Genomic DNA, 70,204 nt, shown 5'->3' with positions numbered 1-70,204 from the left:
ATCTTTCATTTGTAGTATGATGTTCAATAAAATGTTTTTTAAAAAGTGCGCTTGTGCAGTTGCAGTTGCATTTATTTCTTAAAAGGCATCGAATGCAGCAATTGCAGCAATTGCAGTTAGACTATGTAAATAAATGAAAAGTAAGTGAATAATTACTTATTAATTTAATATTATTTCAATATAATAATATAATAATATTTCATAAAACATTCAATATAAATAAAATATAATAATACTATAAAAAAATTAAAGAAGATAAAAAAGAATAAATTGAATACAAATAATGTAATTTTTTTTCTCTCTATAATAACTTTCTATCTGGACTTAGAAAAAAAGCTAACTTGTTTGAAGTACTACAATAAATCTGTACAATAATAAAAGATAAAAGAAAATAAAATAATAAAATGTAATAATATAAAAAAGTAATTATAATTAATTATAATTAATTTATTTCTTTTTATATTGCTTTTTTATTATATTGCATTTTTATTTATTTTTTACAGATTTTTTTTAGTAATTGAGACAAGTTAGCTTTTTTTGTACGTTGAAGAAGTGTAGAAAGTTATAATAAAAGAAAAAAAAATTACATTATTTGTATTCAATTTATTCTTTTTTACCTTCTTTAATTTTTTTATAGTATTATTATATTTTATTTATATTGAATGTTTTATGAAAAATAATTATATTATTATATTGAAATAATATTAAATTAATAAGTAATTATTCACTTACTTTTCATTTATTTACATAGTCTAACTGCAATTGCTGCATTCGATGCCTTTTAAGAAATAAATGCAATTGCAACTGCACGAGCGCACTTTTTTAAAAAAATATTATTGAACATGGTAAAAATATTTTTGAATCATACTCAAAATGAAAGATTTTTCTCTTATTTCTTTCTATATTACTTTAGAAAAAAGCTGTACAAGAAATAAATTAATTATAATTAATAAAAATTATTTATTTATAGTGGATTTCGGAATCGTCGCGGTTGTTAGTGAAAAGAATTTATTTCATATTCAAATTATTAGTCTATATACAGACAATGTAATGTACATCGATCTCACATTTTGATTCTCTGTTGTGAGAGCTATGTACTTAATTTTTTTATACTGTAAATATCTGAATTGTAAGATCAATGTACACTATAGTGTCTCTATAGATTAATAATTTCAATATGAAATAAATAAATCCTTTCGCACTAACAACCGCTACTATTCTTCAACCCATGATTTTATATTACTTTCTATTTATTTTTGTTTATAAATTCATAAAAAAATAGAAATATTAAGACAAAATCTGTAGTTTTAAATTTTGTCACTGTTCTTAAAATACCATGTAGTAGCAATTCTCAATTATATATAGAACACACAAAATATAGAAGAAAAAATTAAAGCACAGAAAATAGCACCTCGTGCCGCAAGCATACTTAATACATTTTAATAATTAATAATTAAAATAGAAATAAGAAATATGAATTTCTAAACAGAAATAAATAGAAAGAATAATATCATCAAATGAGATATTCCTCAACTGATGAAAAATAGTTACTAATTTTTTTCGCCATCCTTTTTTCAATGACATTCGCGTACGAAAAAGAGGCAATATTTGCATGGAATTTTTTCTTCCCATCTTCTTTCTTCTTTCCTTCTTCTTTTCCTATCTTCTTTCTTCTTTTCCTATCTTCTTTCTTCTAACACTTTCACTCGCACTATATACTGATATTACGCGGTATCAATAACAATAACAGTATTCCCGCTAAATTTACTGTCAGCTGTAGTGCTCAGTAATGTACGTAACTCTGTGCGACTTCTGGTTATGCGAATAAAGTATAAGTCATAATCTGTATAAAGTTTTGTTACAATATTTTTTATTATTTTAAAGTAAGTAATGTTAAGTAATTCTATACGAATAAATTTTTCAAAATATTAGTGGTAACAAAATTTCATAGAAAACTAGAGATAAAAATAAAAGCATTTTCTATTTTTATATTTAGTTTATACTTTTATTGCTACAATGTGCAAAATAATATAAAAGTATAAAAAATATTCATATTTTCTTATAGCGCATTTCAGAAATGCATATACTGCTATCATATGCTTTTATTAATGTTTTATTTTATTTTTTTAATTGCATTAATATTTTGAAAAATGTACACGCTGTGAATTATCTATATTTGTTTACTTATTTTAAAATAATAAAATTTCCAAAAAAGTCAAAAAAATATTTATCAGAAAAATAAATACGGTGGAACGAAATGCAATCGCACGTCTATGAAATCCCGTAAGATAAGAAAGTGATGAAAAAGTGATGAAAAAGTGACAAGGAAAGAAAGTGACCTCTCCTACTCAACAGCTGAAAATCGGCAAGAATCACTCTTCTGTTAGCTGTGCGACACATGACCACATGACCACGCGACCACGCGACCACGCGACATTAGAAGATGGGAAGAATAAGTAAGTATCCTTATTTTAATTTTATGATAACCGGTTAATATATTATTACAGTTTACATATCGTATTACGATGCGTTAACTGTAATAATGTATTAACTGGTTTCATTATTAATATATATAAAAAAAATTTTTATTTGCAGGCAAAAGTGAAGGCGCCGTACCGTCCCCCTCCCCCACGGTAGCAAGGACGGGAATGTCGACGAGAGCGGCGATGGTACCGTCGTCGTCCAGCTCGAGAGCGGCGCCGGCACCGTCGTCGTTCAGCTCGAGAGCGGCGACGGTACCATCGTCGTTCAGAAGAAGGAAAATAGAATTGTCGCCGCCGCCGCCGCCGCCGCCGCCGCCGCCATCTCCGCTGCCACCGCCGCCACCACCGCCGCGACCAGCATCATTGCCGAATCGATTCAGACCGCAAAAAAACGTAAGTAATAACTAAATAAAATATATTAGGATAGAAATCGCGTGTGCATGTATGGTGCGTGTAATGTGCATGGATGTATGATAATTGTAATGACGATGTAGCGAACGAATGAGAGAGAGAGAGAGAGAGAGAGATGTAGAAGAAAAAAAGAATCTAAATGTGAATGTATGTATTGCATGTGTGTATGTGGTACGTGTAATATGAGTGTAAGGCAACGATTTTTTAATAATTTTTATTATTAATTTAAAATGTTATGTTATGTTTTAGCGATTAAATGAAGCAGTGCGGCGGGCCATTAATAAAGAGCGGAGACGCAATAGAACAAAACACCACCATTGCCCATGGCCCCGATGGTTTTTTATGCGACTCCTCCGCTGCCGCCTCAACCATTGCCGCCTCAACCACTGCCGCCTCAACCACTGCCGCCTCAACCACTGCCGCTTCAACCACTGCCGCCTTATTCTGTTCAATTTATGCCGGGATATATGTCCGGAGGGATGCAATACCAAAATATTGCATCTTATCCGGGATTTTATCCCGGCATAAATCCTGGTTATTATTATAGATAAATTGGTAAGTTTTGTTTTGATTGATATTATGAAATAATGTATAAATTTAATGTCATATTTAATACATATTTTTGTTTTCAGTTTTAAACCAAGGATGGAGCCTAACCAAGACAAAAATAAAAATAAAATAAAATAAAATAAAATACAATATACAATATATAATAATACAACATAAAATAAAATAAATATAATATAATAATTATTTACAATATTTTCTTTTTTATGTGGTGACCCAGTCTTCTTCTCGGAGATAACTTCTCTCCTTCTCTCGCTGCATCATCGTTACACTCATATTACATGCATCACACATACGCACACGCAATACATACATTCACATTTAGATTCTCTTTTTCTCTTACATCTCTCTCTATTTCTCTCTCTCTCTCTCTCTTTCTCTCTCTCTCTCTCTCTCTCTCTCTCGCTGCATCATTGAAACTTACACTCATATTACACGCACCACATATACGCATACACAATACATTCACACTTGGATTTTTTTTCTTTTCTCTCTCTCTCTTTCTTTCTCTCTGTCTCTCGCTCGCTATATCATCGTTACTTATACTTACCATACATACACGCACATTGCACGCATCACACATGTACACGCAATTCCTGTGCGTATATGTAATGCGTGTAACATGAGTGTAACGATGATGCGGAGAGAGAGAGAGAGAGAGAGAGAGAGAGAGAGAGAGAGAGAGAGAGAGAGAGAGAGAGAGAGAGAGAGAGAGAGAGAGAGAGAGAGAGAGAGAGAGAGAGGGAGAGAGAGAGAGAGAAAAGAATCTAAGTATGAATGTATTGTGTATGCGTATGTGTGGTGCGTGTATATATTCGCATATTATTGTATAGCGCCTCTTTGATATTATCCTGGAACTAATCTTCTGTTATTTTTTCATCTGTTATACCGATATTGGACGCACACGTATGTAAAAATAGTCGGTCAAGGTTATTTTTTACATTAGACTTTTCAGCCCAATTTTAATGGTTCCATAACATTCTATTCTGCAGTCCGCAATTCGGGCTGCTCTTATTCAGCGTCTTAAAACTGTTAAACTTTCATAAAAAACGAAAATAGATAGCTCTATACAATATGTTATCCTAAGAGCAGAATAGAAATTAATGAATAGAAACAAATTTTGTTATTAATTCTTTTTTTTCCAAATAAAGTTGACCAGCCCGAATTCCGTTTTTGTGTACACTTTACTCCTGCAAAAGGATTTATAATTCTATGCAACCAATAAAAAAATATTCTTGTTCGAAAAAATATAATGTCCGGCCGGTAACTCCAGCATCCCCTTAATTCGCGAGTTGATCAAAATAAAATATGGCAAACTTAAAATCGGCGTCTTGGGCATCAAGACGCTTTTCGCTTGACTGATTCGAGAGGAATTTTTCTTAATGTTTTAAACCTATTATTATTTTGGTTAATCTATTAATTTTTTTTATTATCATGAAACGCATTGAATAATTATATATTTACACTTATAATCTAATTCTAAATGTAAATGTAACAGTTAACTTTATTTAATTACCCTTTTATATTTCGGGTGTCGTGAGATACTATTTTAGACTGGCTTTAATAAAATAAATAAAAACATCGTTCTGAGTTTACAGATACGTTCATAATCTAAACTTAAAAGAATTTTGAGTCGTTTCAACTCACGCCAATCGGTTGGTGGTTACGACGAGGTGGTTGCTCTCCGGAGGTCTCCGGCGTTCGATCTCCTCGTCCCCGCGGCGTTCAGGCTCCGCTCCGGTTGCCCTTTGTTCCACAGGTACTTTCCGGCTCGTGACCGGCTGTCGGTCGCAAGGTTAGGTTAGGTTGTAACCGGACGCGCCCCTTGGAGAGATAATACTCAGGACTCACCGGTCGCAGGCAGCAATACGTTCGCCGTAGATTGGTCGCCACTCGCTTTAACCTTTCAAGCGAGAAGGTTAGGATCCTCGTCTCGCCCTTCCATGACCCTCAAGCTCGGATGTCGCCTTTTTCAGCGTGGACGAAGACGCCTGATGAGATGTTGCAGCGTATCTCGTTCTAATCCTTTTTTATTTGGTTCACAGGTTTACCTCGCGCACGGACGATGGATCACCGGGATGCAGAACGGATAAGGTAAGCGCTAACAACCTTCTTTACACAGGTGCGGACCGAAATAAGTTTTACACATTTTATTTTGATAATTAATTAAAATAAACAATATATTTAATATTAAACAAAATAAAAGTACACTGGTAATTAGCCATAATGGCTTACCACAGTTTCACGCACGCCGATAACATTTCGGTGATTCGCGTTCTATGATTGGTCGACGCGATGCCGACCATTCCGCTGAGTGGTGGTACTCTCGCTTCGATTTACTTGAGTCCCACACTGACTAACTAATTTTCCTGGCACGGGTTTATATACCCGTCGGCTGGCTCGGTATCCCTTCCGCTTGTTCTGCGGCCAATCAACGCTTGGGAAGGTCTCCGCCAATCGTGGAGCTCGTGCTGGCGGTCGTCAGTTGCCGCCATCTTGATTTGGTCCGTGTCTCAACTGCTGTGTAGCGGTTGAGTCTTTACGCGCTCAATTTAAAATTATCTTATTGCTAATCTTAAATTAAGCGATTAAATAATTATTTGTCAGTATATATACATTTTCCTGACCTTATTCTATGTTAACCTAGGCTAAGCTATTACTATTGATTAACATGAATTTCTATCTGTGTTTTATTAACATATACTTTTTATTTTACAGGCTTACGCTACTGAGGTTCCTACAACTACTTTACCTATCTTCTAAGAAATGTAATTGTAATGATTTAATGCTAATAAAGTATTTATTAAGTATAGGTTATTTATAGGTGCTTACTTGCTATTCCTAAACCTAACTTATTTTTACAGGGAGGTTATATATACAACGCATTATCCTAATTACGTGTATTTCTAAAGTTTTAGAATTCTTAACTTATGACTTTTATATTTGTTGTCACGTAGCTGGTCTGGGCCTCGGTCTCTGCTCAGCTACCCCTTATTGTTTCTCGGCAGGATGTCGGATTTCCTCTTATGGGTTTAGTCCTGTTTTCCGGATGGCTCGTTCCGGCTGCATCCGCCTACCGGTTGCAAGGTTAGATTTGTCAAATCTCCCCCTCGTCGTGCGCCACCTTGTCGTGGTGAGGGGGCTCACCCGTGCCGCTGAGTCGCAAGGTGGCACGGGTGCTAAGAGCGCGCGTTTCCCTCTGCGGGGATAGTGGAAGCATACGCTTCCCCAAAAGAGGGAAAGGGGGTCCGGCGACCTCCCAAGGGTGTTTGCCCGATTCGCCGGTAGGGGTTGGCGGCCCTGACTTCAATCGCCCGGATGCCTGGATCCGTTAGGGGTGTTATTCACTCCACCGGGATAGAGGAGTAAACCTCGAGAAAAAATCCGGGGCCTGACCAGCCTTGTTAGCACGCCGGTGATCCGGCATAACGGTCGTGCCCCCCATGGCACGTGGGGGGGCGTGGCGACTCATACCGTAACCCCAGTTAATGGGGCCGGGGGCCGGTGCTAGCTTAGCTAGGACGGGCCGCGAGGGTGGTAAAACCTCTATAAAAAGACCCGGGCAGGGCGGGCTCGTCAGTCAGGGTAGACAACCGTCCTAGTGGGAGGAAAACCACGATAAAAAACCCGGTGAAGTACACACTGTCAACAAAGTACAACGTATGGATAAAAAGATGACGACGAATTGCGGATCATTACCGCCCCAGGGTGACCGGACACCCAGGGGCCGGCGTGGAGCTGGTACCGTCCCGGCCAGCTCCTCGTCGTCATCTTGCGACGGGCTAACTGGGGTGTTCCACGCGGGCACCCCAGTGAAATTAGCCACCGCGGGTATGACAGGGGTGACGTCCCTGCGCTGCCTCCAGGGTATCCTGGAGATGGCTGAGGAGGTGGCCCACTTAAAGGCTGAAAACACACGCCTAATGGCGTTGTTGGAAGGGGCCCACATTTGTGGGCACTGTAGCCAAGAACGGCCAATGCGGAGGACGGCTCCGGTGCCAATGGCAGGGGCGGAGATGGCGCCGGCCCCAGCCCGTAGCATCACCGGGGCTGGGGAAGGGGCTGCATCTGCCCTACCCGTTCGGGTGAGGACATGTGCCTCGCCCGGAGGGGAACCAGATGGGAGGAAAGGGGAAACCCCTCAAATCATGAAGGATGGCACAGTTTGTGCTGGCAGCAAGGGGAGGGATAAATCCTCTCCTAAAAAAGCAGGAGCCAGTAAAGGCCATGGGGGGGGTGGAGGGTGGGGATCTTCAAAAAGGAATGGTTCTTGCCCCCACCCTCCAACAGAGAGAAGGGGTGTCGGCGGCGGCGGGGAAAATTCCCCGTTGCTACAGATGTCTATGCCGGGGGCACATGAGCTGGGCGTGCCCTAGCCCTCTTGTTCGAAGCAGTATTTGCTTCCGGTGTGGAGGGGCTGGGCACTGGGCGGGGAGCTGCCCTGCCTGTAAGGTGGTGGGGATGAAATCCCACCACCGCACAGTGGGATGGCGAATCTAAAAAAATGGCCAAAATTCAATTTTGGAAAGTAGCATGGAAAAGTATTCTATTATAATATACAGCTCTTCTTACAACTTTTTTCAATGTTTTGTGATAATTGAGTGATATTTACCGTCCATGCAGCAGCCATTTGAATTTTTAAAAGATAGTTTTTGTATCATCAATTCTCTTTGCAAAGAAAATTCTTAAGTTTGTTATACATCTAAGAATAAAATACCTGTTAATTTTTTTGTTATTTTAAGATGTAAGCTACTTTTAAAATCACAGATTAGAACTTTGGCAATAAATTGATAGTAAAATAGTACTTCATTATCTTCGAATATACTGTAGTTTTGCAGCTATAAAAGCTTTTTCGAAATCCGATAACAAGCGATAACAGCAGATATTACTGAAAGTAAGGCATCATTAGATGCGCATTTACACATATTTTAAGAAAATCCTGCTCATTTTTGCTCATTTTCATATACTTCTCCAAAATTTATAAATTAGTACAATAGTACTAATTATGAGGTCCAGATTCAAACTCCGGCTAGAATGAGATTTTTTGCAATAAATTTTTTACAGTATTTTAAGATACATCAATATTATCAAACTGTTTGTATATTGTAAGCTTGTTCAAGGTTACCGCGACCTTAAGATGTTTCGACAGAGCGCACTGTCGATAGCGTACTTCCGATTCGCAAATATTTTTAACAAAATAGCGACTCTTTGTTATGCATTACCAAGACAACCGATCGGATTATAAAAGAGAGCCCGTTTTCAGTTTCAGTTTTTTTCTTGCTGGCTCTTGTGCAACTTGACTGTAATTAACTTTACAATAAAGAGTATTTTATGTAAAATTTTATTTACAGTTACTATCTCAGTTTCAGTTTAGGATTGTGTCTCAAATTCGATTTTTAACACATTTTGTCATATTTAAAGTGCCTTAAGTGACTGTTAAGATTAATGAGAGATTTATTATGGCTTCTTTTACAAAAGAGGAAATTCTAGATCAAATTCCTGATGATGATCACAGGGATTTAGGTGTTAAATATATTTTTGACAAAATGAATCTTGACATTACAAAAGTAAAGTCAGAGGATTTGAAACGTGTTAGTAGCGCTGTTTCGGCTCTCAGGACAAGAAGAAATGAAAGATACGCAACATGTAATAGAAATAATGATCGATTCAGAAACAAAAATTCGAAATGGTTGAAAGGAATATTTAAAGTTCCTGCTCTGGAAACTATTGCACAAAAATCGTGTTCTTCTTCAAATCGTGGTCGTCCAAGTAAGCTGTTCGCTGAAAAATCTTTACGGTCTCAGCGACGAGAGGTTGCTGTAATAAGTGCTCGATACCAACATGATCCATTAAGAATTTTGATGGCAGGTAAATATGCTGCTAGGCTGTCAGGACAGAAAGATTTACATGCGATTCTGAGTGAAGGTTTGAAAACACCAACACGTCCCACAAAAATGCGAAAAATATTAGCTGCTACAGTACCTTCTATCATCAAGAAAACTCCTGAGGAAGCATTATCTTTTATCATAGACAACTCTATAACAAAAAATACATACATAAATATGCGTTTGGAATCAAAATCTTCAGGAGCAGATATCTGGCCATCTTATGATGCTGTAAGAAATGTTAAAGCATTGTGTAGACCAGAAAAAGAAACAATATTAATAAATGAAAATGTAGTTGAAGTAAAACTTCAAAATCTTCTTAACCATACTGCTAAAAGAATTTTAAACTTGCAAGCTGAAGTAGTGGTTCATACTGCGCGACAATATAATTGCACAGAAATCGAAGCTGTGCTAACTTGTAGTTGGGGTTTTGATGGTAGTACCGGTCATTCAACTTATCAACAAAAATATAAAGAGTCGGCAAATATAAGCGATGAAAGTTTATTTGTGACCACCCTTATTCCGCTCCGATTATCAACTTCAACTGGGGTTATTTTATGGAATAATCGAACTCCTCAATCGAATAGATTTTGTCGCCCGGTGAAAATAGAATATGTAAAAGAATCACCTGAAGTTATTCTGAAACAAAAAGAAAATATCGAAAATCAAATCCAAAGTTTGGAGATTTTCGAGGAGTTAGTAGAAAAATGTAACGTCAAGATTCATTTTTCGTTACTTTTAACATTGATAGATGGCAAAATTTTAAATATTATCACCAACACCAAATCCATGCAAACTTGTCCCATATGTCATGCAACTCCAAAAAATTTTAATAATCTAGAAAATATCACTCGAGAATCTTTTGTGCCTGAACCAAACTCCTTGCAGTACGGAATTAGTCCTTTACATGCTTGGATTCGATTTTTTGAATGTTGCTTGCATATTTCTTATAGAATAACTTTTAAGCAATGGCAAGTAAGATCCGAAGAAAATAAAAAAAAATTTGCTGAAAGAAAAAAAATAATACAAGCAGTTATGTGGGAAAAGTTTGGACTTAAAGTCGACAAACCCAAATGGGGAGGAAGTGGGACTAGTAATGATGGCAACACAGCTCGTCGAGCTTTTAGTAATACTGATCTTTTTGCTGATTATATAGGACTCAATCGGCAATTAATTTCAAATTTTAAAACAATTTTAATTGCTTTGTCTTGTCATCTTCCAATTAATGAACAACGTTTTAAGAAATTATGTACTTCCACAGCTAAGCTTTATAATAGTTGTTATCCTTGGTACCCTATGCCATCTACCATACATAAAATTTTAATTCATGGAAGTCAAATAATATCTATGAGTGTTTTACCAGTTGGAACACTTGGGGAAGAGGCATCAGAAGCTCGGAATAAGGATTATAAAAATTTCAGACTACGTCATGCTAGAAAACATAATCGCCAAGCAAATTTGGAAGATGTTTTTCTTAGAGCGATGGACTCCTCTGATGTAGTTATTTCAAGTATCCATCTTGACAAACGGATTAAAAAACAAAATCATCTGCCATTTCCGCCTAATGTAGTTGAACTCTTTGAAATTCCTCAAAAAAAAACCAAATATTAGTGCTTCTACAGATAATAATAATGAAAGTGAAGATAACGGATTTTCTGAAGTTGTATATTTTTTGAATGAAACAGAATTATCTGACGAAGAATAATTAATGAGAGGCAAGGGAACTCTTGATAATCAAATATCCTAACAAAAGTGAGAGGTAAAGGGCCTCACTATAATCAAGCACCTCAAAGAGTGAGAGGCAAGGGGACTCACTATAATCAAGCACCCCAAAAAGTGAGAGGCAAGGGGACTCACTATAATCAAGCACCCCAAAAAATGAGAGGCAAGGGGACTCATTCCAAAAAGCACCCCAAAGGAGTTTTAAATCGCACTGTTACCTCCACGTGGTAAACTCTGGTAACTACAATTTTGTAGACTAATCACAGGCGTAACGATATGTCTTTTCATTTGAATTCAATAAAATAAAGCATATTGTATCTATCAAGAAATGTATAATTTTTTATCTTAAAATCATTATAATTAGTATGAAGAAGGACTATAAATGAATTGGTATGCAATTCGGATAAATTATTGAATTTTAGATGTGCTATATTGAAACCCGATCGGCAGAAACAAATAAATAGAAAGCAATTTAAAATACAATTATTTTTTGCACCTTGGTTAATAATGTTTGATACACCATTTTCAATTTTGTAATTTTGAACCTTAAATTTGTGTTCTGCAACCCCAAAAACTCATAAAAACGAGTTAATATTAAAATACGACTATTTTTTGTAATTTGGTCCGCCATATTGAATTCGCCATTTTAAATTTTGTATATCTGACTTCATATTCGTGATCATCGAGCCAAAAAATTACTGAATATAATTTTTGGCAACAATCTAATTAAGTTTCAAATTATGGCCACTTTTTTCGATACCCTAGCCCACTGTGCACCGTATTGGAGGCCCTTCCTGCCCTCCGGTCCCTCCGAGGAGACGGGGGGACGGAGGTGAAGAGGGGGGGAGTAGGAGGAGTGTGGGGAGCGGGGGTGGATTGGCTTTGGCCATCCCCTCTGCTACCCTTATCAAGGGCGGGGCGAGGAAACGGAGGGACGGGGCAAGAGACCGCAACGGTGCGGCTGCGCTCCCCTATGTCTCGCTAAAGTGTGGTAGGGCCGAGGGGGGCACTTTGTGTCCTTCCCCCCCAATTGGCCGGAATGTGGGAGGCAAAGCCGGAACTGGGGGTGGGGGGGCTGCGCGGAGCCCGGGCCCCATCCCCGCCCCGGTTCCAGAGACCCTGGTCTCTAGAGTGGAGAGAAGAAAAGGGGTATCACCCCTCTCTCAAATAGGGGAGAAGCTGCCGTCCTCTCTTGGCGCCCTTATGGGGGTGAAGAGGAGGGAGGCGGCGGCGGAGAGAGGGAGGGCTTGTGAGTCCTCCCCCTGGATAATGGAGGAAAGGGGTGGGGCATGGGGCCCCCCCCTGGTGTATGAAGATGGAGGAGGAGGGGAATGAGGCATTCGCTTCACCCCCATTTCCGAGTGGTGGAGGAGGACGGGGGGGTAATAAAACCCCGTCCACATTGGGGATGTGTGGGGGGGATGAGGAGGAGATCCCTTCCTCTTTCCCCCCCCCCCCTGGAGAAACGTGGGGAATCCTAGCTAGGGGGCTTCATGGGAGGCATGGGGCCCCCTAAGTCGGGAGAATATGGTGGGGGGTCAAAAGCCCCCCACCATGCAAGTAGTTGAGGAGGCGAGGGAGGGGATGGGGGCGTGCCCTCTCCCCCTCTATTAGTGAGGTTAGGGGGGGCATTAGGCCCCCCAATCGGGGAGAAAAGTGGGAGAGGGGTGGGGGCTTGCCTCTGCCCCTCACCACCGCTCCAGCTAAGGAGTGGGCTCCCTCCTCCGGACGGCGGGAATACGCGCTTTGCGCTTCCGCCGATTAGTCCGAAGGAAGTGAGATCCATTAATGAGTTCGGTCCCCCCAGACCCGGCTCGACGTGGATCGAGCAAAATACGTGCCTGGGTGGGACCCGCGGGACAGCTTGCTGTCCTGCATGTCGTGAGGCTCTGGGGGTGCGTGGTGGGGGGGGGTATTCTTCCCCCCATGCAACCTTCCCCTGAGAGCCGACCCTCACCGTCCCCCATAGTCCTGGGACGAATTGGGAATGGGGGGCGGCAAGAGGGGGTTTGATCCCCTGCGGTACGGGGTGGCAAGCGGCACCAGCACTGCTTGATGCGGGTGCGCCTTGCTGCCACCTACGACCGTAGGCGGGATCCCCGGGCCCTCGGGCCCGAAGCGGAGTAGCGTATGGGGAGAGGGGGGAAAATTTGTTCCCCCCAATTTAGTGGTCTTCGCCGGGCAACCGGCCCGCCAGGGGGGATGGCTGGACGTATGCCGTTGGGCGATTCCCAGCTTCCCCCCATATGGCAGCTGACGGCACAGCAATGGGGGTGGGGTTTAGTTGGTAAGCGTCCGGGGGGGCAGTGATGTTGCAGACCACTCCCCCGGACGAATCCAACACTACCCTCTGGCAGGGATGTTCCCATTGCACGCCAGAGGGTGTCTTGGGAAAATCCCCCACCCCCAGGGAGGGGCTTGCCCCCCCCAAAAAAAAAAAAAAAAAAAAAAAGATCTGTCAAATCTCCTCCTTGTTGTGCGCCACCTTGTCGTGGTGAGGAGGCTCACCCGGGAAGCCCGCAAGGGTCGAACGGGTGCCAAGAGCGCACAGTTCCTCCTTAGGGGGGAACGGGGGTCCGGCTACCCCTCAAGGGACTCGTTCCGATTAGCCGGTAGGGGTTGGCGGCTCTGACTTCAATCGCCCGGAGGCCTGGATCCGTTAGGAGTGTTATTCACTCCACCAGGATAGAGGAGCATTACCTCGATAAAAAAGCCGGGGCCTGACCAGCCTCGTTAGCACGCCGGTGTTCCGGCATAACGGTTGGCCCCCCATGGCACGTGGGGGGGCGTGGCGATTCATACCGTAACCCCAGTTAATGGGGGCCGGTACTAGCTTAGCTAGAACGGGCCGCGAGGGTGGTAAAACTTCTATAAAAAGACCCGGGCAGGACGGGCTCGTCAGTCATGGTAGACAACCGTCCTAGTGGAAAGAAAACCACGATAAAAAACCCGGAGAAGAAAACTCTGTCAACAAATTACAAATGATGGACTGATATGTCAGACAATAGAGTAAACTTACCGCAACAAGGTCTCGGAAACCCAGTTGCCGGCGCGGAGGGGGATGTAGTCCCTGCCCCTACCGCGTCGTTATCTGGCGATGGGCCTGCTGCAGTGTTGTCCCCGAGCATTGCAGCAGAATCAATTATCATTGGGATAAACTGCCTTCTCGCGGATGCCGTTGAGATCCATGGTCGACAGGTGGGCCGTATCCCCCTGGTAGACCATATGTGGTCTTGCGGCTACGTGACCGTGTTTTTGGAGAAACAGATCGGCTGGGGGGATGCAAAGAGCGGAGAGCGTAGCTCGACTGCTATGGACATCCTCCAGAAAAGTAAATTGGGATGACTCAATCCAATTTGACGCAGTTGGGTTGGATGTCATACACGAGGCGATATCGATTCATTCGTATACTCAAATACAGTATATGGATGACGATAAACACCCTCTATACCTGGAGGCCTGCCGAATTCTTCTGGCGGTCTTCGAACTCTGTGGGGGCCATGGCCCTTACAAACACGAAGAGAGGGAGGCGAGGGAGGACCTGAGGAACTCCGGTAGAACATGGGTGGAAAACCTATTGACAAGGTTCCGGGAAATGCATTGGGGGTCCCCGCTCACTGGGGAAAGGGAATTATACACCCCCTTGGCCCTTAGGGGCGGAGCGGGAGACTCACCCGGCTCCCGGGTCTCCATCTCCGCAGAAGAGGAGATGGTGGTTGTGGGAGGAAGCTTTTCCTCCCCTATTGTGGAGGGTCTTCCCCCCCAAGAATTGTTGGGGGAAGAGTTGGTGGACTCCCTTACTGGGAGGGCCCGCAGCCCCTCCCCCAGGGTTGATCCCGGCTCGCCACGCCTTATTTTCAGGGCGTGTGCCGATGAGCGGTTTAAATCCTTGCGAAAGGGTCAGAGGAGGCCGCGGAAGGACGGAACTGGTCCGTTCAAGCCCGCCCCTCCCTGGACCATATCGGACTCTGAGTCTGATGACGAAGTGGAGAGACACACGGGCACTTCTACAGTGGGTAGTGCATCTGAGGGCGCTGCTGGCCGGGCTGGTGCTGGGGCTCCGCAAAAGGAAAACCCATTGCAGAGATAGTTCCGCCCTCCTTCACTGGTCTCCAGAAGAGGAGGGTGGAAGAAGCCATTAGGAAGATCGAGAGGGGCTCTACCGATGAGATGCTGCAAGGCATTGACCAGGAGCTCCTCTCGATCAAGGCTGTCCGTCAGAGGGCGAGCAACCTGAAGGGAGAGCTAAATGGAAAGCTCAAGTTTGGGGTCTTTGTCCTCAGGGAGGTCGTCTGGACACTAGCCGGGCGGGCCTCTGAGGGCGGAGACCCCGGTTATATGAAGAATCAGATCCAGGCGCTGGAGGGGGCGGTGGAGTCTTTCAAGTCGGAGAATGGCCGCCTCCAGCGTCGGGTTAAGAAATTAGAGGCGGATTGGGCCAATTTATTGGCTGGGGAGAGACCCGCCTCCCCTGGGGATGACAATGCCCCTCCAAGCATAGATGATGTTGGGGAGGCTGTCAGGAATGTGGTGGAGGGTGAGGGGAGAGCCCCACACCCCTCGTCAGGGGGCCTTGCGGCGACCCTGACGGAGATCGCCAGAACGCTCGCCGGGCTTTGGCGATAGATTAAAGGGCCTGGAGGAGAGGGTGGTGATGCCTCCCCCTCCTCCGGCCTCTCCCTCTTCCCGCCCCCGGGAGCCCTCCGTTGGGGGAGTAGCTCGGGGTAGTGGGGGGAGGAAAAAGGGGAAAAAGAGGACTGGAGTGGCGGTCCCTCGGGTAGGCGGGAATATCTCCCAACCCTCCCCGGGGTCGCCCGCCATTTCCATGTGCCCTCCCATAGTAGGGAACTCTGCTCCGGCAACGGTAGAGTCCGAGAATTGGACTATCGTTGCCCGGGGCAAGAATAAGGGTAGGAAAAAAGGGATAAGACCTAGTCCTCCCACCATTGCGATCCGGGTCCCGTCGAGAGCGACCCCCAAGGAAGATGCATCTAAACAGGACCTGGCGAAGAAGGCGCGTAAGCGCCTCCCTCGCTCCGCGGCAGTAATGCTGGTCGGTCAGGGCAACCTGGCCGAGGCATTGCTCGCCGCGAAGCGGGAGATAGTACTGGAGGAACTGGGCGTCAACAAAGTTGACGCCAAAAGATCCCAGAACGGAGGTATTCTTGTCGAGATACCAGGTGGAGGGCGGGATGCGGAGGCCCAGGCTTGTTGCCTGACCTTCGCTATCCAAATGGCCCTCCAAAAGAATAACATCGAGGGGGTTAGGGTCTCGCGACCCACGAAACGGATGGACCTCCGTTTAAGTGGAGTGGAGGAGACGGTCTCCGAGGAGGGGATCCGCCAGGCAATAGCTGCCAAGGGCGGATGCTCCGAATCGGAGATCCGTGTGGGACCGTTGCGCTTGCCTATCAGGGGCAAACACACGATATGGGCTCAGGGCCCTGCTAGGGCTATGGTCAAGGTAGCGGAGGCGGGGAGGATTGCCATCGGATGGTCGTCCTCCGTACGGGCCGAGCTAATGTCAAACAGACCGGCCCGCTGCTTCCGCTGCCTTGCGCGCGGGCATATACAGCAGAGGTGTCCATCCAAAGTGGATAGGGCCCTCTGCTGTTTTTAATGTGGGGAGAAGGGACACAGGGGGGCGACGTGTGAGCGTCCTGCTTGCTGCCCTCTGTGCATCACCGCGGAAAAGAAGGCGGATCACAGGGTGGGGTCGGAGAAGTGCCCTCCGATCTCCCTTGCGCCTGTAGCTCTTCCAAAAGGAGCAAATTAGATCCCCCTTCTGGAGGGGGCGGGGCAGCCGCGCCTCCTGGTCCGGGCCCCGCCTCTTCTGGGAGGGGGGAAATGGGGAGAAAGAAGAACTCTCCAGAACCCGAGCCTGGTCCCAGTGGGACCAGATCTAGGAGAGTGCTGAGGTCGGAGGGATCGGATGGGTCCGCTAGGCCCAGCCGTACCCCGGCTGAGAAGCGACCAAGGGGGGCAAAGGGGGATGAGACTAGTCCTCCCCTTCGAAAGCCCCCCAAAGTTCGCGCCCTCGATGCTCCGAGGCCATTACCACCGGGTAAACCGGGGCCAAGGAGCAGAAAGAGGGAGAGTGGATCCCCTATGGGCGGGTCATCCAGCGACACCCACTAAGGTGGATGTGTTCGCTGTGTCCCGCCCATGGTTGGTGGTTCGAGGGGGCCCATGCCCCTGATTTGAGATGCGTTGGAGGGTGGGAGGAGAACTTGGTTCTCCCCACCAATATTGAGTAGCCGGGCAACCGGCTGGCCAGGGGGATGGCTGGATGTATGCCGTTGGGCGATTCCCAGCCTCCCCCCCATATGGCAGCTGACGGCACAGCAATGGGGGTGGGGTTTAATTGGTAGGCGTCCGGGGGAGCAGTGGTGTCGCAGACCACTCCCCCGGACAAATCCAACACTACCCTCTGGCAGGGATGTTTCCATTGCACGCCAGAGGGTGTCTTTGGAAGATTCCTCACCCCCAAGGAAGAGCTTGCCCCCCCCGCAACAAAAAAAACAAAAAATAAAAAAGATTTGTCAAATCTGTAAAATGTAAGAAAAATTTATCGAGACATGAAAAAAAAATGTTTTATTATTTAGGTAGAAAAATGTTTTATTTTTAACAATTTCTGAACTTTTTAGCTTATAACTGCGTCAGGCATAAGCAGCATTCATATAAAATATTTATTTACATGTTACAAGAAATAAATGTTTTACAATATTTATACTTTTGAAAAAAAATACAGCACGAAATTACAGAGTAATTTACATTATTAAAAAAAGTAATAAAAATATCTCGACATTTTGTACAATTGTACAATGTAAAATCTCTATATGTTAACTTGTATGTCAATCGTAATTACTTAGAGTAATTATATGAGCGAAGTTTTATAACAGTACGTTTCTGAGAAAATATAAACGGTTTTCTCTAATAAGACGTAATAAAGAAATGAATGCGAAATTGTGTGTTGCCAATCAACTTGTAGCTAAATATTTGCAACGATCGGATATAATAAATAGTAATCATCCCAGCTATGACAGTCAGATATAACGGTACATTTCATCGATTACATATGAATTAATTTGTGCAAATGTGTGAGATACCAAACGTTCTCTACTTATATTTAAATGAAAACGAAGCACTGATACTAAATATATAAAATGCGGCACACTATATTTTAAATATTTATTTAAACAATAGTTTAAAGTGAAAAATAAGAATTGAAATATCTTTGGCTCAAGAAACATACATTTGCAGAAATTAAATCTGTATCTTCATATAAATGACCTATATTACTTAGAAGTATAAAACTATCACAGCACTTAGTACATATTCGTAACAGTATTACAGAAAAAAGTAAAAGTATCTTTGTCATCTTATAGCTTTGCACAAATTGGAATCTCTAATTACGTTATATGCGAAAGATACATTTTTCTTAGAATATAAAATGCTGCCATTTCTATAATGATACGTCTTTTGAAAGATATAACTCATAGTCATTCTTACTCATAGTTATAAACAGGAAAAAAAAAAATTTGACGTTATCCATCAATTTGTAGCTAAATGTTCAATGCGATTGGATAAAATAAATTGTACGTACCATTATAGCAAAGACATTCCGGTACATTTAATTGATATCAACTTCTCAAATCTACTTATATTTAGGTAATATAACAAATCTCTGGTATTATATATAAAATACATACAATAAGTCAGGTACTTTGCCTTATTTGGTTAAGGCTGTATAATAGTATAAATTAAAATCACAGTTTCATACTATATGTAACAAAAAAAGATTAAAAACATTCATATATCTTTCACGCAAGAAACATACATTTACAGAAATTAAATGTCTGTATCTGATTATAAATTATACCTATATTTTGACTTAAAATAAATCTGAAAAAAGCTGAAATTTCTATAATCTATATATCTTTCAAAATATACAAACTATTATTCTGAGGGTGATCCTACAACGCAAATTGTCGCCTGATTGTCAGTCAATACAAAGTATTTTTCAGTTAAAGCCATTATTAAGTTGTCATTCTTTGCGATAAAAACCGAAATTTTCAATGCACTGTAGAACCACTCTGTAGACAAATAGAAAAAAGTGTAACGTGTTTAGCACTTATTATCGGAGAAAAGAATTGAACTTTTATCTATCTTATTAAAGTAAGTTATTAACTCCGCTTGCAACAATGTATAATCAATCTATAGATGTGTATATATATACATATATATATATATATATATATATATATATATATATATATATACAGGATGTCCCATTTAACTTGAGACAACTAAATATTTCGAAAAATAAGCTGGTTGAAGTTTGGAACGTTCCTGGAACGATTTTTTAAAAATGATTTGTTGCTCTTGTCCTTTTGCAGGGAGGAAGTTTTGAGACCCACAAACAAAGTACAAAAAAGACCGATCCGATACATGCGTTGGAAGACACCCTTATACCCGAAAAACCACCCCCAAAATCACTTAAACAATTCTAGCCAAGCTAAAAATGACTTGTCGCTCTTTTCCTTCTGCACAGAGAAAGTTCCGAGGCCCTCACACGACATGCAAAAAAGACCGATTCGATACATGCGTCGGAAGACACCCTTATACCCGAAAAACCACCCCAAAAATTACTTAAACCATTCTAGCCAAGCTAAAAATGACTTGTCGCTCTTTTCCTTCTGCATGGAGAAAGTTCCGAAGCCCTCACACGACATGCAAAAGAGACCGATTCGATACATGCGTCGGAAGACACCCTTATACTCAAAAAACCACCCCAGAGCGTCTAAAAAATCCTCGTCTAACAAAAAATAACTTGTCGCTCTTCTCCTTTAGCATAGAAAAAGTTCTGAGGCCCTCACATAACATACATAACAGACCGATCCAATACATGCGTCGGAAGACACCCTTATACCCAAAAAACCACCCCCAAAATCACTTAAACCATTCTAGCCAAGCTAAAAATGACTTGTCGCTCTTTTCCTTCTATACGGAGAAAGTTCCGAGGCCCTCACACGACATGCAAAAAAGACCGATTCGATACATGCGTCGGAAGACACCCTTATACCCGAAAAACCACCCCCAAAATCACTTAAACCATTCTAGCCAAGCTAAAAATGACTTGTCGCTCTTTTCCTTCTGCATGGAGAAAGTTCCGAAGCCCTCACACGACATGCAAAAGAGACCGATTCGATACATGCGTTGGAAGACACGCTTATACTCAAAAAACCACCCCAGAGCGTCTAAAAAATCCTCGCCTAACAAAAAATAACTTGTCGCTCTTCTCCTTTAGCATAGAAAAAGTTCTGAGGCCCTCACATAACATACATAACAGACCGATCCGATACGTGCGTCGGAAGACACCCTTATACCCAAAAAACCACCCCCAAAATCACTTAAACAATTCTAGCCAAGCTAAAAATGACTTGTCACTCTTTTCCTTCTATACGGAGAAAGTTCCGAGGCCCTCACACGACATGCAAAAAAGACCGATTCGATACATGCGTCGGAAGACACCCTTATACCCGAAAAACCACCCCCAAAATCACTTAAACCATTCTAGCCAAGCTAAAAATGACTTGTCGCTCTTTTTTTTCTGCACGGAGAAAGTTCCGAGACCCTCACACGACATGCAAAAGAGACCGATCCGATACATGCGTCGGTAGACACCCTTTTGGGGGTGGTTTTTCGGGTAAAAGAGTGTCTTCCGACGCATGTATCGGTTCGGTCTCTTTTGCATGTCGTGTGAGGGCCTCAGAACTTCCTTTATGCGAAAGTAGAAGAGCGACAAATCATTTTTAGTTTGAGGAGAATCGTTTAATTAATTTTGGGGGTGGTTTTTCAAGTATAAGAGTGTTTCCGACGCATGTATCAGATCGGTCTCTTTTGCATGTCGTGTGAGGGCCTTGGAACTTTCTCCGTGCAAAAGCAAAAAAGCGACAAATCATTTTTAGCTTGTCTAGAATTGTTTAAGTGATTTTGGGGGTGGGTTTTCGGGTATAAGGATGTCTTCCGACGCATGTATCGGATCGGTCTCTTTTGTATGTTATGTGAGGGCCTCAAAACTTTCTCTATGCTAAAGGAGAAGAGCGACAAGTTATTTTTTGTAAGGCGAGAATTTTTTAGACGCTCTGGGGTGGTTTTTTGAGTATAAGGGTGTCTTCCGACGCATGTATCGGATCGGTCTGTTATGTATGTTATGTGAGGGCCTCAGAATTTTCTCTATGCTAAAGGAGAAGAGCGACAAGTTATTTTTTGTTATGCGAGGATTTTTTAGACGCTCTGGGGTGGTTTTTTGAGTATAGGGTGTCTTCCGACGCATGTATCGAATCGGTCTCTTTTGCATGTTGTGTGAGGGCTTCGGAACTTTCTCCATGCAGAAGGAAAAGAGCGACAAGTCATTTTTAGCTTGGCTAGAATTGTTTAAGTGATTTTGGGGGTGGTTTTTTGGGTATAAGGGTGTCTTCCGACGCATGTATCGAATTGGTCTTTTTTGCATGTCGTGTGAGGGCCTCGGAACTTTCTCTGTGCAGAAGGAAAAGAGCGACAAGTCATTTTTAGCTTGGCTAGAATTGTTTAAGTAATTTTGGGGGTGGTTTTTCGGGTATAAGGGTGTCTTCCGACGCATGTATCGGATCGGTCTGTTTTATTTGTTATGTGAGGGCCTCAGAACTTTCTCTATGCTAAAGGAGAAGAGCGACAAGTTATTTTTTGTTAGGCGAGGATTTTTTAGACGCTCTGGGGTGGTTTTTTGAGTATAAGGGTGTCTTCCGACGCATGTATCGAATCGGTCTCTTTTGCATGTCGTGTGAGGGCTTCGGAACTTTCTCCATGCAGAAGGAAAAGAGCGACAAGTCATTTTTAGCTTGGCTAGAATGGTTTAAGTGATTTTGGGGGTGGTTTTTCGGGTATAAGGGTGTCTTCCGACGCATGTATCAAATCGGTCTTTTTTGCATGTCGTGTGAGGGCCTCGGAACTTTCTCTGTGCAGAAGGAAAAGAGCGACAAGTCATTTTTAGCTTGGCTAGAATTGTTTAAGTGATTTTGGGGGTTGTTTTTCGGGTATAAGGGTGTCTTCCGACGCATGTATCGGATCGGTCTCTTTTGTACTTTGTTTGTGGGTCTCAAAACTTTCTCCCTGCAAAAGGACAAGAGCAACAAATCATTTTTAAAAAATCGTTCCAGGAACGTTCCAAACTTCAACCAGCTGAAAAATAATCATTGTACGAAAAAATGTCCCAAATAAACTTTTAATATTATTAAGGAGGACGTCTGCCTGTGTAAAAATTAACCCGCTCCGACCGCCTCTTGGGCTTGGAGCGGGTGGCAACTTTAAAATTTCAAATGGGAACCCCCATTTTTTATTGCAGATTCGGATTCCTTGGAAAAAAATACGTAAGTTTTGTCCAAGACATTTTTTCGAATCGTGATAGATGGCGCTGTAATAAGTGAAAATTAGTTTTTGCCATTTTTTCTCACCATCGGGGTGCTTTATTTCGGTGAGTCCCTTCGCCTCTCACTATTCAATTAAAATAAATGCTCGAAATGATGACTTCCATTTCGATGCATTTATTAACTCGAGCTTGGAATGCTTGTACACATGTAGAAAGTGTATCTGGCGTTATTTGTGCGCAAGCATATCTAATACGTTCCACCATGTTTTCTCGAGTATTTGGTACTTCTGTATACACTTTTTCTTTAAGGTAACCCCACAAAAAGAAATCCGTAAGGTCTGGCGATCTGGCAGGCCAATTTACCGGACCACCTCTACCGATCCAGCAATCATTGTAATTACGATTTAACACTTCTCGTACTATTACTGAATAATGTGCTGGACAACCATCATGCTGGAACCACATGTTCTGTCGCACTTCAAGAGGTACATCTTCCAACAGAATCGGTAGTTCATCTTGCAATAAGTTACGGTATTTTTCTCCGTTCAATGTACCTTCAATAAATACGGAACCGATTAGTTTGTCACCTATGATTCCGCACCAAACGTTAACAGATCAAGGACGCTGATGCTCAACTTCACGTAACCAGTGTGGGTTTTTCACACTCCAGTAATGCATGTTGTGACGATTAACATTGCCATGGTTCGTGAAAGTTGATTCGTCGGAGAACATTACTCGATAAAAGAATTGTGGGTCTCTTTGTATTTGTGTGAGTGCCCAATTGCAAAACACCACTCGATTATTAAAATCATCGCCACGAAGTTCCTGATACATTGAGATATGATAGGGATGGAATTTGTAATGCTTCTGGATTCTCGAAACACTAGTACAAAAAATTCCTGAATTACGAGATACCTCTCGAAGACTGACATGGGAGTTATGGGCTACTGCAGCTAGCACAGCAATTTGATTGTTCTCCCCCGTGGCAGTCGCTCTATGGGTTTTTTTTTAGCTGTTACATTTCCTTTGGTAGTAAATTGTTTAATCAAACGAAAAAAAGTAGCACGTGATCGTGGCCTATCAGGGAAACGGTCAGCATAGAGGGTAACAGTTTCGTCGATATTTCTTCCAGACTCACCATAAATCAAAATTATTTCAACTTTCTCCTTTAAAGATAAATAATCCATTATTTATTTGCTGAAATAAAGAACGCGTCCGCAAAAAAAACAAGTAGCTAGCGTACCAAAACTATGAGGCATCTACATATGTAGTAAATTTCTGAAATACTGAAAATACTGAAAAGGAGAAACAAAATAAATGAAAGAAATTAAGCCAGAACAATTCTTCAATAACTGGATTCTTTAAATTTTAAGTCAAGTAAATTTCAGTAATACGTACGCCAGCTACTTGTTTTTTTACCGACCCGTTCTTTACTTCAGCAAATAAATAATGGATTATTTATCTTTAGAGAAGAAAGTTGAAATAATTTTGAAATAATTTTGAAAGTTGAAATAATTTTATGTTATCTTAAAGAAAAAGTGTATACAGAAGTACCAAATACTCGAGAAAACATGGTGGAACGTATTAGATATGCTTGCGCACAAATAACGTCAGATACACTTTCTACATGTGTACAAGCATTCCAAGCTCGAGTTAATAAATGCATCGAAATGGAAGGTCATCATTTCGAGCATTTATTGTAATTGAATAGTGAGAGGCGAGGGGACTCACCAAAATAAAGCACTCCGATGGTGAGAGAAAATGGCAAAAATTAATTTTCACTGATTACAGCGCCATCTATCACGATTCGAAAAAATGTCTCGGACAAAACTTACGTATTTTTTTCCAAGGAATCCGAATCTACAATAAAAAATGGGGGTTCCTATTTAAAATTTTAAAGTTGCCACCCGCCCCATCCCCAAGGGGCGGTGGGGGCGGGTTAATTTTTACACAGACAGACGTCCCCCTTGATAATATTAAAAGTTTATTTGGGACATTTTTTCGTACAATGCTTATTTTTTGAAATATTTAGTTGTCTCAAGTTAAATGGGACACCCTGTATATATATATATTTGTAAATATCTTTTTTTTGTAGACATGAAAAATAATTAAATGTGGTTTAATAGGGCTACAGGCAAAGATCCACCTTAAAAAAATCTAACGAGCTATCAGTGGCACCTCATGGGTGGCGTGAAAAGCCACTATTAGTTATTAATAAATAAATTAATAAATCTTTCCAGTTGATAGAGGTAAATGCCAAATAGCAAGCTGTGACTAAATGAGTGAGGCGAGTGATTAGAATATTAAAAATATCGTGTTTGAAAACTTACAACTTTTTTCTTTTTTATACATTAGTTTTTAACAATAATCGAATTATTAAATAATGTTTTCGACCAAAAAATATTATTTTATATTTATTATTCAATATTGGCATATTTTAAATACTTGCATTTTGTTGCTAAATTATAAAATTATTTTTTATTTTTCTATTGACAATTGCAAATCTACAGTTATTAGTTTAACATATGCGAATACTTTTAATAAATATAAATGCCTTGATAATTCTTGTATTATGCAAGGATTTATTTCCGCGTTCCCCCCATGCAGAACAATGTCGAATGACATCATCGGAAAAAACTTCCTTCATGCAGAACATTATTACTGACTCATGCACATTTCGCCCTCCCAGAAATGTCAAATAATCAACCTACGTTGGACAATATTAATGCATATTGGAATATGGAATTATATATGGATATAACCCAGCAAACACAGTTGTATAACCGTAACATTACCATAATAAAACTGAATGTAACAAGTAATATAACATGTGTGTTACATGTAACATTTATGTTAGTTGTAATTTCCCACTCATACAAAATTGCAGTTATAAGAGATTTGTTCTTTTTAGCTGAACCAGTTGCACTAGTTCAGAAAGTGTACACTGAGGCGTTCGTTTTAATGGAACTGACATGAGATGTGGCTGTTCTTTTTCGAAGTGCAACGATTCTCAGTTCAATAGTTCTCTGCACTGCTTGCCCTAGGTCTTGAGGTAGTGCAACAGTTCAGTGTTTTAATCTGGAAATTTAAACAAGTAAATTTATGTAAACATATTAACCTTATATTACAAACATTTTATTTTGTGAAGATTACTAAAATACAAGTTACAATCTGTGCATATATTTTTATTACATTACGCAATTGACATATTACATATAATTTACAATTATTACTATTAACAAGAATACATTAAAATATTTTTTGTCTTGGCAATAGCTGAACTAATAAAGATATATATACTTTAAAATATTTAGGTAAATATTTTAATATTTAGTTATGCATGTTCATAATAAAAACCAATATTTTTAAAAATATATTTTTATACATTAAATTTCAATATACATGTGTAGGAAACCACAATAAATGAAGAATTTGATGAAATATCAAAAGATGCAGCAAGCAATTTTTTAGTAAACAATGAATTTGTAACTTGTACATCTTTTTTTTCTTTTTGTGTGGGGGGGCGATAGCCCCCTCCCCCCCGGGGGTAGAGAATCTTCCAAAGACACTCTATGACGTGCAATGTAGAAATATCCACTGCCATAGGGTAGTGTGGGATTCGCCTGGGACTTGGATACGAAGCCGAGAGACCCCCAGGCGCCTACCCACTAAACTCCATCCCCGTTGCGTAGCCATCAGCCACCGTTTGTGGGGGATGGCCGGGAACCGCAACGCATTACATCCGGCCACCCCCCCCCCGACTGCCGGTTGTCCGGCGTCATCGAAAATGTGTGGGGGGAAAGTCCCACGTTCCCTCCCCCACCCTCAACGTAAAAATCCCTCGGGCCTAAGCCCTATGGTCCCACCTACGGGTACGGACAGCGACCGAAGTCCCCCCTTAATCCGGGGGATCAGATACTGCCCGACCCGCAGGGGACCCTCCCTCGCCCTTCCGACACCTCGAGCCCGATTTACCCGGAGGTAACCAAGGCGCGGAAAGGGCTCGCACCTTCTGGGGCTGGAGGGAAAGACTTGATTTCTCCCCCCCCCTCCACCACCCCTAGGGCGCTTTTTTGCGAGGTCGCCCTCGTGACCCTCGCGCCCTCACACGAGCCGACCCTACTAGGGCCTGGCTCTGGGGACCTCACCCGCGGTGGTGGCTCCACTCCCCCATCATCGGTGAGATCCACACATGGGACCAGCGTGGTGTCCTCACCTGGGGGAGGAGTTGTCCTCCGTTTGTTGGAAGAGCCCGGAGGCGCAGAGGGGACCGGAGGACAAAACTCCGCCCTGTGGTTCGCCCCCCTCCCCGCCACCGTACAGATGGGACATCGGAAAGGACGATGACATGCCCCCCCCCCTTGTGCCTCGTTTCGCCGCAATTATAGCAGCAGAGAGTCCTGTCCTCCTTGGACGGACACCTCTGCTGTACGTGGCCCCGTGCTAGGCATCGGGTGGGTCTGCTTTTAAGCAGCTCCACCCGTGCGGAGGTCCATCCGATCTGGATGGCCTCAGCCTCCGATGCCTTGACCGCCGCTCTAGCCTTGACCGCCTGCGAACCGCAGGGCGCATTGGACCTAGTCGGATCTCCGGCTCGGAGCATTCATCAATGATAGCGATAGCACGGCGGATTTCCTCCCCGGAGACCGACTCCTCGACCCCCGTGAGGCGGAGGTCGAGCTTCTTCGAGGGGCGTGAGACGCTCACCCCCTCGAACCCCTCAAGCGCGGTCTTCATTGCGGAGGCCAGGCGACTTGCCTCGACCTCCGCACTTTGACTCCCAGGGATCTCCAAAAGGAAACCCCCGTTGAAGGCCCTCCGCGCCTTTATTCCCTCAAATCGGCCGACGTCCTCAAGGCGGATCTTCTGCCTTGCAGCGGCCATTGCCCCGGCCAAGTTACCATGGCCGGTCAGCAAGACCGCCGCTGCTTTTGGGAGGCGTTTACGCCCCCTCCTGGCCGTCGCCGCCTTCCCCCCGGACGTCGCCTTCTTGGGGGCCGTCTTCATGTGGGAGGTTGGCCGAGCTGTGGGCGCGGCAGAGGGAAGACGAGGCCCACCACCGGCCTTATCAGCCCTCTTTTTCCGTCGGACCACGGTGCCCCAGGTGGTGGGTTCTACCGCTTCCGGCGTGCTCATCGCCTCAGGAGGAGGGGGTGCAGCGAAGCCAGCGGGGACCTCCAACGGAGACGGGGAAACATCCCCCACCCCCCGAATTTTTTTACAGAGTTGTTTTCTCTGGGTGTATTTATCGTGGTTTTTCTTCCACTAGGACGGTTGTCGACCAAGACTGACGAGCCCGTCCTGCCCGGATCTTTTTTCACCCTCGCGGCCCGTGCAAGCTCAATGCAAGCACCGGCCCCCGGCCTCAGGCTTGGGGTTACGGTATTAACTTGTACATCTGAAGGTATAACAATTATATCTATGTACATAATAATTATTTAAATTAAGAAATAAATGCAAAATAAAAAATTATATAATGTCATTAACTTTTATTAACCATAAATAACATAAAATATGTTTTTCTGCACTTATTTTTTAACGTCCTGCATCATCTGTAAAAATAAAATAACTAATGTTTTTTAAAAAATTTATTCTAAACTTAATTTTTAAAATATATTTTATAAACATATTTCTTTTTACAATGCACACAAACCTTGTAGAAACGTTAATACCTCCGATACACGAAACTGGTCTATTAATCCATATGTAACGTCTTTTGACAAACGAAAATGCATAATAAAGTCTATATTATCATAATTGTGGACGATATTTTCAACATAACTATGTATCTTTACATGATCTATTCTTTGGATTATTCCAAATATTGGATAAAAAATTCGTTATTTATTATAATCTAAAAAAAAAACAATAGTAAAGTTAGATTCTCTTAAAATTTTAATTTTGTTAATAATAAATTAAATAATAACAATTTAAATAATATTACCATCATCACCATCATCTAAAATCGGTTCTATTATTGGTGGAATTTGAAGAATATTTTCTTCATCTGAAGAGTCGATAAACAACAAAGCTTCTAAATTCTCAACTCTAAAATTCATGTCATGGACCATATTCGTTACTGCACTAACACGTTCTTTTTATCCCTTCTCGTATTGATGCACTTATGAGAACTCGTGCAGTTCTGGCCTGTACTGACTTGTACTAGTGCAGCTAAAAAGAACCTAAGATTTGTTCTTTATTGCTGAACTTTCTGCACTAGTGTACACTAGTGACATCGAAGCGTTCTCTATTGCAGTGCAACGTGCACCAATGTGTTCTTCATTGCAGTGCAACAGAACTTAATGCAATAGTTCACGGTACTCGTTGCACTGGGTCTTGAGCAAGAACAAGCAGTGCAGGGCAGTGCGAGAATCGGGTAAGTTGATAATGGTGGAAAAATTAAAAAGTACACATAACCTATTACACTACGCGTCAAAATTAAGGGATAGAAAATTTCGGGTCGATTTTTAGGTGTTCTTTGAGCGGCTGTATCTCCGCGAAAAATGGACGAAAAAAATCTTTAAAAAAGCGTTTTGAAGCTTAAATCTTCTAGTTTTTGAATTTTTGCAGAAAACTCCCGTATCATCATTTTTAATTAAGTTATCCTGCATTGAACGGACCAATCCGGAAATTTAAAAATTTTTTCAAATTGGGCAACGTGCATGGACCAGAAAAATTTTTTTTGTCAAAAACCGATTCCACGACGTTAAAGCTCATACAATTTTCAACAATTTGCTTCTTTAGTGAATGCTGTGCGATTTGTTTTGACCGAGTTATTGACGGTTAAAGCAAAATTTGTACTTTCAACTTAAACATCCGTAGCTCCGGAACAAATTGTCGTACAGCATTCACCATGGGCTTTTTGAAAAGTTCAAAGTCTCCCTTATAAGGGAACGCTTTCTTCAGAATTTCGATTTGACATTTTTTTTGTTTCGATATATTGACTGTAAAAACGTGTTAAAAATCGCGTTTTTCTCTTTTTTCATTCACCTGGGCGCCACTTCGTGAAAAACGATTGAAACCCCTGAGTGTCCACGTTTTTTTTTTAGTTATAGGTATGCCCAGTAACCACGCAAAATCCCGAGAGCGCCGGATTTTTCTTTTCTGGTGTTCTGAAGCTCGTAAGTTACGTTAACGTACGAAAATGACTAAAAATTCTTTATTTCGCCCCAAAAATGCCAATAACACAAAAATTCGAAACATTTTCCATCTGATCATTGATCCTTGCTTGGTTATTTCCACGATAACAAGTCAAATTTTCGATATGATTCTCAATACACGGCAAATTACCGTCGGCATTAGCGTTACCCAAAGCGTACCACGAGGAGGTTGCTGATCGGATTTACGCTTTGCGCGCGCGCGTTTTGCTTTAACCGCATATAATTTGGTCAAAAAAAATCGCACAGCATTCACTAAAAAAGCAAATTATTAAGAATTGTATGAGCTTTAACGTCGTGGAATCGGTTTTTAACAAAAAAAATTTTTTTTGCTCCATGCACGTTGCCCAATTTGGGGAAATTTTTTCACTTCCGGATTGGTCCGTTCAATGGAGGATAACTCAGTTAAAAATGATGATACGGGAGTTTTTTTGCAAAAATTCAGAAACTAGAAAATTCAAGCTTTAAAACGCTTTTTTAAAAGATTTTTTTTGTCCATTTTTCGTGGAGATACAACCGTTCAAAAAACACTCAAAAATCGACCCGAAATTTTCTATCCCTTAATTTTGACGCGTATAAATATTAAAGTAACCTATTTAATATTAAAATAATTAATAATTCTATTAAAATTAAATTATAAGCACTGAAATTGTACTAATAATCTGAATTTCAGAAAATCAAGCTGTGATAGTACTAATTTTTATTAAATGTGAAAAGTTTTATCTTTTTAGAGAAGCTAAATGTATAAAAAAGTTTTGTATGCTGTATTTGTGTAACATAAAATTATACTTATTTCTTAGAAATTTATTGATAAAAAGCCAGGTTTCAAAAATAAAAGGGGTACATACACTTGTAGTACATGAAAGACCCGTTAATGATCTACACAACTCAATATACAGTATAATAAGAGAAACTAAAAGTACTTATAATGCACACGAAATAATAACTGGACAAAAAACTGTATGAGTAACTCGTGCGTGAAGAAAGCCATAAAGCACGCAACTGGCTAAGAGAGTGTAGAAAGTACAAAAAGCTGAACGCGGTCGTCTAAGCTCACGCACAGATTAACGCGCCAAATTCAAAAAGATGTTGTTGCATTCCAACACTCCTCAACAACATTTTTATTTATCAGTCAATCTACTTCGCAGTCTTAAACTCATTAACTTAATTCGCGCAAGTGGCTTGGTTAAGATATCTGCTACCATTACTTCAGTCAGACAATACAAATAATTAGTAATACCTGTATCTTTTAAGTTTTTTACAAAATGATACTTAGTACTAACATGTTTTGTACGCTTGCTATATTTATCCTTATTGACTAATTTTATACAGCTCTGATTATCTTCAAATATTACAGTCGATTGTGTTTGTTCTTCATTAAAATCCTTTAACAAATTTCGCAGCCATACTGCTTCCTGGCATGTTTCCGCTAGAGCAATGTACTCTGCCTCTGTAGAAGATAATGCTACACATGATTGCTTCCTGCATGCCCAGCTTACCATTCCTCCGTTAAATTTGAACAAATATTCACTATTAGACTTTCGATCCTCAATATCTTGTGCCCAATGTGCATCCGAATATCCCAGCAAGATACCTTTTTCTTCTTTTTTTTGTACCTAGTACTAATTTTAAATGCTTAGTACCTTTCAAGTAACATATTACCCTTTTTGCCTCAATCCAATCTGTGTGTGTAGGACAATTCATTTTTCTACTTAATATTGATACACTAGCTGCTATGTCTATTCTAGTATTAGTTGCTAAATATATTAATGCTCCAATCAATTTTTGATATTGTTTTACATCCACTTTGTCTGACTTATCTTCTCTTTTTCCATATCCAATATCAAGTGGAATTTCAGAATCCTTCACGTTATCCATTTCATAAATCTTTAATAACTTATCAATATAACATGTTTGATTAATACTATAAAAACCATCTTTATTTTTTATAATTTTAATACCTAGATAATAATTAATATTGCCAAGATCTACCAGCTCAAAGAAATTATTTAACTTTTTTTACATTTCATCTATATATTTATCATTGTTACTTGCAATAATTATATTATCTACATAGATAATTATATAAGCTGCATCCCTACCTATTTTTTTCGAATATAGACACAAATCTACCTGACTTTACTTATACTGTTCCTTAATCAAAATACTATTTAACTTGTCATTCCATACTTTAGTCGCTTGCTTTAGACCATAAATATTTTTATTTAATCTGCATACCTTACTTTCGCTACCTTTTACCTCGAAACCTCACGGTTGTGCCATATAAATAGTTTCCTCTAGGACCCCGTTCAGGAATGCATTCTTTACATCCAGATGTCGAACCGTTAGTTCTTGTTTTCCTGCTACCGCTAACAATGTCCTGAGTGTGGTTTGCCTTACCACAGGTGCGAATACTTCTTCATAGTCCACGCCGTATTCTTGTGTATAGCCCTGCGCAACTAATCTTGCTTTGTACCTTATTATGCGTCCTTGAGCATCCGTCTTAGCTTTGTAAATCCATCTACAGCCCACTACATTCTTATCTATCGGCTTGTCCACCAATGTCTACGTACCAGCCTTCATGAGTGAATCATATTCTTCATTCATACCCTTAATCCATTTTGTACTATTGGATGATGCTATCGCCTCCTCATATGTGTCTGGTTCAAATGCATTCTCCTCCTGTTTTGTATGATACGCTAAGTTGCAATATCTATCTGATGGAATTTCTTTATTAAGCCTTTGTGATCTTCTTAGTCGCTGATCTTTTTCATTGTTTTTTTCTTCCTGAACTAATGTTTTTGTTTTTTTCTTGATTTTTACTGTTTAGACTATCTTTAACTTCTTCTTCTTGATCTCTTGTGCTTTCTTCATCATGTTGTTCTTCTTGTTTCTTTATTTCAATGATTACCTCATTCGATTCTTCTTCTTCAAAAAAATTTACATCCCGACTTATTATAATTTTGTCTGTGTTTATATCTAATAGTCGATATCCTTTTGCATTTTCTGCATAACCGACAAATACGTATTCTTTTGCTTTTTCATCAAGCTTTCTTCTTAACTCCTTCGGGATGTGAGCATATGCTTTAGAGCCAAATGTATGTATATGTTGTAACGATGGTTTCTTCTTGTACCATTTCTCAAATGAAGTTACGCCAGTAGTTTTTGTAATAAGTCTGTTCTGTAGATAGTTTGCAGCGCACACTGCTTCTTCCCAATACTTGTTTGGCAATCCTGCGTCGATTAGCATACACCTTGTCATCTCCATGAGATATCTGTTTCTTCTTTCGGCTACACCATTTTGCTCAGGTGCATACCCTACAGTGTATTGCATTTCAATTCCCTCCTTCTTAAGATAGTTTCTTAAGTTTGCATTTACGTATTCTCTACCTTTGTCCGACCTAATAACTTTTGGTATCTTATTGAACTTAGTTTTCATATTTCTCACGTAGTCCTGAATTTTTTCAGTTACTTCCGATTTTTGTTCCAAAAGATATACAACTGCATATCTGCTGTAGTCATCAATCAGAGTCAATATGTAACGCTTATTTTCTGGAGTTTTTGTTTGCATAGGACCGCAAACATCCGTATGTATTAGATCCAGTGCATCTTCCATCTTGCTCCATGATTTCTTAGGGAATGATTGCCTAGTCATCTTGCCTTTTATACATACTTTACAAGTGCCTCTAATGCCACAGTCCGTTATTTTTAAGTCTGTCGCTAGATTCTTTTTCTCCATCTCTTCTATTGCTTCTTGATTTCTATGACCAAGTTTCCTGTGCCACGTATGTTGACAATCTTTCCTGTGCCTGTCTCCAGCTATTAGGGCCTTTTGATCAAACTGTAATCTATACAAATTTTCGCTTATATCTGCAGTAGCCACAGTTACCTTGTCCTTTATGATATTACATATTTTTCCAGTAAATTGAACTTGAAAGTCTTTTTCGGTTAACTTCCTTACTGACAGCAAATTTTCTTTCAATGTAGGAACATATAACACTTCTTTTACCAAGATTTTATTCTGTTTACCCTTATCATCTTTACAGATCAGATAACCGTCTTCTACACCGTGCACGTCTGCACTGTCACCGTTTGCCAGCATTACATTTTTCATTCTTCCCGCATTGAGTACTTCAAAAAAATTTTTATCATTGGTCATGTAACTTGTGGCTCCTGAATCGATATACCATGTTTGAGTATTATTGCAACCACTGCGAACACCGAAGCATATCTGCGTACCTTCATTTTCATTGACAGCTTGATTTGCCTTTTCTTTTTCTTTTTCTGCTTTCCATTTCATGTACTTTCTACAGTATTTCTTTACATGACCTGTTTTTTGACAGAAAACACATGTAATATCTTTTACATTTTTTTTTGACATACTAGTTTTTTCAAACTTCTTAGATTGCGCTTTGAGTGCCTTATCCTCTCGTTCATCCATGTCTTTTGTATTTCTACGCCTACTATCTTCGTCTAATAGTTTGCCTTTCACAAGCTCTACAGTTAATTCATCTTCGTTTCGTGTTTCCAACACTGTTATTAATGTGTTGTATGACTCTGGTAGGCTACACAGTATTAATGCTATAATCATCTTATCCTTTAATGTCTCTCCTAATGCAGCTAACTGATCCACTGAATTTAGCATTGCATTTAAGTGTTTTTCCATATCACCGTTTTCAGAAAGTTTTGTAACATGGGCTTAACCCATGTTACTAGCTGCGCAATCGACTACGACGATCGGCCGCGCATCGAGCCGCCGGCCGCAATACGTCACCGGAATGCGGCCGCCGAGTGGGGCGGCCGGGTATATAAGGCCGTCGCTCCGGCCAGTAGGCACCGATCCCGGTCTGCAGTGAGCACGCTGCAGATCTCCCGAGCCACCGGGGAGCACTCCGACTCGGCTCTTCCTAGCAATCCGTTTCTCTTAGGACAGGGAGCACTCTGTTCACGCCGAGCGCACTCGGCATCCGTTCACCGTCCCTCTCAAGACAGAGAGCACTCTGTCTCCGTCGGGAGCACTCGACGTCCCGTATACACCGCCCATTCCTCCGTAGATTTAAGTACTCTTTAGTTCGCGCTTCCTAGCTTGTATCCTCTAGTTCGTATTCTTTTGTTTATATCTTCTAGTTTGTATTCTTTCGTTTGTATTTAATAGTTTATATTTTCTAGCTTGTATCCTTTAGTTTACATTCTTTCGCTTAAAGTCTCTAGTTTGTATTCTTCCGCAGCGTATTGTAACCTATTAGTTACTCCCGCTTTTGTGCGCTCTTCTTGCGCTTCCCCGCTTTAGACCGTTCAGCTTGCGCTCTCACTTACGCACCGCTTATTCCGCGCACACGCTAATTCGATGGCTATCGTTTGCGCCACATAAATTGCTTTGTAAATGTATTACCAACTAATATATCTAAGAATATAGTTATTTTGTTACCCTAACTGGTCTACTTGATTGGAGTCTCCCTATCTGACCGCTTATCCCGGATCCTGGCACCGGCGAGCTATTCCGCGCTTAGTAATAAAATCGCGAGATAAATTCGAACCGTTACAGTTTCATACTAAAAATTTTCTTAAACAAAAATACCTGATTCGTAAGTGACGCTTTTTGATGATAAGCTTGCAGCACTGTCTATGCTTCCTTTGCATTAGTCGTATTTCTAATGTGCCTTAACTGATCGTCTTCAATTAATAGCCCTATAGTAGCACGTGGCTGTCTATCTGCCTTGAGCCATTGTGCATCTGGTGCCGCTGGTCTGTCTGCATCAATCATATGCCACAAGTCTTCTCGTGTCAGCAGCAACTCTACTTTACACTTCCACACTTGGAAGTTTGTGTTATTTAGCTTAGCAATATTGAACCGTGTGTCTGCCATTGTTCCTGTCCCCTTTTTTTTATTATTACGCCACGTATTTTGGGCCCATAACCTCTTAGAAATTTATTGATAAAAAGCCAGGTTACAAAAATAAAAAGGGTACATACACTTGTAGTACATGAAAGACTCGTTAATGAGCTACACAACTCAATATACAGTATAATAAGAGAAACTAAAAGTACTTATAATGCACACGAAATAATAACTGAACAAAAAACTGTATGAGTAACTCGTGCGTGAAGAAAGCCATAAAGCACGCAACTGGCTAAGAGAGTGTAGAAAGTACAAAAAGCTGAACGCGGTCGTCTAAGCTCACGCACAGATTAACGCGCCAAATTCAAAAAGATGTTGTTGCATTCCAACATTATTGTTAATAATAATTGCAAATTTACAGAACAGCTAAAAAATTGTATATGACAGATTTGATTAAATACTATCTTCAAAGCTTCGTTTCTATCTAAAAATAATATATACTTTGTAAAGAAATAAGTATTTCCAACACTCTAAATCGATCTATCAGTTCATATGCTACTATCCTCAATAATCGAAAATGCATGATAAAATCCAAATTGTCATAATTATGAACAATATTTTCTATTTAATTATTTACTTTGTAACGATGCATGCTGCATCGTCACGGCTACGGACCGAACATCGTCCGTAGCCAACAAAGGACGTATCGAGCGCCGATAAACGCTTTCAATAAACACCGGCGGTCAATCGCCAGACGGTCCCCCCACAACCGACCGTTCCGAAAAATTATCAGGTGGGGGTCCGCCGGCTAGGCCGCCGATGCTTGCCGATCCTAAGCCAGTCGGGCAACAGCCGGGTATAAAAGAGGCTCGGCTGTACGCCTTTTCACCAGAACCTGGCTGCTCGCCAGCGAACATCCGATCCTTTTGCGAGCGAACTCGCAATCCATCGAGAGCACTCGGAGCCTATGCTCAGCAGCCCCACGAGCACGAGCATACTCGTGCACCGACCGAGCATACTCGGCTTCAGGAACCGCTTCCGCACGATACGGGAACACCCGTGCCCCGCCGAGCATACTCGGCTCTAGAAACCGTTTCCCCGATACGGGAATACTCGTATCCCGCCGAGCAGTGCTGCAAGATCGAGCATCCTGCAACAGAGCAACATGAGGGGAACGGCCCCCACCATGCGGGCACTACACAAGCGAGAATCGCACGTCACGCGTCCGTGTGCGCACGCGTCTGCGTAGCATGCTATATTTTGTGACCTGTGTGAAGTTAGCACCTCATTTTCAAAAATCGAAAGTTTTATTAAGAGTTCTATTTGCATCCCAAATAGTTCTACAGTTCCTGATAAGTTTCAGAAATAGTTCCGGCGAAATACATAAAAAAATCGCATTTTGAAAATATAAGGTGCCAACTTCCCGTGGCACCGCAACATGCGAGAAATGTTATTTAAACCATCGTATCTTATAGTTCTCGAAGAGTTCTACAGTTCCTGATACATTTTAACAATAGTTCCGAACGCTAAATATTTAAAAAAAATTTTTTTATTTAAAAGCTGGCACCTCATCTTCCGTTAAAAATGGCTAGAACTTTTTCATTTTTGGTTTTACAGCTTCGGACCTTAATAATAATCGGTAGAACTCTTCGGGGTGCAAATAGAACTCGCATCAAAACTTTGGATTTCCAAAAAAAATTATATACTTTTAGGAACTTGGAATTTTCATTAGACGATTTTCTAATCTTAGCACCGCATTTTAGAAAACTATGATGTGCTGACCATTTCCATCATTTTTTCGATAGTTCTCGACAGTTCTCGAATAGTTCTCATTGTTTTTATAAGTTTTAATAATAGTTCTGGCTTTTAAATATTTTTTAACAATTTTTTAATCTTAGCGCGGCACCGCGTTTCAGAAAATTATGAGGTGCTGACCATTTCTATCATTTTTTCGACAGTTTTCGACAGTTCTCGAATAGTTCTCATCGTTCTCATAAGTTTTAACAATAGTCTTGGCCTTTAAATATTTTTTAACAATTTTTTAATCTTAGCGCTGGCACCGCATTTCAAAAAATTATGAGGTGCTGGCTATTTTCATCGGTTTTTTGACAGTTCTCGACAGTTCTCGCATAGTTCTCATCGTTTTTACAAGTTATAGCAATAATTCTGGCCTTTGAATATTTTTTAACAATTTTTTAATCTTAGCGTTGGCACCGCATTTCAGAAAATTATGAGGTGCTGACCATTTTTTTTTTTTTTTTTTTTTGGTAAGGCAGGGGTAATCTTTTATGGATACCCACGAGTTCCGGGGGGAGACGCATGGGATATGTGGGAGTCTCCTGGGGAAAATCCCCAGGCATACCCACTAAAACTCCTGCCGGTAGTTTTCCTAGACCATAGAGAGGGAGGGTGAGGCATCACCAGAGGTATTCATCTCACCCTCTCTCAGGTCTGACCGCAACGCGGTTTCTTCTCGGAGAAGGAGAGGACTAAGTCCCCCCTTCTCAATTACTGTCTTTGTCGGGAAAGGCCGGACTACCGCGACCTTTCCCCGCCCTCCCGTGTTTTTGGTGGGAGGCTGAGGCCAGTCAGGAGCCCCCGCTCCCAACTGATCCCCCCCCCCGCCGGAAGGGAGATAGTATTCCTAGAATTCCTAAAATTCCATCCCCCCTCCGGCCATCCGAGTTGGGAGGGGCCCTATTGGCCCTCCCCAGGAAGTCCCACCCACGGGCTTGGTGAACGTCACCGTCCCGGGGTGGGGGGGGGCTGATGTTACCTTCCCCGAACTTGGGGCCGGGGGGATTGTGTTGGCGGTGGTTGTGGAGGAGGAGTATTGTCTCCCCCTCCCACCGCCTCCTCCCTTCTCACTCTCTCCGCCTCCTCCTTTTGCGACATGACTTTGTTGCAGAAGGAGGAGACGGCCCTCCATTTGTCCTCTCCCTCCAGCATTGTTTTGACCAATGCTGGTAGGGAGAGGTCCTCGCCAACCACTGCGGTCAGAACTCGACGCTTTTCCTCCCATGCTTCACACTCTACGAGAGTGTGCAGCGCCGAGTCCAGACCGGCCGCACAGTGGTGGCACTCGGTCGTATACTCCTTTCTTATCCTATACAGGTAATTACCGAAGCACCCGTGCCCGGTGAGTACCTGTGTAAGGTGGAACCCAATTCCGCGTCCCCTCCTGTCTGCCCATTCCGGGAGACAGGGTTGGATGGCCTGGGTGGTCCATCTGCCCGCCTTGGAGCCGATTAAGGAGGCCTGCCACACCTCCATGGCTCTTTGGCGGGCATCCATCCTAATCCTGGCCACGACTCGTGGTAAGAGCGGGCGCTCCTGTGCCGGTCCGGGTCCCTCGTACGCCGATATACTTCGGCATACGAGGTCGCCAGAAACTCGACCGGAAGGAGGCCCGCCAGAGCCGTGGCCGCCGCGAACGACGTCGTGCAGTAGGCCCTTATTAGCCTAATGGCCAGCCGGCGCTGCGGGCGATGTAGTATCGCCTTTATTCGCCGGCTGGCCACGGCCCTGTCGGCCCACGCCGGCGCTCCATAGAGGAGCACCAACTGCACGACGTTCGTGTAGAGTCTGCGGACTCTATTACTCGGACCACCCAAGTTCGGTTGGAGGGGACCCAACGCCGTCGCCATCCTATCCGCTTTGGGGGTTATCCCAGCGAAATGCTGCTCAAACCCCTAAAGTCCATCCAGAGTAAGGCCCAGATATTTCATTTGGGTCCCCACCCGGACGCGGACTTTCCCTACCCAAATCTGGTAAGGGGGAGGCCGTCCCAAGGCCCTGTTGTAAAAGAACAGGGCCTCCGTCTTTTGTGGGGCGACCTTGAGTCCCATAGCTCTAATAGAGTACACGACCGCCCGGGTAGCAGCGTTTGCCGCATCCCGGGCTTCCCTCCATGTCTTCCCCCGGGCCACCACCAGTGTGTCGTCTGCGTAACACAACAGTCGACAGCCCGGGGGAAGCGCCGTGCGGAGTACTCTGTCGTATGCGAGGTTCCAAAGTAAGAGGCCAAGTACTGACCCCTGAGGAACCCCGCAACAGACTACCCTACGACTTACCCGCTCCAGCTGGTCATTTAGCTGGAGCATCCTGTCGCGGAAATAATCCCAGATGACCTCCCGTATATATGGGGGAAGGCCATAAAACTCCATGGCCTCCCCCACGTGTTTCCAGGGGAGGGAATTAAAGGCGTTGACAATGTCCAATGACACCGCCAACGCCACGTCTCCCTCCCCCACAATTTGGTCCAAGAGGGCCCGCAGATGCGTGATCGCATCTGTGGTCGATCTGCTCTCCCGGAACCCAAACTGGTCCTCTGATAAATTGGGATCATCCCGCGACAGGTGCCGGACGATTTGGCCGGCAATAATTCTCTCGAACAATTTGCCGACCTCGTCCAGCAGGCAAATCGGCCTGTAAGCCGAAGGTTGCTCCGCCGGCTTTCCCTCCTTGCGAAGAAGCACCAGATTCGCTCTCTTCCACAAGGAGGGGAAGGTGCCCGTTCTGAGGCATGCGTTGTACATCCTCCTCAGGCGGGCACCCACCACGCCAAAGGCCAAGGCCCACACTCTGCCGGGCCAGGGGCTTTTCCAGTAGCCCCCAGCCTTTTGGACGCCTCGGAGAGTTCCCTCTCGGATATCTCCAAGTCCTCGAACCAGGGGGGGGATCCCCTCTACGGGGGATACGGATATCCCTTATTGGGAAAAGGTCCCCCACCACCTGGCCGAGGAACTCGGGGTCTAGCGTCTCCGAGATTGGGGACGCCGCTGGTCTTAATCTATTAAGCACCAATCGGTACGGACGCCCCCAAGGGTCCCGGTCGAGTTCCGCTATTAACTCTTCCCAGGCCTTGGCCTTGGCCCTGCCGATGGCTGTCCGCAGAGAGCACCTTGCGGCCAGGTACTCTCTGTGCGCATCGGCAGTGCTATCATCTTCTCCTCCCGCCCTTCGTCGGGCCCTGAGGAGATCGCGTCTTGCGGCGTTGGTCCGCCTACGCAGATCCGCAATCTCCTCCGTCCACCAATACTTGGCCCGACGAGGGACGGGCTTTGATCGGGGCATGGCTACGTCGCAAATGCGTTCGGCCATGTCCCCGATCAGCTCGGCTTCGACCTCGGTGTCGACGAGGTCGGGGGGATCCAACCACGCCTCGACCAAGGCCGCCGCCACCAGTTTGTCCTGGTCTAAACGGGCCAGGGCCCATCTTCTCGGGGGTTTATCGCCCCTTTGCAAATGGCGGCGGGTTAGCACCTCCTGGGGGGTGGCAGTTAGGACCATCTCTATGTGGAGATGGTCCGACAGGGACTCTCGGTTCGCCACCCTCCAAGTTCCCACCAAGTGTGCCGCCCGGGGGGATGCCCATGTCAAGTCGACGATGGACTCCCCCCGGGGATGGACACAGGTGCTGTCGGACCCCCTGTTTTGTAACAGGAGGCCCAGCCCCGCCGCCCAATCCTGCACGGCCTCACCCCTTATGTTGGTGAACCGGGAACCCCACTCTTGATGCCAGGCGTTGAAGTCCCCGGCCACCAACACGGGGTGGGGGAGGCATCGGCAAATGCCATCCCCCATCACCCGTAGTTGCTCCAAAAATTCGGGGTGAGGCCCCTGGGGGCGTGAACCCCCATCACGTAGAAGGCACCCCACCGCGCTATAACGAATCCCGTCCCCCGTTCCACTAGGGTAAGGGGATGGGAGCGCGGGGAGTGCCTCCTCACAATGGCGACGGAACCGTTTGAGGCTGATACCCAATTAGGGTCGGAGTCCAGCACTCGATACGGCTCCGTCGCCACTCCCAGTCCTGAAAAGAGGGTGCCCAAAGGCAATTTCCCTGAGGGTTTAATGGTAAACCCACAACCTTGAGTGACGACAGAGTCGTCTCAATCTTGAGGAGTTATTCCAATCATGGGAACTCCCGTGAAACCCAGGTTTTTTCCTTCTCCGGGACGTTTTGTTTTCCCTTCTCCGGGTCGTTATTCCGGTCGTCGGGCGCCATAGGCTGCGTAGCTACCTTCGCTACATGTACCGGGTTGTCCACTCCCGGAGGCAACTTGTTAGGGGAGCCGCCCTCACACTCCCGGACGATCTTTGTTAAGCCTGGATTCCGGCCAGCTGGTTATTTCCATTTTGAGGTTTTTCATCAGGAGGTATCCTCAAACCCCCGGTTGATTAACGAGGCTATCCTACCTCGGGGGAGTGTTGTTTAGCCTGGACCCCGGCCAGCTAGTTATTTCCATTGTGATTTTTCATCAGAAGGTATACTCAAACCCCCGGTTGCTTAACGAGGCTATCCATCCTCGGGGCGATCTTTGTTTAGCCTGGATCCCGGCCAGCTGGTTATTTTCATTTTGAGGTTTTTCATCAGGAGGTATCCTCAAACCCCCGGTTGTTTAACGAGGTTTTTCTTCCTCGGGACGATCTTTGTTAAGCCTGGATCCCGGCCAGCTGGTTATTCCCATTTGAGACTTTTCATCAGAAGGCATTCTCAAACCCTCGGTTTTTTAACGAGGTGTCCTTCCTCGGGACGATCTTTGTTAAGCCTGGATCCCGGCCAGCTGGTTATTCCCATTTGAGACTTTTCATCAGGAGGTGTCTCAAACCCCCGGTTTTTGTAACAAGGTTTTCCTGCCTCGGCTTTTTAGGGCATGCAGGCTGGCGGAGGAGAAAGGGGAGAGGGTAAGAAGGGAGAGGGAAAAGGAAAGGAAAGGGAGACAGTCTACAGAGGCCCATTCTGAGGTTTTTCCTCTCAGTTTTTTTTTCAGAGTTGTACTTCTCTGGCCAAATTTTAGGTCATAAGGTGAAGTGCAAGCCTCAGAGCCTTTTTTGGGTATGGCGCCTCAAGTTTTTATAACGAAGTTAAGCTTCTCCGGGTGTGCTCTTAGATCCCGCATCTCCACGAATGGATTTGCGAGGAGCCCTGGCACCACGACAAGGTGGCACACCGTCGCCAAGGAGGTGCTGACCATTTCTATCATTTTTTCGACAGTTCTCGACAGTTCTCGAATAGTTCTCATCGTTCTCATAAGTTTTAACAATAGTTCTGGCCTTTAAATATTTTTTAACAATTTTTTAATCTTAGCTCTGGCATTTTTAAAAACTATGAGGTGCTGACTATTTCCATCGGTTTTTTCACAGTTCTCGACAGTTCTCGCATAGTTCTGTATTAGCATCGAAAAAATTGAAGCTCAATGCAGTTTCAACGATCCCCACCACGTTCTTAGCGGCCGAGCGCCGAGAGTTGCAGTACCGTGCATCGATTGGCTAAGAGGTACATGGTGGGGATAACTGTTGACGAGAAGACTATATAAGATCAGCGCATGCTAAGACATTCGCTTATTTTGTCTATTCTAGCATCGAAGAAAGTTCTCTGGCAGTGTTCTGCAGCGTACATCAGCGTATTTGATTTCGCTTATTTCTAACATCATGTACGACAAATCCGTTCTGTTAGAAATCTTATTACAAATTGAATGTCGTACTCTTAACGACGATGGCAAGCCATATCCACCCTCTGCGCTTGTATACACTCTTTGCGCGAGTAAAATGCGTGAACGTGGGTTTAACATCACACCCAAACATATTTACGTAATCGTAGGCAAAAATCGTAACGGTTATAAAGATAAGTTGCAGTGTCATTTTGGCATTACACCACACAATATGTCTATGAATGCAACTTATAGTTCAGATGATACTATTACGATTATATCTGCATCTTCTGCCATTTTAGAAAAGAAAGATTTTAACATTGTTATATCTGCAGCAAAATGGCAAATGATAAAACCTATTAAAAAAATTTATAATAACCGCGTATATTGGGTTTTGCAACCTGGTTGGACCGATATTGTTGCAGAATTATTATGGCAACAAAAAAAATATGATTGCGTTTTTAAATTTAAAAAACACAATGTTCATCTCAGAAATGAGGCGCGTTATTATGTATATATTCGAGGTAGTTGTGTCGAGTGCGCTGCAACTATCAAATGTACGTTGTTAAAAATTCCAGTCGATGATACAGATGTGATTATTAAATGTACAATAAAAAATGTATGTTCTATAAAACATAAAAATGTTAAAAAAGACATCTCAAAGGTAATCGACGTGCAATGATAGCTGATGCCATGATCAAACAACGCAAAGACGCTATTACTTTTCGGCGAGAAGAGGCAAAGCGATTAAAAGATTTCGGAGATAAAAATCCTCCGATACTTCCTTCCTCTGCGGTTTTACGCAAGGCGAAAGAAGAAAGATTATTGAAGCAGCACGGCTTAATATTTAGCAATCCTATTTTAAATTTATTAGATAATGCAAAGCATGGCAAATACGCAGGATCTATTATCAGCATTGGTTTATTGCCTTTTTATTGTGCCTTTATATTGGACGCCTGAACAACAACTTATGTACATAACAAGATGCAAAAACGACCCAGAAGCTTTTTTAACCATCAATGCTACAGGTAGCATAATAAAACGCGAATCATCGCAAGATTCTCAAATATTTTTGTATCAATGCGTACTTGTTGTGCGTACTTGTATTTCAGATGATTTCGGCCGATCATAGAGCCGTGATGATTTCTTTCTTTTTACGTAATATTTCAGCCAAAAAGGTCCCCATTCCACGTACGGTTGTAAGCGATTTCGGATGGGCTATTTTGATTGCAGTATCGGACGTTTTTGCAAAATGCATCGATCTTCGGGATTATTTACAGAAATGCTATAATGTTGCAGTTTTAGGAAATAATAGCTTAATTCCAACTTGCTATATTAGATTAGATGTTAGTCATCTGGTTAATATGGTAGCTAAATGGAAATGCTTGAAGGGTAGAGATAAAATCTTAGTGCAAAAATTCAATTTCCGTTGCGTTAGCCAAGCCTATCAGATGAATTCTTTTCAAGAATTAGAATATTTTATGGAGTCACTATTAAGTGTAGCGTTAAGTAAAAGTATAGGTTGCACAAGTGATGGAAAGGCAGTAGCATCTGACATACGCATGAATTATTTAAATAGCATTATAAAAGGCAATGTTAATATTAATGATAAAATAGAAACGATTATGAACGATGATGATGACGATGATGAAAGCCTTGAGGTTGAATCCTTTGCTTGTGATTCTGATAGTCATGAAGCAAATTCTGAAGTTACTAATTGAGTAGAATGGAGTAACTCTGTTCTAGATTCTGCAAAAAAAATCGCAGAAGAATCAGAACATGGCAATATTATAAATGCTTGTTATAATACCGAATTCGCTAAGCAAATAAAAACACGTTTATTGCCATATTTGCCTATATAGACGGGTATAATGCGCCCGTACTTTAAAAAATCTGGCGAAATTGCCACTTCTTCTTCTGTTGAAGTAGAGTTTTCCGATTTAAAAAATCGAGGTTTCAAAGGCCAACTTCCAATGAGAATCGATAAATTTATCATTCAGCATCTGGAATTTCTTGACGCAAAAATTAGTTTGGCCTCTAATAAAAAAGATATTCTCGTGACAAGTAACTCAATCTCTAATGTCTATATTGAAAACAAAAATTTATCTAAGGGAGATTTGCTAGAAAATATAATCAATAACACCTCAGATATTTCGATGAAAAATAATGACTCAGAAAATATCTCATATGATACAAATTCTGTTAAAGAAAGCTTAAATGAATCCAATGATACGAATGATAATCATATCTGGAATATTTGCGAAAATTGGCGCGGCTTGACAGGTTCAACTAATATTAGAAATGAATCTTTTGAAGAAGTTCCAAAACCTATTTCTAAAAGCCGAACTAAGCCATCATATCTTGATAAATGTCCAGAGTGGGATTATTTAAAAAATAACAAATCACTTAACTTACCTTTGATTATTAATGGCAGTAAGTGCAAGCCAGTAAAACAAGGACAATCAATAATGACTGTACAGGAAACGTGTGCTTTCGATTCACTTTTACAGCTTATCATAAGCGGAATTGCCGCGCATGAAATATATCGAAATGAAATACAGTCATCTTCCGATCGTATTTTTCAATTGGCTAAATCTATTTTAGAAAATGGAAGAATAATTTCTACACATTATAGTGAACGAGCTTCCATTTTGCAAAAACTACCCCTTTTTAATGATGCAATTACAACTTATACACGTAGTATTAAGCGCTTAAATGCCAACTGCAATGTTGCTCACTTAGTGAAATATGTCTTCCAAAACGAGCCTAGTTGTGAGTATAATAAATCTTGCTCATGTGATCCGTCATATTCGCGTCAAACAATAACTTGCAGTATTAATGTTGACATACTTTTGCAGAAAGGCTTGCAACACATACAACGCGCCATTGACGATATAAAAAAAATACGTTTAAAATGTCGTACATGTGAAACAGAATATCAAGTTTTATATGGAAAACATGTTATTATCGACACTTCCATTTTCACCGATTACACGTATGTTAAACGACGCTTAGATGTTAAGCACGATTTAAATTCTGTAACTAAAATGATCACATTAAATAATATTAATTATATTTTAGCAGGTGTGATACATTACGTAAAGGGCAGCAATAATAACAATGGGCACTACATCGCCTTCGCATACGCAGGTATACATTGGTATAAATACGACGATCTGAAGAAAAAACGTATATCCGTAATTCATACAGAAAATATTACCCCACATGTAATATTTTATGTAAAATGTGATTAAATTGCACAACACACACACACACACACACACACACACACACACACACACACACAAACGCGCGCGCGCACGGTCACACAAACCCATTAAAATAAAAGATTAATAAAAGATAAATAAAAAATTTAAAAAAATACTTAAAACAAAATAAAAAAACAAAAAAATTTTTTTAAAATAATTAAAACAAAATAAAATAACAAAAAATTTAAAAAAATTAAAAAAGTTTCTAGCACATCGTACTTTATGTGTATGAAGTGCCAGCGCTAAGATTAAAAAATTGTTAAAAAATATTTAAAGACTATTGTTAAAACTTATGAGAACGATGAGAACTATTCGAGAACTGTCGAAAACTGTCGAAAAAATGATAGAAATGGTCAGCACCTCATAATTTTCTGAAACGCGGTGCCGCGCTAAGATTAAAAAATTGTTAAAAAATATTTAAAAGCCAGAACTATTATTAAAACTTATAAAAACAATGAGAACTATTCGAGAACTGTCGAGAACTATCGAAAAAATGATGGAAATGGTCAGCACATCATAGTTTTCTAAAATGCGGTGCTAAGATTAGAAAATCGTCTAATGAAAATTCCAAGTTCCTAAAAGTATATAATTTTTTTTGGAAATCCAAAGTTTTGATGCGAGTTCTATTTGCACCCCGAAGAGTTCTACCGATTATTATTAAGGTCCGAAGCTGTAAAACCAAAAATGAAAAAGTTCTAGCCATTTTTAACGGAAGATGAGGTGCCAGCTTTTAAATAAAAAAATTTTTTTTAAATATTTAGCGTTCGGAACTATTGTTAAAATGTATCAGGAACTGTAGAACTCTTCGAGAACTATAAGATACGATGGTTTAAATAACATTTCTCGCATGTTGCGGTGCCACGGGAAGTTGGCACCTTATATTTTCAAAATGCGATTTTTTTATGTATTTCGCCGGAACTATTTCTGAAACTTATCAGGAACTGTAGAACTATTTGGGATGCAAATAGAACTCTTAATAAAACTTTCGATTTTTGAAAATGAGGTGCTAACTTCACACAGGTCACAAAATATAGCATGCTACGCAGACGCGTGCGCACACGGACGCGTGACGTGCGATTCTCGCTTGTGTAGTGCCCGCATGGTGGGGGCCGTTCCCCTCATGTTGCTCTGTTGCAGGATGCTCGATCTTGCAGCACTGCTCGGCGGGATACGAGTATTCCCGTATCGGGGAAACGGTTTCTAGAGCCGAGTATGCTCGGCGGGGCACGGGTGTTCCCGTATCGTGCGGAAGCGGTTCCTGAAGCCGAGTATGCTCGGTCGGTGCACGAGTATGCTCGTGCTCGTGGGGCTGCTGAGCATAGGCTCCGAGTGCTCTCGATGGATTGCGAGTTCGCTCGCAAAAGGATCGGATGTTCGCTGGCGAGCAGCCAGGTTCTGGTGAAAAGGCGTACAGCCGAGCCTCTTTTATACCCGGCTGTTGCCCGACTGGCTTAGGATCGGCAAGCATCGGCGGCCTAGCCGGCGGACCCCCACCTGATAATTTTTCGGAACGGTCGGTTGTGGGGGGACCGTCTGGCGATTGACCGCCGGTGTTTATTGAAAGCGTTTATCGGCGCTCGATACGTCCTTTGTTGGCTACGGACGATGTTCGGTCCGTAGCCGTGACGATGCAGCATGCATCGTTACAAAGTAAATAATTAAATAGAAAATATTGTTCATAATTATGACAATTTGGATTTTATCATGCATTTTCGATTATTGAGGATAGTAGCATATGAACTGATAGATCGATTTAGAGTGTTGGAAATACTTATTTCTTTACAAAGTATATATTATTTTTAGATAGAAACGAAGCTTTGAAGATAGTATTTAATCAAATCTGTCATATACAATTTTTTAGCTGTTCTGTAAATTTGCAATTATTATTAACAATAATGTTGGAATGCAACAACATCTTTTTGAATTTGGCGCGTTAATCTGTGCGTGAGCTTAGACGACCGCGTTCAGCTTTTTGTACTTTCTACACTCTCTTAGCCAGTTGCGTGCTTTATGGCTTTCTTCACGCACGAGTTACTCATACAGTTTTTTGTTCAGTTATTATTTCGTGTGCATTATAAGTACTTTTAGTTTCTCTTATTATACTGTATATTGAGTTGTGTAGCTCATTAACGAGTCTTTCATGTACTACAAGTGTATGTACCCTTTTTATTTTTGTAACCTGGCTTTTTATCAATAAATTTCTAAGAGGTTATGGGCCCAAAATACGTGGCGTAATAATAAAAAAAAGGGGACAGGAACAATGGCAGACACACGGTTCAATATTGCTAAGCTAAATAACACAAACTTCCAAGTGTGGAAGTGTAAAGTAGAGTTGCTGCTGACACGAGAAGACTTGTGGCATATGATTGATGCAGACAGACCAGCGGCACCAGATGCACAATGGCTCAAGGCAGATAGACAGCCACGTGCTACTATAGGGCTATTAATTGAAGACGATCAGTTAAGGCACATTAGAAATACGACTAATGCAAAGGAAGCATAGACAGTGCTGCAAGCTTATCATCAAAAAGCGTCACTTACGAATCAGGTATTTTTGTTTAAGAAAATTTTTAGTATGAAACTGTAACGGTTCGAATTTATCTCGCGATTTTATTACTAAGCGCGGAATAGCTCGCCGGTGCCAGGATCCGGGATAAGCGGTCAGATAGGGAGACTCCAATCAAGTAGACCAGTTAGGGTAACAAAATAACTATATTCTTAGATATATTAGTTGGTAATACATTTACAAAGCAATTTATGTGGCGCAAACGATAGCCATCGAATTAGCGTGTGCGCGGAATAAGCGGTGCGTAAGTGAGAGCGCAAGCTGAACGGTCTAAAGCGGGGAAGCGCAAGAAGAGCGCACAAAAGCGGGAGTAACTAATAGGTTACAATACGCTGCGGAAGAATACAAACTAGAGACTTTAAGCGAAAGAATGTAAACTAAAGGATACAAGCTAGAAAATATAAACTATTAAATACAAACGAAAGAATACAAACTAGAAGATATAAACAAAAGAATACGAACTAGAGGATACAAGCTAGGAAGCGCGAACTAAAGAGTACTTAAATCTACGGAGGAATGGGCGGTGTATACGGGACGTCGAGTGCTCCCGACGGAGACAGAGTGCTCTCTGTCTTGAGAGGGACGGTGAACGGATGCCGAGTGCGCTCGGCGTGAACAGAGTGCTCCCTGTCCTAAGAGAAACGGATTGCTAGGAAGAGCCGAGTCGGAGTGCTCCCCGGTGGCTCGGGAGATCTGCAGCGTGCTCACTGCAGACCGGGATCGGTGCCTACTGGCCGGAGCGACGGCCTTATATACCCGGCCGCCCCACTCGGCGGCCGCATTCCGGTGACGTATTGCGGCCGGCGGCTCGATGCGCGGCCGATCGTCGTAGTCGATTGCGCAGCTAGTAACATGGGTTAAGCCCATGTTACAAAACTTTCTGAAAACGGTGATATGGAAAAACACTTAAATGCAATGCTAAATTCAGTGGATCAGTTAGCTGCATTAGGAGAGACATTAAAGGATAAGATGATTATAGCATTAATACTGTGTAGCCTACCAGAGTCATACAACACATTAATAACAGTGTTGGAAACACGAAACGAAGATGAATTAACTGTAGAGCTTGTGAAAGGCAAACTATTAGACGAAGATAGTAGGCGTAGAAATACAAAAGACATGGATGAACGAGAGGATAAGGCACTCAAAGCGCAATCTAAGAAGTTTGAAAAAACTAGTATGTCAAAAAAAAATGTAAAAGATATTACATGTGTTTTCTGTCAAAAAACAAGTCATGTAAAGAAATACTGTAGAAAGTACATGAAATGGAAAGCAGAAAAAGAAAAAGAAAAGGCAAATCAAGCTGTCAATGAAAATGAAGGTACGCAGATATGCTTCGGTGTTCGCAGTGGTTGCAATAATACTCAAACATGGTATATCGATTCAGGAGCCACAAGTTACATGACCAATGATAAAAATTTTTTTGAAGTACTCAATGCGGGAAGAATGAAAAATGTAATGCTGGCAAACGGTGACAGTGCAGACGTGCACGGTGTAGAAGACGGTTATCTGATCTGTAAAGATGATAAGGGTAAACAGAATAAAATCTTGGTAAAAGAAGTGTTATATGTTCCTACATTGAAAGAAAATTTGCTGTCAGTAAGGAAGTTAACCGAAAAAGACTTTCAAGTTCAATTTACTGGAAAAATATGTAATATCATAAAGGACAAGGTAACTGTGGCTACTGCAGATATAAGCGAAAATTTGTATAGATTACAGTTTGATCAAAAGGCCCTAATAGCTGGAGACAGGCACAGGAAAGATTGTCAACATACGTGGCACAGGAAACTTGGTCATAGAAATCAAGAAGCAATAGAAGAGATGGAGAAAAAGAATCTAGCGACAGACTTAAAAATAACGGACTGTGGCATTAGAGGCACTTGTAAAGTATGTATAAAAGGCAAGATGACTAGGCAATCATTCCCTAAGAAATCATGGAGCAAGATGGAAGATGCACTGGATCTAATACATACGGATGTTTGCGGTCCTATGCAAACAAAAACTCCAGAAAATAAGCGTTACATATTGACTCTGATTGATGACTACAGCAGATATGCAGTTGTATATCTTTTGGAACAAAAATCGGAAGTAACTGAAAAAATTCAGGACTACGTGAGAAATATGAAAACTAAGTTCAATAAGATACCAAAAGTTATTAGGTCGGACAAAGGTAGAGAATACGTAAATGCAAACTTAAGAAACTATCTTAAGAAGGAGGGAATTGAAATGCAATACACTGTAGGGTATGCACCTGAGCAAAATGGTGTAGCCGAAAGAAGAAACAGATATCTCATGGAGATGACAAGGTGTATGCTAATCGACGCAGGATTGCCAAACAAGTATTGGGAAGAAGCAGTGTGCGCTGCAAACTATCTACAGAACAGACTTATTACAAAAACTACTGGCGTAACTTCATTTGAGAAATGGTACAAGAAGAAACCATCGTTACAACATATACATACATTTGGCTCTAAAGCATATGCTCACATCCCGAAGGAGTTAAGAAGAAAGCTTGATGAAAAAGCAAAAGAATACGTATTTGTCGGTTATGCAGAAAATGCAAAAGGATATCGACTATTAGATATAAACACAGACAAAATTATAATAAGTCGGGATGTAAATTTTTTTGAAGAAGAAGAATCGAATGAGGTAATCATTGAAATAAAGAAACAAGAAGAACAACATGATGAAGAAAGCACAAGAGATCAAGAAGAAGAAGTTAAAGATAGTCTAAACAGTAAAAATCAAGAAAAAAACAAAAACATTAGTTCAGGAAGAAAAAAACAATGAAAAAGATCAGCGACTAAGAAGATCACAAAGGCTTAATAAAGAAATTCCATCAGATAGATATTGCAACTTAGCGTATCATACAAAACAGGAGGAGAATGCATTTGAACCAGACACATATGAGGAGGCGATAGCATCATCCAATAGTACAAAATGGATTAAGGGTATGAATGAAGAATATGATTCACTCATGAAGGCTGGTACGTAGACATTGGTGGACAAGCCGATAGATAAGAATGTAGTGGGCTGTAGATGGATTTACAAAGCTAAGACGGATGCTCAAGGACGCATAATAAGGTACAAAGCAAGATTAGTTGCGCAGGGCTATACACAAGAATACGGCGTGGACTATGAAGAAGTATTCGCACCTGTGGTAAGGCAAACCACACTCAGGACATTGTTAGCGGTAGCAGGAAAACAAGAACTAACGGTTCGACATCTGGATGTAAAGAATGCATTCCTGAACGGGGTCCTAGAGGAAACTATTTATATGGCACAACCGTGAGGTTTCGAGGTAAAAGGTAGCGAAAGTAAGGTATGCAGATTAAATAAAAATATTTATGGTCTAAAGCAAGCGACTAAAGTATGGAATGACAAGTTAAATAGTATTTTGATTAAGGAACAGTATAAGTAAAGTCAGGTAGATTTGTGTCTATATTCGAAAAAAATAGGTAGGGATGCAGCTTATATAATTATCTATGTAGATAATATAATTATTGCAAGTAACAATGATAAATATATAGATGAAATGTAAAAAAAGTTAAATAATTTCTTTGAGCTGGTAGATCTTGGCAATATTAATTATTATCTAGGTATTAAAATTATAAAAAATAAAGATGGTTTTTATAGTATTAATCAAACATGTTATATTGATAAGTTATTAAAGATTTATGAAATGGATAACGTGAAGGATTCTGAAATTCCACTTGATATTGGATATGGAAAAAGAGAAGATAAGTCAGACAAAGTGGATGTAAAACAATATCAAAAATTGATTGGAGCATTAATATATTTAGCAACTAATACTAGAATAGACATAGCAGCTAGTGTATCAATATTAAGTAGAAAAATGAATTGTCCTACACACACAGATTGGATTGAGGCAAAAAGGGTAATATGTTACTTGAAAGGTACTAAGCATTTAAAATTAGTACTAGGTACAAAAAAAAGAAGAAAAAGGTATCTTGCTGGGATATTCGGATGCACATTGGGCACAAGATATTGAGGATCGAAAGTCTAATAGTGAATATTTGTTCAAATTTAACGGAGGAATGGTAAGCTGGGCATGCAGGAAGCAATCATGTGTAGCATTATCTTCTACAGAGGCAGAGTACATTGCTCTAGCGGAAACATGCCAGGAAGCAGTATGGCTGCGAAATTTGTTAAAGGATTTTAATGAAGAACAAACACAATCGACTGTAATATTTGAAGATAATCAGAGCTGTATAAAATTAGTCAATAAGGATAAATATAGCAAGCGTACAAAACATGTTAGTACTAAGTATCATTTTGTAAAAAACTTAAAAGATACAGGTATTACTAATTATTTGTATTGTCTGACTGAAGTAATGGTAGCAGATATCTTAACCAAGCCACTTGCGCGAATTAAGTTAATGAGTTTAAGACTGCGAAGTAGATTGACTGATAAATAAAAATGTTGTTGAGGAGTGTTGGAATGCAACAACATCTTTTTGAATTTGGCGCGTTAATCTGTGCGTGAGCTTAGACGACCGCGTTCAGCTTTTTGTACTTTCTACACTCTCTTAGCCAGTTGCGTGCTTTATGGCTTTCTTCACGCACGAGTTACTCATACAGTTTTTTGTCCAGTTATTATTTCGTGTGCATTATAAGTACTTTTAGTTTCTCTTATTATACTGTATATTGAGTTGTGTAGATCATTAACGGGTCTTTCATGTACTACAAGTGTATGTACCCCTTTTATTTTTGAAACCTGGCTTTTTATCAATAAATTTCTAAGAAATAAGTATAATTTTATGTTACACAAATACAGCATACAAAACTTTTTTATACATTTAGCTTCTCTAAAAAGATAAAACTTTTCACATTTAATAAAAATTAGTACTATCACAGCTTGATTTTCTGAAATTCAGATTATTAGTACAATTTCAGTGCTTATAATTTAATTTTAATAGAATTATTAATTATTTTAATATTAAATAGGTTACTTTAATATTTATACGCGTCAAAATTAAGGGATAGAAAATTTCGGGTCGATTTTTGAGTGTTTTTTGAACGGTTGTATCTCCACGAAAAATGGACAAAAAAAATCTTTTAAAAAAGCGTTTTAAAGCTTGAATTTTCTAGTTTCTGAATTTTTGCAAAAAAACTCCCGTATCATCATTTTTAACTGAGTTATCCTCCATTGAACGGACCAATCCGGAAGTGAAAAAATTTCCCCAAATTGGGCAACGTGCATGGAGCAAAAAAAATTTTTTTTGTTAAAAACCGATTCCACGACGTTAAAGCTCATACAATTCTTAATAATTTGCTTTTTTAGTGAATGCTGTGCGATTTTTTTTGACCAAATTATATGCGGTTAAAGCAAAACGCGCGCGCGCAAAGCGTAAATCCGATCAGCAACCTCCTCGTGGTACGCTTTGGGTAACGCTAATGCCGACGGTAATTTGCCGTGTATTGAGAATCATATCGAAAATTTGACTTGTTATCGTGGAAATAACCAAGCAAGGATCAATGATCAGATGGAAAATGTTTCGAATTTTTGTGTTATTGGCATTTTTGGGGCGAAATAAAGAATTTTTAGTCATTTTCGTACGTTAACGTAACTTACGAGCTTCAGAACACCAGAAAAGAAAAATCCGGCGCTCTCGGGATTTTGCGTGGTTACTGGGCATACCTATAACTAAAAAAAAAACGTGGACACTCAGGGGTTTCAATCGTTTTTCACGAAGTGGCGCCCAGGTGAATGAAAAAAGAGAAAAACGCGATTTTTAACACGTTTTTACAGTCAATATATCGAAACAAAAAAAATGTCAAATCGAAATTCTGAAGAAAGCGTTCCCTTATAAGGGAGACTTTGAACTTTTCAAAAAGCCCATGGTGAATGCTGTACGACAATTTGTTCCGGAGCTACGGATGTTTAAGTTGAAAGTACAAATTTTGCTTTAACCGTCAATAACTCGGTCAAAACAAATCGCACAGCATTCACTAAAGAAGCAAATTGTTGAAAATTGTATGAGCTTTAACGTCGTGGAATCGGTTTTTGACAAAAAAAATTTTTCTGGTCCATGCACGTTGCCCAATTTGAAAAAATTTTTAAATTTCCGGATTGGTCCGTTCAATGCAGGATAACTTAATTAAAAATGATGATACGGGAGTTTTCTGCAAAAATTCAAAAACTAGAAGATTTAAGCTTCAAAACGCTTTTTTAAAGATTTTTTTCGTCCATTTTTCGCGGAGATACAGCCGCTCAAAGAACACCTAAAAATCGACCCGAAATTTTCTATCCCTTAATTTTGACGCGTAGTGTAATAGGTTATGTGTACTTTTTAATTTTTCCACCATTATCAACTTACCCGATTCTCGCACTGCCCTGCACTGCTTGTTCTTGCTCAAGACCCAGTGCAACGAGTACCGTGAACTATTGCATTAAGTTCTGTTGCACTGCAATGAAGAACACATTGGTGCACGTTGCACTGCAATAGAGAACGCTTCGATGTCACTAGTGTACACTAGTGCAGAAAGTTCAGCAATAAAGAACAAATCTTAGGTTCTTTTTAGCTGCACTAGTACAAGTCAGTACAGGCCAGAACTGCACGAGTTCTCATAAGTGCATCAATACGAGAAGGGATAAAAAGAACGTGTTAGTGCAGTAACGAATATGGTCCATGACATGAATTTTAGAGTTGAGAATTTAGAAGCTTTGTTGTTTATCGACTCTTCAGATGAAGAAAATATTCTTCAAATTCCACCAATAATAGAACCGATTTTAGATGATGGTGATGATGGTAATATTATTTAAATTGTTATTATTTAATTTATTATTAACAAAATTAAAATTTTAAGAGAATCTAACTTTACTATTGTTTTTTTTTAGATTATAATAAATAACGAATTTTTTATCCAATATTTGGAATAATCCAAAGAATAGATCATGTAAAGATACATAGTTATGTTGAAAATATCGTCCACAATTATGATAATATAGACTTTATTATGCATTTTCGTTTGTCAAAAGACGTTACATATGGATTAATAGACCAGTTTCGTGTATCGGAGGTATTAACGTTTCTACAAGGTTTGTGTGCATTGTAAAAAGAAATATGTTTATAAAATATATTTTAAAAATTAAGTTTAGAATAAATTTTTTAAAAAACATTAGTTATTTTATTTTTACAGATGATGCAGGACGTTAAAAAATAAGTGCAGAAAAACATATTTTATGTTATTTATGGTTAATAAAAGTTAATGACATTATATAATTTTTTATTTTGCATTTATTTCTTAATTTAAATAATTATTATGTACATAGATATAATTGTTATACCTTCAGATGTACAAGTTAATACCGTAACCCCAAGCCTGAGGCCGGGGGCCGGTGCTTGCATTGAGCTTGCACGGGCCGCGAGGGTGAAAAAAGATCCGGGCAGGACGGGCTCGTCAGTCTTGGTCGACAACCGTCCTAGTGGAAGAAAAACCACGATAAATACACCCAGAGAAAACAACTCTGTAAAAAAATTCGGGGGGTGGGGGATGTTTCCCCGTCTCCGTTGGAGGTCCCCGCTGGCTTCGCTGCACCCCCTCCTCCTGAGGCGATGAGCACGCCGGAAGCGGTAGAACCCACCACCTGGGGCACCGTGATCCGACGGAAAAAGAGGGCTGATAAGGCCGGTGGTGGGCCTCGTCTTCCCTCTGCCGCGCCCACAGCTCGGCCAACCTCCCACATGAAGACGGCCCCCAAGAAGGCGACGTCCGGGGGGAAGGCGGCGACGGCCAGGAGGGGGCGTAAACGCCTCCCAAAAGCAGCGGCGGTCTTGCTGACCGGCCATGGTAACTTGGCCGGGGCAATGGCCGCTGCAAGGCAGAAGATCCGCCTTGAGGACGTCGGCCGATTTGAGGGAATAAAGGCGCGGAGGGCCTTCAACGGGGGTTTCCTTTTGGAGATCCCTGGGAGTCAAAGTGCGGAGGTCGAGGCAAGTCGCCTGGCCTCCGCAATGAAGACCGCGCTTGAGGGGTTCGAGGGGGTGAGCGTCTCACGCCCCTCGAAGAAGCTCGACCTCCGCCTCACGGGGGTCGAGGAGTCGGTCTCCGGGGAGGAAATCCGCCGTGCTATCGCTATCATTGATGAATGCTCCGAGCCGGAGATCCGACTAGGTCCAATGCGCCCTGCGGTTCGCAGGCGGTCAAGGCTAGAGCGGCGGTCAAGGCATCGGAGGCTGAGGCCATCCAGATCGGATGGACCTCCGCACGGGTGGAGCTGCTTAAAAGCAGACCCACCCGATGCCTAGCACGGGGCCACGTACAGCAGAGGTGTCCGTCCAAGGAGGACAGGACTCTCTGCTGCTATAATTGCGGCGAAACGAGGCACAAGGGGGGGGGGGCATGTCATCGTCCTTTCCGATGTCCCATCTGTACGGCGGCGGGGAGGGGGGCGAACCACAGGGCGGAGTTTTGTCCTCCGGTCCCCTCTGCGCCTCCGGGCTCTTCCAACAAACGGAGGACAACTCCTCCCCCAGGTGAGGACACCACGCTGGTCCCATGTGTGGATCTCACCGATGATGGGGGAGTGGAGCCACCACCGCGGGTGAGGTCCCCAGAGCCAGGCCCTAGTAGGGTCGGCTCGTGTGAGGGCGCGAGGGTCACGAGGGCGACCTCGCAAAAAAGCGCCCTAGGGGTGGTGGAGGGGGGGGGAGAAATCAAGTCTTTCCCTCCAGCCCCAGAAGGTGCGAGCCCTTTCCGCGCCTTGGTTACCTCCGGGTAAATCGGGCTCGAGGTGTCGGAAGGGCGAGGGAGGGTCCCCTGCGGGTCGGGCAGTATCTGATCCCCCGGATTAAGGGGGGACTTCGGTCGCTGTCCGTACCCGTAGGTGGGACCATAGGGCTTAGGCCCGAGGGATTTTTACGTTGAGGGTGGGGGAGGGAACGTGGGACTTTCCCCCCACACATTTTCGATGACGCCGGACAACCGGCAGTCGGGGGGGGGGTGGCCGGATGTAATGCGTTGCGGTTCCCGGCCATCCCCCACAAACGGTGGCTGATGGCTACGCAACGGGGATGGAGTTTAGTGGGTAGGCGCCTGGGGGTCTCTCGGCTTCGTATCCAAGTCCCAGGCGAATCCCACACTACCCTATGGCAGTGGATATTTCTACATTGCACGTCATAGAGTGTTTTTGGAAGATTCTCCACCCCCGGGGGGGAGGGGGCTATCGCCCCCCTACACAAAAAGAAAAAAAAGATATACAAGTTACAAATTCATTGTTTACTAAAAAATTGCTTGCTGCATCTTTTGATATTTCATCAAATTCTTCATTTATTGTGGTTTCCTACACATGTATATTGAAATTTAATGTATAAAAATATATTTTTAAAAATATTGGTTTTTATTATGAACATGCATAACTAAATATTAAAATATTTACCTAAATATTTTAAAGTATATATATCTTTATTAGTTCAGCTATTGCCAAGACAAAAAATATTTTAATGTATTCTTGTTAATAGTAATAATTGTAAATTATATGTAATATGTCAATTGCGTAATGTAATAAAAATATATGCACAGATTGCAACTTGTATTTTAGTAATCTTCACAAAATAAAATGTTTGTAATATAAGGTTAATATGTTTACATAAATTTACTTGTTTAAATTTCCAGATTAAAATACTGAACTGTTGCACTACCTCAAGACCTAGGGCAAGCAGTGCAGAGAACTATTGAACTGAGAATCGTTGCACTTCGAAAAAGAACAGCCACATCTCATGTCAGTTCCATTAAAACGAACGCCTCAGTGTACACTTTCTGAACTAGTGCAACTGGTTCAGCTAAAAAGAACAAATCTCTTATAACTGCAATTTTGTATGAGTGGGAAATTACAACTAACATAAATGTTACATGTAACACACATGTTATATTACTTGTTACATTCAGTTTTATTATGGTAATGTTACGGTTATACAGGGTGACCAATGGGAATGTGTTGAAAGTAAATGGTTATTACTTCGTAACAAATAGGCCGAATAAAATGAATTAAACGCCATTTTGTAGAGAAAACTTGTCAATTTATTACCATATATATGAAAGAGAAATATAATAATTTAACAATTGAAATACACAATATTAAAAAAAAGAAAAATTTTGCTTGCGCATATGAATTAATGGTATATGTTTTCAAAGTGTTGTCCATTAGAATTAGCACAGAACTGCAATCGTTTGCAAAAACTTTGAAATACATTATCTAACATAGATGTAGGAATGCTGCGAGTGCATTTTTTAATATTATTTATCAGCTCTGCGGTGTTTTGAAGTTGTACGGCGTAACATTTGTCTTTGAGGTAACCCCAAAGAAAAAAATCACACGGGTTCAAATCAGGTGAATAAGGAGGCCATTCCAGACCTCCATGAGCAAATTTCGGGTATCCTAATCCAATTACTCTGTTGCCATACACTTCATGTATCGATTCAAAGACTTCGCGTGTACGATGTGGGGTCGTGCCATCCTGCATAAAATGGAAGTTCTTTACTAATCCGCGTTTCTTTGCATGGGGAAAGAATTTAGTCTCCAATAATTTTTTATAACTTTGACTAGTCACAGTTCCTTCAAAAAATTGCAGGTAGACCCCTTTTACAGAAATTGCAGCCCACGCGGAAACCTTTTGAGGATGAAGAGAAACGGCAATAGACACGTTTGGATTTTCCTGTCCCCAAAACCGATAATTTTGTTTGTTGACATATCCGTTTAACCAAAAGTGAGCTTCATCCGTAAATATTATTTGTTTTTCATCGAGTTCCTCACTTTCAAACATATTGGTTATCACCTTACAAAACTCAACTCGTTTTTCCATCGCTCTCTCCGTCAGCAATTGATGTGTAGTGATTTTGTAGGGATGCAGTTTAATGACGTCTCTCATTATTTTTCGGAGAGTTTCTCGCTTTAAATCCAAAACCTGAGCAGCTTTCCTAATCGAGGTGTTTGGATTTTTGTCAAAATAATTTCTAACGTCATCAATTGTTTCGTCCGTTGTAACGGTACGAGATGGACCAGGTAAATCATGTCTATGATCGTTCAAAGTGCCATACATACCAAAATTATCAATAATCCTGCCAAAAAATATCGACAAATAAAAATAAAATTTCACCTAACCAACATTGGAATGATGACGCGATTCCAGGGAGAGGGAGCGTGGGTAAAAAGTATCAAAAACATACCTTCTGAGTATTGTTTTGCTTGAAACTTTTTTAGATCCATATTTACTACGGAATCCACGATACGCTTGACTATAGTTTTTGCCTCTACTATAGAAGCACTCGATGAGAAACACTTTTTCTTCGATGCTTAGCGCGTCCATCCTATAACTCACAAATCGGTTTATACGACGGTTCAAATGAAATGGACGGATCTTAGGTAGCGGACCCTAGTCGGTAAAACAGTTACCGAAATCAAGGAGGGGATATATAACCGTTTACTTTCAACACATTCCCATTGGTCATCCTGTACAACTGTGTTTGCTGGGTTATATCCATATATAATTCCATATTCCAATATGCATTAATATTGTCCAACGTAGGTTGATTATTTGACATTTCTGGGAAGGCGAAATGTGCATGAGTCAGTAATAATGTTCTGCATGAAGGAAGTTTTTTCCGATGATGTCATTCGACATTGTTCTGCATGGGGGGAACGCGGAAATAAATCCTTACATAATACAAGAATTATCAAGGCATTTATATTTATTAAAAGTATTCGCATATGTTAAACTAATAACTGTAGATTTGCAATTGTCAATAGAAAAATAAAAAATAATTTTATAATTTAGCAACAAAATGCAAGTATTTAAAATATGCCAATATTGAATAATAAATATAAAATAATATTTTTTGGTCGAAAACATTATTTAATAATTCGATTATTGTTAAAAACTAATGTATAAAAATGTTCGCGCAGAATGCTGCCGCGAGTATAACATGTTTGTCGGTACACGCCGGCTGATTGCGCGATGCGATGATGCGAGCAATCATGAGTGCTTGTAGATGGCCCATTAAGACGGGCTGCCGAATTTCTGGTGTTTTCAGCTCGCTCACGCGTGTAGGCTACCAAATTCGGTAGCCAGTCTCGCCTTGTTCTTAGCCCGATCGAGTCGAATTATTATTTTATTCAGATGTTCACGCGAGTGTTATTCGCTCTCCCAGTCTTAATTTTCCTCGTTCCTCAGCTACCTACTATTAGACTTTGAGCCTTTGCAATTTTTAAACTCAAATGCAGCCGATTTCCCACAGGGGGAAACCGCGCATACATTTTTTTCTGGTCTTTCGAGCCGGATTGCCAACGGCGTTGGAAATCCAAGCGAGGACGAGTGAGAAAAGCCGGTCTGCTTGCCACGTGGCCTTTCACACCATTTTGGCTCCGGAACGGCTTACGGCGGACATCTTGCTCATCTTGTGAACCTTTTTTCTTAAAACGTCGTGTTTGCGTGTGCGTGCGGGCTTGCAAGTGCACAGTGCGTTGAACTGAGATCTAGGACGCTGCCGTCCCAAGCACCAGGAGATTGTCTCCAGGTTATGCTCTTGACCAGTCGCTGTGTTAACGCGAGTGAACAGACTTATCGGGCCTGTGAAGACTCTACAGAAGGCGTATCGTCTTCCACCAGCAGACTCGACTCGACGCGTCAACCGGGAGGCGTTTGGACGTGGACATCATCCACGAGCACCCCCCCCCCCCCCATCTAACTTCGTGAGGCACCAGCGGCGCGCGGGAGCAGTGACGCGGGATCGAGGAAGAGAGGATCGGCGTGGCGAGGGACGCTATCGGTCTACGCTTCACATTCATCCGCCTCGCACAGCTGACTCGCTCGCTCAGCACGGTAGGAGATTTGTAGCTCTCTCGTGCGCACGGTGAGACAGCGCTCTCACTCGCGACTACATTCGCCTATGCTATAGCGTGCGTTCTCTCTTGCACGTATAGTAGGACGGCGCTCTCGCTCGCGCAGCTGATTCTCGTGCGAATTTCTTGCTGTTTCTTGATACGCGCAACTCGCACGTGTCCGGATCCTGTGCACTGGCTACCATTGACATAATACTGCCCGTAATTCTCTCTTCTCTCTCTCAAGCATCTTGATCCTTGCATCATGCCTGTCGATAGAACTGTCGATGATCTCCTGTCGCGTCAAAGGCGGGATCACGATTTGATCGTGAATTTTCAAGCGAACACGTCTAAGCAGAAGGCAGCAAGGGACATGACCTTGAGCGATTATAAGGCTCGCCGCAAACTTCTCCAAGATTATTGGACTGCATTTCAGACGAGAGATTATGATCTTTATCCCTTTGGAGAAAAACTCAAGAGTCGCACCTATTTCAAGGAGAACTTGTACGAGTCAGGAAGGTCCGCCTATCTGTCGGCTGAGTCCTGGCTGTCGGAACGTATCGACGCGACCTCTCTGTCAGCGCCAGGCTCTAGATCGTCAGATCGGACGGCTCCAATATTCTCGTCATCACTGTCCGCATTGGAACGTGTCAAGCTTCCGAAATTTAACGGAACGCAGCGAGAGTGGCAGAGCTTCAAAAGCAAGTTTCAAGCGCTTGTCTTAAATGACCAGAACATGACTCCGGTCATCAAATTTCAACACCTTCTAAATTCATTGGAAGGAGAGGCTGAGAGTAAACTCAAGGGACTCGAAGTCACGGGGGAGAATTTTCTTACTGCCTGGGAAACTCTTCGTAACAGATACGACAACATTTTCCTCCGGTTTTCCACGCATTTTAATGCTCTGCTCACGCTACCTTCGTCAACCAAGGAGACGAGCGCACATTTAAGCAGTCTTCTCAACACGACAAATGAAAGCATCAACGCCTTCAGGTCGCTGAAACTTCCCGTTGAGCACTGGGACATGGTATTTATACAGTGTATTAAATCCAAACTAGCTCCGGCATCTCGCATGGACTGGGCGAAGCAGATTGAAACCATCCAGGATGGAACCTTTCCAACGTTTGATCTCTTTAAAAGGTTTCTCGAAGACCGTATTCAGACATTGGACAAGGTTGAGGCCGTAAGCCAGTCGGCAGCCAATTCCAAAGTCAAGTCCTTCAGCGGTCAGCATAAGAATTCGTCTGGAAATCAAACAAAGGGAAGGAGCACAGCGGTTCATGCAACGGTTTCAAATTCTTCACGATCGCCTTCTTCAAGGTCTCAGGACAGTGGTTCCTGCATTCAGTGTCAAGGATCTCACTCGCTCAATAAGTGCAAGGGTTTTGCCGCTCTCTCACCAGGCAAGCGGAAACAGCTTGTTGTTAGCAAGGGTCTTTGCACAAACTGCTTTAGCAATCGTCACAAGATTGATAGTTGTAACTCTCCAGTTCGTTGTTACGTGTGCGCTGGCTTCCATCACACGCGACTTCATCAGGATGGATCTTTTGGATCTACAACGCAACAGCTCTCACAATCTTCAGGAGAAGCCAACACTCATCTAGTTATCTCCAGCTCTCATCAGATCTTCAGTGAGTTCTGCGGTACTGACCAGCTTCTGGCAACGGCCGTGATCACTTTGCAATCTGCGGCTGGGGTTTCTATGACTGCACGTGTGCTGTTGGATTCTTGTGCAGAGCAATGCATCGTCTCGGAACATGTTGTCCAAGCGCTTAATCTGAAGCGCAAACCCGTCTACGTCGTTGTTAATGGCACGGGTGGCACTACCAATGCCGTAGCTCAGAGTCGAGTCAAACTCACTCTAAAATTTCAACGAGATACTAATTTTTCTCTTGAGTTTACAGCGCTGGTATTGAGGAGGGTTTCCAATCTCTTGCCTAGGAGGCGGGTCAAGCCTCGGGAAGGTTGGAGTCATCTTGACGGCCTGCAGCTAGCCGACCCTCACTTTGGAGTGCCCAGCAGAGTAGACTGCATCCTCAGTTCAGCGGTTTTTGGCGCCACATTGTTACCAGGAATTCGGAAGGCTGTCAACCCTCTTGAAGCTCCAGTTGCACAGGAGACCGTCTTCGGCTGGGTCCTCTTAGGCAGCTCTGGTCCGAATGACGACCCTGAGGATGCCGCATCAGTGCATCACATCTCAATTAACCACGAGCTCACGGAAGCCGTGGCAAGATTCTGGGAGACGGAGGAGATCCCGCGGGTGCCTCGGCTGTCACCAAGCGACCAGCAATGTCTTGAACATTTCAGGAAAACGTCCTCTCGCAATCGAGAAGGTCGCTACGTCGTGCGGCTTCCCTTCTCCGGAACACCTCAATTCTCCGGCATTGACTCGACTGCTCGAGCATGCATGGGCCGTCTTGAACGTCGGTTCGTCAAGCAACCCGACGTCGCAGCTGCTTACTCCGCATTCATGCGCGAGTACATCGACCTCGGCCACATGGAAGTAGTCCCGGAGGACGAGACAAACACAAGACAATTCTATTATTTGCCCCACCACCCTGTCTTCAAGAAGGACAGCGGCAAGATTCGTGTCGTTTTCAACGGCTCGCAGAAGGACGCCAGGGGAGCTTCACTCAATTCCTTCCTTCATGCTGGTCCAAAGCTGCAAAAGGACCTATTGGTCGTGCTCCTGAGATGGTGTTTCTTCCGATACGTGTTCACCTGTGACGTGGTGAAGATGTTTCGACAAATGCTGGTTCACCCGGAGGACTTAAACTGGCAGCGCATCTGCTGGAGGTTTTCGCCCGGATCGCCGTTGCTTTCATACAGTTTACTCACGGTGACTTACGGTACGGCCTCTGCTCCCTTCCACGCTAACGCATGTCTTCTAGATCTTGCAGAAAAGGAAGCGGATCGCTTTCCACTTGGGTCTAAGTTGCTAAAAAAAAATCGCTATGTGGATGATTTTTTGGCGGGAGGAGACACGCTCGAAGAGACCGCAGCGGCTAAAACTGAACTTATTAGCATCCTATCTTCGGCAGGTATGGCTGTGGATAAGTGGGCTGCCAGTCATGTCGATTTTCTGGGAGCAGCTGAGCCGCTTCAGCACAGGAAGTTGAGTGAGATCGGCACGGTTTCGACACTTGGCTTAAAATGGCTACCCCACTCGGATGTGTTCAATTTTGATGTGCGGCTTTCATCGTCACCCTCGGCAGTGACGAAACGCACGATTCTCTCTCAGGTTGCTACACTTTTCGACCCGGTGGGCTGGGTTTCTCCAGTGGTCATACGGGCCAAACTGCTGTTACAATGTCTGTGGCTTCAAGGAGCGGACTGGGACGCTCAAGTTACAGGCGAACTTAAACAATCCTGGATCACGTACCTGACAGAACTCATGGATCTCGAAGCCATAAGGATTCCACGTTGGCTGGGAACTGGCAGAACGATGGAGTGGCATCTTCACGGCTTTTGCGATGCGTCCGAACGCGCCTTTGCAGCCACCATCTACGTCGTAGTACCATCAACATCGTCATCTCGATTTCTTGTGGCCAAATCCAAGGTCGCACCCTTGAAGGTCATTAGCCTTCCCAAGCTCGAACTTTGTGGAGCGTCTCTTCTGACACGGCTGATCACCGCCATCCTGCCACAACTGGAGGTTCCACCGGCGCAAATTCATTGTTGGTGCGACTCTCAGGTAGTTTTGTCATGGCTACAATCGCATCCTTCTAAGTGGAAGACCTACGTGGCAACCAGAGTCAGTGAGATTACCACATCTCTACCAACCGCTACTTGGCGCCACAAATCTGGTCACAATCCTGCGGACCTGGCTACGAGAGGGTGCTCGCCACGGCAGCTGCAGGGATCGGAAATCTGGTGGAAGGGTCCTCACTGGCTGACTCTTTCACAAGCCGAATGGCCTTCCAACTCTAAACCCGAAGCCACTGAGTTGGAATCACGCAATCGAGTCAATATTTGACTGAATCAACTCGATTTTCCATTCTCAGATTGGCTGACTAAGTTCTCTTCTTTCGACAAGTTATGCACCATTCTTGCCTATGTACATCGCTGGCGGCTGAATTCGAAGCTGGAAAGATCTGATCGACGCACGGGGTTTTTGTCATCACAGGAACTATCCTTCGGTTCGATGACGCTTATCAGATTGGTGTAGATGGAGGCGTTTCCGGAAGAGTTTCAGCGTCTTGCCTTAAAAGGGGAAGTTCAATCTAGCAGTCCTCTTCGCAAACTCCTGCCCTTTGTCGACACTCAAGGCCTGATTCGCGTCGGCGGCAGACTTCAGAACTCCTTTCTCTCGGAATCCGAGAAGCATCCCATCATCCTCCCTAAGAATCATCACGTCACTATTCTCCTCATTCGAAAGGCTCACATTTCCACTCTTTATGGGGGTTACAGATTAGTACATAGTTATTTGTTGCAGAAATTTTGGATCCTGCGTGCTAACACCACAATCCGACGCGTCGTGCGGAGCTGTGTCACATGCACCCGTCACAATGCTATCACTCTCGAGCAGCAAATGGCGCCGCTGCCAGCCATTCGAACGAAACCCGCCGTACCGTTTGCGCACTCTGGAGTTGACTTTGCCGGCTACTTTTGGCTGAAGGCCTCACCTGGCCGAGGGATGAAGACTTCCAAGGGATACGTCGCGATATTCGTGTGCCTCGTCGTGAAGGCTGTCCACCTAGAAGTGGTCTCCGACCTAACGACGGACGCTTTTCTAGCTGCTTATCGGCGCTTTGTCGCTCGGCGCGGTCTCTGCCAAGTCTTATACAGCGACAACGGCACGACCTTCAAGGGCAGCGAAGCCGAGCTGCACAGGCTCCTTTCTGAGACATCCGCCACCGGACAAGCTGTGGCAGCTGCGGTAGCTTCCGACGGAGTGGAGTGGCGTTACATCCCTCCCCGCGCTCCAAACTTTGGGGGCATTTGGGAGTCCAACGTTAAATCTATGAAGCGCCATTTTTACAGAGTCATCGGCGACTCTAAGCTCACGTACGAGCAATTTTCGACGGTGCTGGCTAGCATAGAAGCCTGCCTCAACTCTTGACCAATCAGCACACTCAGCTCTGATGCAACCGACGTCTCGGCACTGACACCCGGGCACTTTCTGATCGGGAGGCCTCTCGTCGCCTTTCCAGAGCCTTACACAGAGGTCAATCAACCTGGGCAACTATGTCCCGGCTGGCACCCTCTTCAGCTAATGCGAAACCACTTCTGGCGGCAATGGCGCTCGGAATACCTGTCTCAACTACAACAACGCACAAAATGGCTCAAGTCAAATCGAAAACTCCAGGTAGGAGACCTAGTCCTCTTCAAGGACAAGCTATCTCCTCCAACGAAATGGCCGTTGGCCAGAGTTCTACGTATTCATCCTGGAAGGGATGACTTGACAAGAGTTGCCACAATACGTTCGACAACAGGCTCTGAGAGTGTGCGACCTGTCAACAAACTTATCTTGCTGCCGGTGCACGAGGAAACAATTGTTAAGTTCGCTCAATTTGAGACGTTCATGGCGGGCGGAGCTCGCTAAATAGTGATCTATATTCGTAACTCACGAAACGTATCATAAACTTGTATCATATTGCATATTCCTGTAGAGTTAGTCTTAAGCTAGAAGGTACTTAATTCCTTCTACCTGTAATTTTCTTGAACTTACCTCTTGTTGTGCTCTTCTCTTGCTAAAATTTTTTGTGAATTTAATGTAAGAAAATTTGCATTGTATAGAATTATTTGTTTCTATCGCACTTATTATTGTAAGAAGAGTGTGCTCGCCACATTTGGACACTGTTATTTCTAAATAATTTTTCTTTATTTTCAAGTACTTCGTGCCGAGAGTTGATATTTCGTCATTTTGTGTACGGTATACTAGTTTGTTTTTTTTTTTTGAGTTCGCTCTCCTTTCTGTTATTCCGATCATCGATTAGAGATTCTTTTTGCCCTTGTCGATTTGATCTCTCGAGTTTCATTACTTCGAGCGATGGCGGGCAGTATGTTCGTGCAGAATGCTGCCGCGAGTATAACATGTTTGTCGGTACACGCCGGCTGATTGCGCGATGCGATGATGCGAGCAATCATGAGTGCTTGTAGATGGCCCATTAAGACGGGCTGCCGAATTTCTGGTGTTTTCAGCTCGCTCACGCGTGTAGGCTACCAAATTCGGTAGCCAGTCTCGCCTTGTTCTTAGCCCGATCGAGTCGAATTATTATTTTATTCAGATGTTCACGCAAGTGTTATTCGCTCTCCCAGTCTTAATTTTCCTCGTTCCTCAGCTACCTACTATTGGACTTTGAGCCTTTGCAATTTTTAAACTCAAATGCAGCCGATTTCCCACAGGGGGAAACCGCGCATACAAAAAAAGAAAAAAGTTGTAAGTTTTCAAACACGATATCTTTAATATTCTAATCACTCGCCTTACTCATTTAGTCACAGCTTGCTATTTGGCATTTACCTCTATCAACTGGAAAGATTTATTAATTTATTTATTAATAACTAATAGTGGCTTTTCACGCCACCCATGAGGTGCCACTGATAGCTCGTTAGATTTTTTTAAAGTGGATCTTTGCCTGTAGCCCTATTAAACCACATTTAATTATTTTTCATGTCTACAAAAGAGAGATATTTACAAATATATACATATACAGGGTGTCCCATTTAACTTGAGACAACTAAATATTTCAAAAAATAAGCATTGTACGAAAAAATGTCCCAAATAAACTTTTAATATTATCAAGGGGGACGTCTGTCTGTGTAAAAATTAACCCGCCCCCACCGCCCCTTGGGGATAGGGCGGGTGGCAACTTTGAAATTTCAAATAGGAACCCCCATTTTTTATTGCAGATTCGGATTCCTTGGAAAAAAATACGTAAGTTTTGTCCGAGACATTTTTTCGAATCGTGATAGATGGCGCTGTAATCAGTGAAAATTAATTTTTGCCATTTTCTCTCACCATCGGAGTGCTTTATTTCGGTGAGTCCCCTCGCCTCTCACTATTCAATTACAATAAATGCTCGAAATGATGACCTTCAATTTCGATGCATTTATTAACTCGAGCTTGGAATGCTTGTACACATGTAGAAAGTGTATCTGACGTTATTTGTGCGCAAGCATATCTAATACGTTCCACCATGTTTTCTCGAGTATTTGGTACTTTTGTATACACTTTTTCTTTAAGGTAACCCCACAAAAAGAAATCTGACGTAAGGTCTGGCGATCTGGCAGGCCAATTTACCGGACCACCTCTACCGATCCAGCAATCATTGTAATTACGATTTAACACTTCTCGTACTATTACTGAATAATGTGCTGGACAACCATCATGCTGGAACCACATGTTCTGTCGCACTTCGAGAGGTACATCTTCCAACAGAATCGGTAGTTCATCTTGCAATAAGTTACGGTATTTTTCTCCGTTCAATGTACCTTCAATAAATACGGAACCGATTAGTTTGTCACCTATGATTCGGCACCAAACGTTAACAGACCAAGGACGCTGATGCTCAACTTCACGTAACCAGTGTGGGTTTTCCACACTCCAGTTGCGAGTTTACTCGTCATAACACGTATTTGTATGTACGATAACTGTTGATGTATTGTCATCTACCACCACTCAACTACGATTTACGATTTACACACGACATTAAACATTATGGCGTATGCTAAACTTTCGGAACAAGAGAGGGTATCTCTATTAATGATGCGTGGTTGGGGAGATCGAGTGCGATCTTATAATGAAGTTCGGGTGCTATTTAATCGCACTTTTCGTAATGGAGACGGGTTAAGTCCTGTCTCAAAATCTACAGTCGAAAGGACTGTACGGCGCTTTATGAATAAAGGACCTTGAGAGAAGTGGTCGGCCAAAATCTGTAGCATCTGAGGAGAAACAGATTGAAATTGCTCAAGCATTTGTTGAAAACCCGCATCTTAGTCTACGTAGAGCCGGTAATGAGCATGACGCTTCTCATGAAACAGTACGTAAAGTTTTGAAAAGCATACATTTTCATCTTTACAAGATTCATTTGGTACAGGAGCTTAATGAAGATGATCCTGATCGTCGGATCGAATTTAGCGAAACGATGATGAACAGAATCGATGAAGATCCTCTTTTTTTGTACAATATAGTTTTTTCAGATGAACTACTTTTACTTTAAAAGGTGAAGTGAATAGACACAATTGCAGATACAGGTCCGAAACAAATGCTTGGATGTTGGACAGTCACACACAATATCCACAAAAGCTAAATGTTTGGGCTGGCATCTTGAATGATACATTTATAAGCCCTTTTTTTATTGATGGTAATCTCAATGCCGGTATGTATGAACAGCTGCTCAGAAATCAAATTATACCAAGAATAAGAGAAATAGCAGGTAATAATTATGATGATACATGGTTTCAGCAGGACGGAGCAGCCGCTCATTACGGTAGGGACGTTCGAGCGTATTTAGATACTCAGTTTCCTCATAAGTGGATTGGAAGAAGAGGTGAAATCGAGTGGCCTGCTAGATCCCCTGATCTGACGCCTCTTGATTATTTTCTTTGGGGTTACTTAAAGAGTAAAGTATACGCCACTCAACCACAAAACTTAGATGAACTGCGGAATCGGATTA

The 70,204-nt window shown here is 42.3% G+C and overlaps 2 protein-coding genes and 1 pseudogene across 2 annotated transcripts; 2 read left to right on the top strand and 1 right to left on the bottom strand.

The window, feature by feature from the left end:
- Positions 1-22,782: 22,782 nt before the first annotated feature.
- LOC136999034 (uncharacterized) lies at positions 22,783-23,800 on the bottom strand (annotated as a pseudogene).
- Positions 23,801-61,851: 38,051 nt separating this feature from the next.
- LOC136999033 (uncharacterized) lies at positions 61,852-65,562 on the top strand. Its single transcript, XM_067352429.1, has one exon. It carries the CDS (start codon positions 61,852-61,854, stop codon positions 65,560-65,562), a length of 3,711 nt encoding a protein of 1,236 aa, XP_067208530.1.
- Positions 65,563-65,754: 192 nt separating this feature from the next.
- LOC105669383 (uncharacterized) lies at positions 65,755-66,648 on the top strand. The gene has a single exon (XM_012362300.2). It carries the CDS (start codon positions 65,755-65,757, stop codon positions 66,646-66,648), a length of 894 nt encoding a protein of 297 aa, XP_012217723.2.
- The last annotated feature ends 3,556 nt before the right edge of the window (positions 66,649-70,204 follow it).

The sequence above is a fragment of the Linepithema humile genome, chromosome 3 (assembly GCF_040581485.1).
Source record: "Linepithema humile isolate Giens D197 chromosome 3, Lhum_UNIL_v1.0, whole genome shotgun sequence".
Taxonomy (NCBI): domain Eukaryota; kingdom Metazoa; phylum Arthropoda; class Insecta; order Hymenoptera; family Formicidae; genus Linepithema; species Linepithema humile.
This window is presented reverse-complemented; position numbering and strand designations above follow the sequence as displayed.

Excerpts from the sequence above, each read along its gene's own strand:
- LOC136999033 (XM_067352429.1), top strand. The coding sequence starts at position 61,852 with ATGCCTGTCGATAGAACTGTCGATGATCTCCTGTCGCGTCAAAGGCGG.
- LOC105669383 (XM_012362300.2), top strand. The coding sequence starts at position 65,755 with ATGGAGGCGTTTCCGGAAGAGTTTCAGCGTCTTGCCTTAAAAGGGGAA.